Source organism: Hypanus sabinus, chromosome 26 (genome assembly GCF_030144855.1).
Source record: "Hypanus sabinus isolate sHypSab1 chromosome 26, sHypSab1.hap1, whole genome shotgun sequence".
In the NCBI taxonomy this organism is placed as follows: Eukaryota; Metazoa; Chordata; class Chondrichthyes; order Myliobatiformes; family Dasyatidae; genus Hypanus; species Hypanus sabinus.
This window is the reverse complement of record NC_082731.1, coordinates 26,394,361-26,465,204: the sequence shown is the minus strand read 5'-3', so window position 1 is coordinate 26,465,204 and position 70,844 is coordinate 26,394,361. Positions and strand designations below refer to the sequence as shown.

The 70,844-nt window shown below is 48.8% G+C and overlaps 3 protein-coding genes across 6 annotated transcripts in view; 2 read left to right on the top strand and 1 right to left on the bottom strand.

Annotated features, from left to right (window-relative positions):
* The window catches only part of LOC132381332 (Y+L amino acid transporter 2-like), a 27,195-nt gene extending 17,683 nt beyond the window's left edge, over nt 1-9,512 (top strand). For all 4 annotated transcript variants that reach the window (XM_059950705.1, XM_059950708.1, XM_059950707.1 and 1 more), the window contains exons 7-10: nt 4,606-4,702; nt 5,717-5,866; nt 6,449-6,632; nt 8,318-9,512. In XM_059950705.1, coding sequence (XP_059806688.1) covers nt 4,606-4,702; nt 5,717-5,866; nt 6,449-6,632; nt 8,318-8,427 — 541 coding nt within the window. In that variant the 3' untranslated portion in view covers nt 8,428-9,512. The remainder of the gene's footprint in view (nt 1-4,605; nt 4,703-5,716; nt 5,867-6,448; nt 6,633-8,317) is intronic.
* A 3,444-nt stretch (nt 9,513-12,956) lies between these two features.
* Nucleotides 12,957-27,278, top strand: oxa1l (OXA1L mitochondrial inner membrane protein). The gene is made up of 10 exons (XM_059950703.1): nt 12,957-13,100; nt 17,117-17,251; nt 17,801-18,140; nt 18,492-18,635; nt 19,057-19,142; nt 20,323-20,487; nt 20,861-20,965; nt 25,991-26,153; nt 26,395-26,475; nt 27,078-27,278. The coding sequence occupies exons 1-10, from the start codon at nt 13,050-13,052 to the stop codon at nt 27,191-27,193; spliced, it is 1,386 nt and encodes a 461-aa protein (XP_059806686.1). The 5' UTR covers nt 12,957-13,049; the 3' UTR covers nt 27,194-27,278.
* Nucleotides 27,279-28,842: 1,564 nt separating this feature from the next.
* On the bottom strand, nt 28,843-54,462 carry LOC132381331 ((Lyso)-N-acylphosphatidylethanolamine lipase-like). The gene is made up of 7 exons (XM_059950704.1): nt 54,010-54,462; nt 49,537-49,625; nt 46,192-46,573; nt 43,860-44,014; nt 40,510-40,621; nt 39,470-39,656; nt 28,843-34,169 (listed from the first exon to the last, which is right to left on the bottom strand). The coding sequence occupies exons 1-7, from the start codon at nt 54,117-54,119 to the stop codon at nt 33,990-33,992; spliced, it is 1,215 nt and encodes a 404-aa protein (XP_059806687.1). The 5' UTR covers nt 54,120-54,462; the 3' UTR covers nt 28,843-33,989.
* Between the last annotated feature and the right edge of the window lie 16,382 nt (nt 54,463-70,844).

The following is a 70,844-nucleotide window of genomic DNA, read 5'->3' as shown; positions in this document are numbered from 1 at the left end:
TCAGTAACTTTAAACAGGATCTATTTCCACAGTTTGTACGATCTGCCTGATCACATGGGATTCCTCCGGGTGCTCCGGTTTCCTCCCACAGTACAAAGACGTACCAGTTCCTAGGTTAATACCATGGTAACTTGTCCCATGATTAGGCTAAGGTTAAGTTGGGGGTTGCTTGACGTCATGGCTCAAAGGGCTGCAAGGGCCAACTCCACGCTGACTGCCAGTAAAGAAATGGACAACAAACTGTGCATATGCAGATATGAACAAAAGCAATAAATAATGAGCATGAAATAAAATAAAAGGGTCCTTAAATGAGTGTAGGTACCCCCTTTTGTTCAAGAGCCTGATGGTTGAGGGGTAGTAACTGTTCTTGATGCCCGTGGTGTGAGTCTGGAGGCTCCTACACTGTCCACCAGATGCAGCAGCATGAAAAGAGCCTGGCCTCGGTGGTGAGGACCTTTGCTTGTAGATGCTGCTTTTCTACGGCAACATTTCATGCAGATGTGTTCAACGGTTAGGAGGACCTTACCCGTGATTCACTGAGCCAAATCCCGTATCTTCTGTAGGATTTTCCACTCAAAGGCATTGGTGTTCCCATACAAGATGCTGGTGGGGCTGAACATTGAGTATTGCCTGCAATCCTGGTTAATGAGCTTGACAGAGCGCTGCAACAATTTCCAAGGATGTTGCCTTTTCTTGAGGACCTGAGTTATAAGGGAAAGGTTTAATAAGGCACTCCATGGAGTGAAGGAGAATGAGCTATACAAAATAATGAGGGGTACAGGTAGGATGAATGCATGCAGGCTTTTCCCTCTCAGAATAGATGGCATGAGAATTGGAAGTCCTAGTTTTGGATGAAAGGTGGAATGTTTAAGAGGATTCTGTTGGGACCAGACACTTCTTCACTGAGAGGGTGGGCAAATGTGGAACAAGTAGCCAGTGGAATTGGTAGATACAGGTTCAGTTGTAACATTTAAGGGAAGCTCGGATGAGAGGGATGAGGATTCTATGGTCCAGGCGCAGGTAGATAGATGGATGCAAATTGCCAGGATGCTGGCCTGGACTGGATGGCTGTAGTGCTCTATGACACTCTGCCCTCACCCTGGAAGTGGCTGGAGGGAAGATAAGAATGGGCACTGTCAAAATCCAAGGAGCTCCCGGAATTGCCTGGAATGCTCCCAGCCTCCCGATTTCTCACGCTGCTGTCTTTTGCATAGATTTCTAGCCTCTCCTTTTGCTGGTGACCCATTGCGTTTTGCACAATTACGTGCCCAAGTTAGCTGCACCAGGTTCCCCCACTCCGGTAAGGTAGCTCTGGTCACCCATCCACGAGGGTGGGATGTGACTGGACTAGCAAGAGACTAGATAGATGAGAGTTTCACCGGGATGTTACTGGCACTGGAGGGCTTGTGTTATATGGAGAGACTGAACTGGCTAGGACTTTTTCCCTGGAGCAGGTGGCTAAGGGATGAACTTGCACAGGCTGATGAAACTATGAGGGGCATAAACAAGGTGGATGGTCACAGTCATCCCAGGGTAGGAGTCTAAAATTAGGGGCTTATGGAGAAAGCAAGACAGAGTGGACATGGACAGGACATTTTCATCAGTGGCAGAGTGTAGGATCCAAAAGCATTGCCTCAGAATGAAGGAACCTCCCTTTGGGTAGATAGATGGATAGATACTCCATTGATCCCAAAGGAACTTGCAGTGTCACAGTAGCATTACAAGTGCACTGATATACAAACGTTAGAAGTAAGAAAGAATAAAGAATGTTACTTTAAAAATAAGATGTACAAGATTTACAGGCTCACACTGATAAGATGGTAGTGCAAGAATTACTGTAATATTATATATTAATGGGTGCACATTCACACTGTACAGATAAGAAGTGATGGCAGTATTGCACAAGATGTCCATGATAGCAGGGTGTGGTAAACAGAGGTAAGTAACAGTCTAACATGAGGGTGTCCTTCACTTCCCTAGCTGTAGGTTGACTCATTATAGAGGCTAATTGCCGAGGGTAAGAATGACCTCAGATAGCACTCTTTGGATCTTAGTCTATTACTAAAGGTGCTCCTCTGTTCAGCCAAGGTGACATGCAGAGGGTGAGAAACATTGTCCAGAATCGCCAAGATTTTCAGGAGGGTCCTTTATTCTATGACAGACTCCAGTATATCCAGTTTGACTTCTATAATACAGCCTGCCTTTTCTAATCAGTTTATTAAACCTGTTGACGTCATCCCTGTTGATGCCATTGCCTCAGCAAAAACAGCACACAGAAGATTGTACTGCCAACAACAGACTTGTAGAACATGTGAAGGAGACTCCAAAGGGCCTCAGTCTACTGAGGAAGTAGAGGCAACTTGTACACAGCCTCTGTGTTGGTGCTTCATTCAGGTCTGTCATCCAGTGTATCACTAGGTACTTACTATATCCACGTCCTCACCATTGACAGTAACAGGAAGCAGTCCAGTCTTGGTCTTCCTAAAGTCCACCAACATCTCCTTTGTCTAACTGATGTTGAGCTGCAGATGATTCAGCTTCCTCATTTGACAAGGTCCTCCACCCCCTTCATCCTCCCTTTATACACCCAATTACTGCTGAGTCGTCAGACAATTTCTGCAGATGACGTGACTCAGTGTTGTATCTGAAGTCCGATTTATGCTGGGTAAAGAGGAAGGGAGCCAATACAGTTCTTTATAGAGCCCCAGTGCGGTTTCAAGTCATGTTGGCTCTTTAGAACTGAAATGAAGAATAGTTTTTTTGTTCGGAAGGTTGTGAACCTGCAGGATTCATAGCTGCAGAGGGCTGTGGAGGCTGTCATTAGGTGTATTCAAGGCATTTTGATACATTCTTGATTACTAATACTTTAATAATACATTCTTGTTCAGCGTTTGGGAAAAATGAGCTGTGATTGAATGGGAGAGCAGACTCAATGGGGTGAATGGCCTCATTCTGATTTTATTTCTTATTGTCTGAAAGTGGTTCTGAGGGATAGTGTTTTCACACAGAGGGTGCTGCATATTATGGAACAAGTTGCAAGAGGAAGTGTTAGAGGCAGGTACAATGATAATGTTTAAAAGTATGGAGAGATGTGGGCTAAATCCAGGCAAATATGATTAGATCAGATGGTCGTTCTGGAGCGCATGGACCAGTTGGACTAAAGGGTCTGTTTCCCTAAGGTTTGACCATGAGAAGGTGGTCCCTTCACGTAGGCTGGACAATTGTGTGAAGATAGGGGGATCTTCTTACTCAATCATTCCAGATGCCAAGGGAATTGGAGATGAGAGACATTGAGGGTCATGAGGAAGGGATCATGGTTTCAAACAACCAGCACCTTCTATTTTTGCTGAGGTGCTGAGAAATGTCTTCTCTGAGGGTGTGAACCTCTGGAATCCTGGTGGACAACATTTGACAGACAGGGCTCTGTGGAACTGCCACAGAGCAGGAGTGGATGGATCAGCCATAATCAGGCTGAATGGCTGGGCAGGGTTGAGTTCGTGCACAATTTATTTATTTTGTAAATTCTAGTAAGTTTATGTCTTTGCACCGTACTGTTGCTGAAAAATGACTAATTCCATGTCATACAAGGTGGTGCCAATAAAACTGGTTCCTGATCCCTGCTTTTTAATTAGCTCTATCCTAATTGTAGCCATCCAGTCCTGGCAATATTCTCGTGAATCTCTTCTCCACCCTCTTCAGCTTAGTGACCGACTCCCTATAGCCAGGGCCACCAAAACCATGCACAATACTCCAGGTGTAGTCTGACCAAAAATGACTACCTTTGCAACAGGACGTCCCTACTCCTGCGCTCAGTCGGACTTGCGAAGGAAGGTTGCCAAACGCCTCCCTCGACACTCCGTGTTCCGGTGTCACCACTTTCGAGGACCCGTGCCACTAAGCCTCCCTGTTCTGCAACACACCCAGGGCCCTCCCGTTGACTGTGTAATTGTGCCCCAGTTTACTTTACCGAAATGCAACACCAGTTCCATTCCATTTGTCATTCTGTGGACCATTTTCCAAGTTGGCGTGGATCCCCTGTGGAAACTTAGGTAACCTTTACTATCCACTGTACCACTGATTTTGGTGTCGTCCACCTTGCAATCCAAGTTAACATCATCATCACAGGAACTAGGACGATGAATCTCCTAGAGGGTCCCGCCAATGGTTCCGTCTATTTCTGTCAGGCGTCAAAGCTGTCCGCAGTATTCTTGATGTCGTCTTACCTGTGTACTTGTGACTGAAAGAACACCGTCAAGGTGTCAGAATGCCGGCGACCCGGCCAGTCCCGTCAATCTGGCGTTTGCACCTTCGCCCCGTGATCACGTGGCTTCTTCCTCCCCATCCTCGAGTGTCCTGGTTCCCTCCCACAACTCAGAGACTTCGGGACAGTGGGGTAATTGCCCTCTAAGTTTCTGCCCCCCCATATAATGGAGAGGGGTGGATTTTTGGGTGTGGTTGTGCGGACTGGGGTCAGCCGAGGAATAGTGTAAGTGGGTGACGGCAGTTAGTGTGGCCTCGATGGGCTAGGCTCTGCTGCCTTCCCCAGACTGGCTGGGTGGTAGGAGGGACCTCTTGCTGGGCATTCACTTCTCCTCCACCCCACAGGCTGTTCTTCGTGGGATCGCGGGAAGGTCATCTCCCGGACGCGCTCAGCATGATCCACCTGGAGAGATTCACGCCTGTCCCAGCGCTGATCTTCAACGTGAGTGAGGGTGGGGTGTTAAACTTTCCCCTCTGTCCTTGGCACTCACGTCACACTTCTTCCACCCCCTCCCCATCCACATTCCACCTCACGGCCTCAGTAACCTCCCACACCTTCCAAATGATTATCCCCACCCTCCAAATTCGTCCCTCTCAGCCCTCCCTCCCCGTCCCACCTCAATGTTCCCACAGTCCACGCCTTCCCACAGTTCCATGCTGCTCTCCCAGCTTCCATCCCTCCCACAAAGCAGAGACGTGCAGGACACTGGGGTAATTGGCCTCTGAAAGTTTCTGCCATATATTCCTTCCTCCTTCTTATCCCCAACTCCAGCACACCTCCTCCCACCTTCACACATCTCCATTCCAGCCCTCCCCGACCTCCCAACTGTCACTCCCCACTCACACACTCCTCCCCAGCCTCCTTCCCATCCCCATCCTTCCACACATCCTTAAATTCAACCTACAACTCTCTCTCCCACATCTCTCTCCCTTTCCCACCCACCTCACACCTCCCTTCCTTCCCCTCCACTCGTCACTCACACCTTTCATTCCTCTGAAAGTTCCTCACCCTCCATCGCCACCTCTAAAACCACCCTTCCCACACCTCCCCTCCCCACACCCACCTCCCTCTCCTTCTCTCCCCACATCTCCCACCTCCCTCACTCCCATCTATAGACCCTCTCAACCTCCCATAACCACTCTGCTCTGCATCTTCCTACACCCACTCCCCCACCCCTCCCCGCCTTGCCTTCTGTCTCTGCCTCCCACAACTTCCCTCTAGATACTCAGCTTCTCTTCAGCTACCCCCCGCCCCCACCCCGGGAGTGTGTGACAGCAGCTTTATTCTGTGGCAGACCCCGGGAGTGTGTGATGTGACAGGGTGCATGGAGCCTCATTCTGTGTCTGACACAGAGAGTGAGTGACGGGATGGTGTAGAGGGACCCTCAACCCGTGTCTGCCCCGGTTCTCAGAGGGTTTGCTGAGGAAGGCTGTATTAACTTCCCTGTCGTTATAGGGAGCCATGGCGTGTGTCTACCTCTGTGTGGAGGACATCTTCCAGCTCATCAACTACTACAGCTTCAGCTACTGGCTCTTTGTGGGGCTTTCCATCGCCGGGCAGCTGTACCTGAGGTGGAAGGAGCCCAACCGCCCCCGCCCTCTGAAGGTAGGTGTACGTGTGTCTTCACGGGGGTGGGGGAGGTCTCGTGGTCAGTGTTCTCTGGAATAGGGGAACATGGCTACTCTCATGGTCCCCATAGCCTGGGGAATACTTATATTGTGCTGTCCCAAAGCCCATCACACATAGTCCAGAAGTCTGGGGATGAGAGGGGAGGGTATCTGCACAAGGGGAACCCACAGAGCACTGGAAGGCATGGATGCTGATGGGCTGAGATTGGGCCGGGGGGATGGGATGTGCTGCCTCTCCCTTCCTCCTCACAGCCTCTTTCCTACTCCTCCCGCAGCACTCCATCTCTCCTCTCTGCCGCTCCTACAGCCCTATCCGGTGACCCGTGCTGGGTGTCACAATTGTCCCGATGTCACTCATTACAATACAGGCTCTCTGACCGTTCCCACCACCCAGGACCCTTCTTGGCCTTGCTGTGCCGTTGCCGTGGCTCACGTAAGCACTTCCTCGTGTCTGCCCCAGTTCTCCTTGCACCTTCCCTTCTGGGGTAGTGGCTGCTCGACACCGAGAGGCTTCAATCGAGATCCTCCTCTAGCATCAGCTCTGTGTGTCTGCCCGCAGCTCAGCCTCTTCTTCCCCGTCGTCTTCTGCCTCTGCACCATCTTCCTGGTGGCCGTCCCTCTCTACAGCGACACCATCAACTCACTGATCGGGATTGGGATCGCGCTGTCTGGAGTTCCCTTCTATTTCCTGGGCGTTTACCTGCCGGAACACAAGAGACCTACATTTCTCCGTGACCTCCTCGGTAAGATTTGCTGTGCGCCTTGCCGGTTGTTGGTTTGTGCGGGTTCTGAGCCTCCCCGTTTCATCAGAAGCAGGGCTCTGAGTTTCCGATGCGCTGGCAGTGCGGCTTTGGTGTCCTCGTCCCACCACAAGCACAGTGACAGCTCTTGTCTCCTAATCGTACAGATTTCATCAGCATTTTCTGTGTGGGTGAACAGTGGGAAGGGGCTGTCCATTGAAATTGGAGAGGGAAGCGACTGGATCTATTGGGATTGGAGTGGGAAGTAGGGGGGTTCGGACCATTGGGATTAGAATGGGAAGGGGGATTTGGACCATTGAGTGTGGGGTGGGAAGGCATTTTGGACTATTGGGATTGGAGTGGGAAAGGGTAGGTTGGGACTATTGGGATTGGAGTGGGAAGTGGGGGGTTTCGGACCATTGGGATTAGAATGGGAAGGGGGATTTGGACCATTGAGTGTGGGGTGGGAAGGCATTTTGGACTATTGGGATTGGAGTGGGAAAGGGGAGGTTGGGACTATTGGGATTGGAGAGGGAAAGGGGAGGTTGGGATCATTGGGATTGGAGAGTGAAAGGGGAGGTTGGGATCATTGGGATTGGATTGGGAAGGGGAGGTTGGGATCATGGGATTGGAGTGGGAAGGGGGAGGTTGGGACCATTGGGATTGGAGTGGGAAGGGGGAGGTTGGGACCATTGGGATTGGAGAGTGAAAGGGGAGGTTGGGATCATTGGGATTGGATTGGGAAAGGGGAGGTTGGGATTATGGGATTGGAGTGGGAAGGGGGAGGTTGGGACCATTGGGATTGGAGTGGGAAGGGGGAGGTTGGGACCATTGGGATTGCAGAGGGAAAGGGGAGGTTGGGATCATTGGGATTGGAGTGGGAAGGGGGAGGTTGGGACCATTGGGATTGGAGAGGGAAGGGGGAGGTTGGGACCATTGGCATTAGAGAGTGAAAGGGGAGGTTGGGACCATTGGGATTGCAGAGGGAAAGGGGAGGTTGGGATCATTGGGATTGGAGTGGGAAGGGGAGGTTGGGACCATTGGGATTGGAGTGGGAGGGGGGTTCGGACCATTGGGATTAGAATGGGAAGGGGGATTTGGACCATTGAGTGTGGGGTGGGAAGGCATTTTGGACTATTGGGATTGGAGTGGGAAAGGGGAGGTTGGGACTATTGGGATTGGAGTGGGAAGGGGGAGGTTGGGACCATTGGCATTAGAGAGGGAAAGGGGAGGTTGGGATCATTGGGATTGGAGAGTGAAAGGGGAGGTTGGGACCATTGGGATTGGAGTGGGAAGGGGGAGGTTGGGATCATAGGGATTGGAGTGAGAAGGGGAGTTTGGGACCATTGGGATTGGAGTGGGAAGGGGTGGGGACCATTGGGATTGGAGTGGGAGGGGGGGTTGTGACCTTTGTGATGGGAGTGGGGTGACACTGTGACCATTGGGGTTGTAATGGGAAGGGGCTGGGTCCTTTGGAAATGGAGGGAAGAGCTGTTGGAATCATTGAGATTGGAGTGGAAAGGGGTTGAGACCATTGGAAAACATAGGGACAGACTGTATTTTGGGAAGGGACCTGACCCATTAGGAATCAATGGGACAGGCTGTCTTTAGGAAACTCCTCCCTATCTGGGTTCCTCCAGCAATAACACCACCTCTGCTACCTCTCTTCCACCCAACACCCCTCCCAGCCTCCTTCACCAGGTACTCCCAGCTCATATGCTACTGTGTGCTGACCGAGATGGATTCGGGGGACACAGAGACAGCAGTGGATATGGCCAGTGAGAGGAAGTCGCTCTGAGCCCATGGCCGGGCTGGGGCTGGGGAGAGGTGCAGCAGTTTGGCTGACGGACTGAGGGATGTGTCGCACGTGGCACCGGGATCATTGGGAATGGAGTCTTTGCCAGCGGAAGTTCCCCTGAGGGCTTCCGTTCCTCGAGTAAAACAGTGACGCCTCACTGCTGCTCCTCTCCCACAACCGCCCGAAGAGTCTGGATCCTGATCTCCAGCGAATGGACCTATATAGGGTGTCGGGGCAGAGTATTCCAGACCCCAGGGCTCTGCTGGGTTTTACCCTTTCTGCTCCCACCCTTTTCTCCTTCAAAGTTTACCCCTCTGCCACCATCTCCCGGTTCTCTCCACTCTCTCCCCAACCCAGCACCAGGCACGCTCTCAGCCCACCCCCTGACCCAGTGAGGGAGGAGCTAAGGGTGAGGTGTGGAAGCAAATCTGTTACCCCTAACCCATGCGGGACCACTCATCGTGCCCCGTGACACCTGAATCCTCTCGACGATCATGTTCTCTCTGTCACAGCCCCTCCCTCTTCCTTTCCTCCAGTACGCCCTTCCTTCCCATTCTCCCCCCTTTCGCCTGTGCCGTCTCCCATTTTCCCTTCCTTCCCACTCTTTTCCCTCTCTCAAACCCCACCTCCACCCTCCCTCCTTCCCATTCCCTCACCCACTCTCCTTCCCTCTCCACCCGTTCCCACTTTCCTAGCCCCTCCACCTCTTCCTCCCCTTGTAAACCCCCTCCCTCTCCCTCTTCCTCCTCCCAGTTCTTTTCCTGGTTTGCCTCTAGTCTGCCCCCACTGGTGGCTGGGCAAAGACTTGCAGAAGGGCTGAGTGATCCCATACGGCCAGACCTCAGGGTGGAGCCTAATTCTCCGGCCGTGACCCCAGAGGGGACGAGGGGATGGTTCAGCCCCTGCAGGAAACCGGAACACATGTCGGATCCCGAGTTCCGGTCACCGGACCCCAGGCAAGGCTGACCAACGGACTGAGCAGAACTCGGGGCCCCGAAGCAACTACTGACAATCACATTAATAATATAAATTATGGCTTCTATAACCACTCAGAAAAATATATTAGAGTCTTATGTTTCTGACAACCTGTAGCCGAGTTTTTGTTCTCTCCGCGGGCAATGTCAGATCAGCCCTCTGCGGGAGGCAATGTGTCCTCTCTTTCCCACAACGGGGGGCCTGGTTCGGGGGTGGGAGAGGGTGGTAGGATGGTGCTTCATAGTAAACTCCCCCCTGTGTAAGGGAGGAGGGGCAGGATTGAAGGGGGAGATGAGTATGAGAGGGTTGGTCAGTCAGGGAACGCAGAGGATTGTGTAGAAATGGGGGTGAATGGACCTATGAACAATTACTTCTCCTGCAGCCAGTATGTATTCTCATGAAAACAGGCCATTCATCCCATTGATTCCATGCTGCCCCTTACTTGCTCTCATACCACACACACACACACTCCCCCTTCCTTTATTTTCATTCCCTCTACCCACTTTTCAATGCCCCAATTCCAGACGGGCGCTGAGGCTGGTGGGACCACCGCCACATACTGAGAGATGAAGGTGAGGCCTAGGGTGGATTAAGCACTGGGAACGGGGGTCAGCAGAGCTGTGGGAGTCTGAAGCAGCAAGCGAGCTGCCAGAGGAATTCCACGGGTCGTGGAGCCAGAGTAACAGCAGGGTGTTTGAAGTTACAGGCCGAGACCCTACGTCAGTGCTGAGAGGTGTAGAGGGGAGACGGACCAGTGTGTGGAGTCGAGAAGCGAAGTGAGTCAAGAGCTGGAAAGCAAAAGATGGATCCCCCTGAGGTGGAGGAGGAGGCTGAAAGGATGGAGCCATCTAAGGAAGTGAGAATTGGGAGGCAGTGGCCTACGGGTGACAGATGAGAGATAAAAGGTGGAGCCAGCTAGAGGTGGAGAGGGTGGAGTTAGAGCCATTTAGGGGGATTTGAGGGAGAGCTCCTTCACCCTGAGAGTGGAGAAAACTGGGAACAGACTGCCTGAGAGTGATAGCAGCAGAGTTGCTGGCAGTATTGAAGACTTGTGTCTCCAGGGAAGACACTGGAAGATGGGATTAATACAGATGGTTTACCAGAGGTATGATGGGCTGAATAGCCTCATTCCCTACTCTCTGTGTCCATGCATATGACATGCAGGAACACTATCAAACATAGACTTCTTAGACCTCCCACCTCTGGAACCTCTCTAAACAGAGCAAGGCCAGGGATACTCATGCACAAAAAGAAGGATCATCAGTTGAAAGGTCTCGGCCTGAAATGTCGACAGTAAATTTTATTTTTTGACTGAGATCCAGCACCGAGTAGGGGCCTCCAGTAGTTCGAGCCACACAGACCCATAATCCCCCAATTTAATCCTGGCCTAATCACGGGACAGTTTATAATGACCAATTAGCCTGTGAGAGGAATCCAGAACCCCGAGAGGAAACCCACATGACATCTGGGAGAATGCACAAACTCTTTACTGGCAGCGGATGGAATAGAACCCGGGTCGCTGGTACTGTCAAACGTTGTGCTAACCACGACGCCATGCCGATTGCCCTCCATCGATGCTGCATTTTGTTGGTGTTGCTCAAGATTTGAAGCGTCGGCAGAATCTCTCGCGCCTCGGGGGATAATCAGCAGGGCAGGCGGTAACCATGGGGAGAGGACCAAGGTCAACGCATTAGGAGTGTCACATGGGACTGCCCCCTACCGCTAGTTGAAACTTCATTAACAGGACTGGCAGGAGATGAAGGGGGTGAACAATTATTTGCTCAGTGGTGCACCATCAATAACTTTTGGAGAGGTGAGATATAAGCTTTTATTGGCTGGAAGAAAGAACAAGCAGCAATTGACCACCATGCTACATCCTGGAAACTGAGGCCGGGGCGGAGTCCCCAATCGCCTTTATACCGGGGTCCGTGGGAGGAGCCACAGGAGCAGTTAGCAGGGGCGGCGTGTCCAGACAGGTTTATGTAGTTTACCACACTCAGAGAGAGAAAACACATCCCTGTAACCCGGATGGGAAACGTCGTTCCATTCTGGTGCCCGAGACTCCTTTCGCCCTTGTCAGAGCTAAAGGAACAGTCTCGGTCCTGGAGGAAGTGTGCGTTGAAGGACAGATTCTCAACTCTCAATGCACAGGAGGGAGAATTGCAAATGAGTGGGAATTCTGTTGGGAATCAGTAGAAGAGGTGGGTCTATTGGGAATGAATGGAATGTTCACAGTCTGCCGGGGATGACTGGAAAGAGGGAGACTCGGTAATGAAAGGGAAAGGAATAAATGGGAAGCTTTGAGGTTTGCTGTCGATGAATGGGAAGGGGTGATTCCGTTGGGCTGAATGGGAAGGGCCGTTCGCTGGCGATGAATAAGAAGGGACATTGGCACGGAATGAGAATGGGCGAGAGGATGAATTGAAAGGTGTTGAGTTCCCAGGGAATGAATGGGAAGGGGGGGGGGGGGTGGTCAGTAGGTGAGGGAAAGCCGCTCTGTGGGAGGGGCGTGCTGAAGGGAATGCATTCTTACGTCACGACTGGGAAATTTGTTACGTTACTGGCCGGACACATTGTTACGTCACGGCTGCTGAGCATCGTCACATCTCGGCGGCGGAGATTATCGTTGCTATGGTTTCAGATGAAAGGTCGAGGCACAAATGCACAGGGTCGGAAAAAGCTGCGGAGAGTTGTAGATTCAGCTAGCTCCATCATGCGCACAAACCTCCCGACTTTCGAGGAGGTTATTCCTCCTCCAAAGGCGATTCCTCAAGAAGGGGGCAAGCACCATGAAAGATTCTCACCGTCTGGGATATACCCTCTTCTCCTTACTAACACAGGATGCACGCTCAAAAAGTTTTATGATCAGTTCCATCCTCTTCGCAATCAGATAAGGTGCCTGAACAACACCTCACTCTTTTACACTATTTTAGAGTTACAGAGAAGCACAACACAGAAACGGACCTTTCGGTCCATCTCGTTTGTGCCGAACCACTTAAACTGCCTGGTCACATCGACCTGCACCGTGACCATTGCCCTCCATGCCCCTGCCATCCACCTATCATCCAAACTTCTCTTAAACGTTGACATCAAGCTCGCATGCACCCCATGTGCTGGCAGCTCGTCCCACACTGTCACGACCTTCGGAATGAATAAGTTTCACCCCATGTTCTCCTTAAACTTTTCACCTTCCACCCTTAACCCGTGACATCTATTTGCAGTCCCACACAAACTCAGTGGAAAAAGCCTGCTTGCATTTACCCTATCCAAACCCCTCGTAATTTTGAATACCTCTATCAAATCTCCCCTCAATCTGCTACATGCCCTGGAATAAAGTCCTAACCTATTCAATCTTTCCTTATAAGGTCCTCCAGTCCCAGAATACATATTGTATATATAATGTTATATAATTTATAGTTCTTTCTATGTATTGCACTCTACTGCTGCCGCACAACAACGATTCATGACATATGTTAATGATAGTAAACCTGATTTTGATTTAGCCTCATCCGTGCAATGTACTGTTACAATCAGCCGTGCGAATTATTGTTGGTTCAGTCGAACGGATCTGCGCCGAATCGAGACGTAGTGACGTCACTGGCACACCGCGCCGCCCCGCCCCCTCCGCTCCTGCGCGTGCGCCCTGCATGTCAAAGATGGCGGCGGCGACGGCGGGGCGGACATGGAGCCAGAGACTGGTAACTGAATGGAACAACGTGGGATTAAGGTCTCGGTGTGGCAGGGATTGTAGCGACGGAGTGGCTTCCTGCATCTGTGGACTCGGGCTGGGGAGGGGAGCGGAGTCCTGTGTTGGTTGCCACCAAGGGAGAGGTCAGGCGGGGTTAATGGCAGGGCTCAGAGGTCAGGGTGGGTGGGAGTCACAGCCCAGGGAGGATTCAGAGATCACAGTTTGAGGAGCGGTGACAAGCTGGAGGTCAGTGTCAGAACCTAGTCAGGGAGGGGTCCCAGTTCCGCGATCACTGCCAAGTCAGAAATCACTGGCAGTGCTCAGAGTCAACATCAGGGGTCTCAGCGAGGGAATAGGGTCAGACCTCACAGACAGTTCTCAAAGTACAGGATAGATCGTGGGATGTCTGTTTGGGCTATGGCCTCTGGTGTTATGGGAGTTTGCTATGCCCTGACGCAGTTTGTGACTGGTATAACCACAGAACATTACAGCACAAAAACAGGCCTTTTTGCCCTTCTTGGCTGTGGCGAACCATTTTTCTGTCTAGTCCCACTGATCTGCACCTGCACCTTATCCCTCCACACCCCAGTCATCCATGTACCTGTCCAAGTTTTTCTTAAATGTTAAAAGTGAGCCTGCATTCACCACTTCTACTGGCAGCTCATTCCACATTCCCACCACTCTCTGTGTGAAGAAGTCCCCCCACCCCACCCCTAATGTTCACTTTAAACTTTTCCCTTTTTACCCTTAACCCATGTCCTCTGTTTTTTTTCTCCTCTGGCCTAAGTGGAAAAAGCCTGCTTGCATTCACTCTATCTATACCCATCATAATTTTATACACCTCTATCAAATCTCCCCTCATTCTTCTGCGCTCCAGGGTATAAAGTCCTAACATATTCAACCTTCCTCTATAACTCAGTTTCTCAAGTCCCGGTAACATCCTTGTAAACCTTCTCTGCACTCTTTCAACCTTAATAATATCCTTCCTGTAATTAGGTGACCAAAACTGCACACAATACTCCAAATTTGGCCTCACCAATGTCTTATACAACCTCACCATAACATTCCAATTCTTATACTCAGTACCTTGATTTATGAAGGCCAGTGTGCCGAAAGCTCTCTTTACTACCCTATCTACCTGTGATGCCACTTTGAGGGAATTATGTATCTGTATTCCCAGATCCCTCTTTTCTACTGCGTTCCTCAGTGTCCTACCATTTACGTTGTGTGCTCTTCCTTGGTTTGTCCTTCCAAAGTGCAATACCTCTCACTTGTCTGCATTAAACTCCATCTGCCATTTTTCAGCCCATTTTTCCAGCTGGGCCAAATCCCTCTGCAAGCTTTGAAAACCTTCCTCGCTGTCCACTACACCTCCAGTCTCTGTATCATCAGCAAATTTTCTGATCCAATTTACCACATTATTATCCGGATCATTGATATAGATGACAAATAACAATGGACCCAGCACTGATCCCTGTGGCACACCACTAGTCACAGGCCTCCACTCAGAGAAGCAATCCTGCACTACCATTCTCTGGCTTCTCCCACTAAGCCAATGCCTAATCCAATTTACTACCTCACCATGTATACCTACTGACTGAATCTTCCTAACTAACCTCCCATGCGGGACCTTGTCAAGGGCCTTGCTGAAGTCCATGTAGACAACATCCACTATCTTCCCTTCATCAGGTTTCCTGGTAACCTCAAAAAACTCTAATAGATTAGTTAAACATGACCTACCACACACAAAGCCATGCTGCCTCTCCCTAACAAGACCCTGTCTATCCAAATACTTGTCGATCCTATCTCTTAGTACTCCTTCCAATAATTTACCTACTACTGACGTCAAACTTACAGGCCTATACTTCCTGGTTTACTTTGAGATCCTTTTTTAATCAACGGAACAACATGGGCTATCCTGCAATCCTCCGGCACCTCACCCGTGGATACTGACATTTTAAATATATCTGCCAAGGCCCCTGCAATTTCAACACTAGTCTCCTTCAAGGTCCAAGGAAATACTCTTGTCAGGTCCTGGGGATTTATCGACTCTGATATGCCTCAAGACAGCAAGCTCCTCCTCCTCTTTAATCTGTATAGGTTCCATGAACTCACTACTTGTTTGCCTTATTTCCATAGACTCCTTGCCAGTTTCCTTGGTAAATACAGATGCAAAAAAACCATTTAAGATCTCGCCCATTTCTTTTGGTTCCAGACATAGCCGACCACTCTGATCTTCAAGAGGACCAATTTTATCCCTTTTGCTCTTAATATATAGTGGCATGCAAAAGTTTGGGCACCCCGGTCAAAATTTCTGTTACTGAGAATATTTAAGTGAGTAGAAGAAGAACTGATTTCCAAAAGTCATAAAGTTAAAGATGAAACATTCTTTTCAAAGTTTTAAGCAAAATTAGTGTATTATTTTTCTTTTGTACAATTTTAGAGTGGAAAAAAAGGAAAGGAACACTATGCAAAAGTTCGGGCACCCCAAGAGATTTGAGCTCTCAGATAACTTTTACCAAGGTCTCAGACCTTAATTAGCTTTTTAGGGCTGTGGCTTGTTCATATTCATCAGTAGGAAAGGCCAGGTGATGCAAATTTCAAAGCTTTGTAAATACCCTGACTCCACAAACCTTTTCCCAACAATCAGCAGCTGCCTAGCACTCGGAATATGAAAATAAATGATGCCCACAAAGCAGGAGAAGGCTTTAAGGAGTTAGCAAAGCATTTTCAGGTAGCTGTTTCCTCATTTTGTAATGTAATTAAGAAATGGCAGTTTACAGGAATGGTGGATGTCAAGTTGAGGTCTGGAAGAGCAAGAAAACTTTCTGAGGAACTGCTCATAGGATTGCTAGAAAGGCAAATCAAAATCCCTGTTTGACTGCAAATGACCAGGAAGATTTAGCAGACTCTGGAGTGGTGGTGCACTGTTCTACTGTGTAGCAACACCTGCACAAATATGACCTTCATGGAAGAGTCATCAGAAGAAAACCTTTCCTGCATCCACACCACAAAATTCAGCATTAGAAATTTGTAAAGGAACATCTAAACGAGCCTGATACATTTTGGAAACAAGTCCTAAGGGCTGATGAAGTTAAAATAAAACTTTTTGGATGCAATGAGCAAAGATATGTTTGGAGAAAATAAAGTGCAGAATTTCATGAAAAGAACACCTCTCCAACTGTTAAGCACAGGGCTCATGCTTTTGGCTTGTGTTGCAGCCAGTAGCTTGGGGAACATTTCACCAGTAGAAATAAGAATGAATTCAATTAAATACCAGCAAATTCTAGAAGCAAACATCACACTGTCTGTAAAAAAAAGCTGAAGATGAAAAGAGGATGGCTTCTACAACAGGATAATGATCCTAAACACACCTCAAAATCCACAATGGACTACCTCAAGAGGTGCAAACTGAAGGTTTTGCCATGGCCCTCACAGTCCCCTGACCTAAACATCATCGAAAATCTGTGGATAGACCTCAAAAGAGCAGTGCATACAAGACAGCCCAAGAATCTCACAGAAGTAGAAGCCTTTTGCAAGGAAGAATGGGTGAAAATCCTCCAAACAAGAATTAAAAGACTCTTAGCTGGCTACAGAAAGCATTTACAAGCTGTGATACTGGCCAAAGTGGGTTTTAATATGCAGTGACCATGCAGGGTGCCCAAAATTTTGCTTCGGGCCCTTTTCCTTTTCTTGTTATTTTGAACCTGTAAAAGATGGAAATAAAAAAAGTAATTGTGCTTAAAGTATTAAAGAAATGTGTCATCTTTAACTTTATGCCTTTTGAAAATCTGGTCATTGTTTACTCACTTAGCTACTCACAGTAACAGAAATTTTGACCAGGGGTACCCAAACTTCTGCATGCCACTGTACCTGTAGAAGCTCTCAGGGTTATCCTTCACCTTGACTGCCAAAGCAACCTCATGTCTTCTTTTAGCCCTCCTGATTTCTTTCTTAAGTATTTTCTTGCACTTTTTATATTCCATCTTGCACTTTTTATACTCTTGCACTTCTCTCCTGTTGCAGATGCAGAGGTCCTGGGCCCAGATGAGGGGCGTGCGGAAGACAGCCTTCACCCTGACTCCACGGTGTGTCCCTTCCCAGTACCAGGGCACCTGCTTCTTGCTGACAGCTACTCCAGTGCGGTACAGAAGCACAGAGGTACAGAGAGACCAAAGGTTTCACAAGGGATGGTGTGGTGGAAGGAGGAGTGTTAGCTAGGATGTAGAGAGCTGTGAGCACTGGAGGGGTGTGCAGTCTGCTGGGGCTCTGGAGGTAGTTGCGTGTAGGGGGTTATGAAGACAGGGAATGGTGTATGGTCCAGTGGTGGTTGCAGGTGTATGTTGCAGGCCAAAGAATGTTCCCAGCACAAATGGGGAGGGGTGCTGAAGTCAGAGGGAGTTACAGAGACAAGGAGGGGTGATAGAGTCTGGAAAGGGATAGAAGGTTGTAATAATATGGAGGAGTGTGGGGTTAGAGTGAGCTACACAGATGGGTGAATATTGGGGTTGACTGGGGTGACAGGTGGGGGTAGGGGCAGGAGCTCACAGATGTTGTGTGATATGGAGGGGGTGGTCACAAGGGTGGAGGGTGGGATCTGAAGGATTGACAATGGGGGGCAGTTAGGTATGCAGGTGGAGAAGACAGACGTGGATGGTAAGGAATGTCGGGAGAGAGATTAACCTCATGGTCTGTGATCTGTGTCTACAGCCGCCGTCGTCCCATGGCTTAGCCTCAGCAAATGAGATCATCCAGTCAACAGGGACCAGTACTGCCTCTGGAGGAGTTGTCCAATCAGCCGAGGCCCTGGCACACTCTGGGGGAGTCGTCCAATCCGCTGAGGCCCTGGCACACTCTGGGGGAGTCGTCCAATCGACCGAGGCCCTGGCCCCCTCGGTGGAAATGGTCCAATCGGCCAGCGAGGTGCTACAGGAGGCCGGACTCAGCGAGCTGGGTCTGGGAGGATATACGCCCGTCGGCTTGATCCAAAACATCCTCGAGTTCCTGCATATGGATGTGGGGCTGCCCTGGTGGGGGGCAATTGTGGCTGGTGAGGGCAGGAGTGGGGCAGAGGGTAGCGCTCCGCACATTCCTTCCTACATCACCTGTGCCTCCCACATTATACTACCGCACACTTGCCCAATATCTATAATGCCCATCACTGTTCTACCTCCCTCCTCAGCACCCTCCCTCTACCTCCTACAACTCTCTCCCTCTTCTGTTTCCTGTTCCCCATCATCTCCACAATTCTCACGTCCCCCTCCCCTCTCCGCACCCCTACCCTGCAGCTGCCAGCTCCCATCCCCTCCCCACCACTCCCCCATTCCTGGCTGCTCCTCTTCCGATATTCCTTGGGTTTCGGATACGCTTTGGCTGACTCTACCTCTTCCTTTCGCTGCAGGGACTGTGATGGCCCGAACCATGGTCTTCCCGGTCATTGTGAAGGGTCAGCGGGAAGCTGCCAAGCTCAACAACCACCTCCCAGCCATGACCAAGCTCACCGACAAGATGAATGAAGCCAAAGCCAGCGGCAACAAGTTCGAATGTGAGTGTCTGACGGCTTGCCCTCGCCCGCTGCCCCCACGCGCTGGGTCATGAGCCGGGACCGCCCGTCCGTTCGGCGACCTGTGCTTGCTCTCTGTCTGTATCCTATTGAATAGGCTATTGTGGAGGGAGTATTTTTGTCCCTGGTACAGTAGGATTGCTGCTGCTTCTCAAACCTCAGGACGGGCCTGAGCCTGTTTAAGGAGGACAGGGCTAGGAATGAGAGTATAGATTTATTCCGTTTGACCCCTCTTCCCAACTCCACCACTACCTTCGGACCTTCATCTTACCTCCCCATTGTTTTTTTTTAACCCTTTCATCTTCTCTTCCCCTCCCTTTCATGGTCTCTTGCTTCCTCTCCCCTTCCATCTCCTCCCTGTCTACTTCTTTCTCACTCCTCCTTCCCCTCCCGCTTCCTCCAGTTGCTAAGGCGTACTCGGACCTGATGATGTTCCAGAAGAAACACGATGTTAACCCTCTCCGGGGCTTCTTGGTGCCTCTGGTCCAGGTCAGTGGCTGTTCCGCTGCCTCGTGTCAATGAGTCGGGTGAGAGGGCGAGGCAGGGCTGGTTGAGGGGCCAGATGGGACTGTGGTCAGGATATCCTGACTCTTGTTCCCTGATGTTGGGAGGAGAGTGTTTTGATGATGGGCCCAGGATCAAAGGAGATGGATTGTGTTTGAGATGGACGAGTGGGTGAGGTGTTGGAGACAGATTGGGTGGGGCAAGGAAGTTTGTGGGAATGGGCCGGAGTGAGAAGGGATGGGGTGGGGGTTGGGCACACACCAGAGAGAAGAGGGATGGTGTTGGAGTCAAAACAGTGAGAAGGGATGGGGCAGTTGTTGGGAACGACTGGAGTGAGGGGATGGGGGTGGGGAGGGGAAGGTGTTAGGGGATGGTGTTGAAGTTGGGTGTTGGGGATGAACTGGAGTCGGGGGGGGGGGGTGGGGGATGCGTGTTGGAACAGATTGGATGAGGGGGGTTTGGAGGGTGTGTGTGGGAGATGACCTGTATCAGGGAGTTGGGCAGGGGTGCGTGTTGGGGATGGATCAGATCGAATGCTCTTGGGGTGAACTGGAATGGGTAGGGTGAGTGTGGGGGGCAGATTGGAGTGAGAAAGGGAGAAGGCAAGATGCTGGGTATGGGCTAGAATGAGATGTTGGGGATGGATTGGAAAGAGAGGTTAGCTGGGTGGGGTAATGGGGGGAGATTTAGTGTGAGGTATGTACAAAGTGAGCAGGGTTGGGAATGGACAAGAGTTAGGGTGTGGGGGGAGGTTAATGCGGATGGACCGGAATGAGAGGTTAGCTGGGTGGGGTTTTGGGTGCAGATCTAGTGTGGGGTATGTACAGATTGGGGGGAGAATGTGTGGACATGCCTGTGTGAAGGGGGTGGGAGAGGGTGGACTGGAGTTGGGGTGGTGGTATATGAGATGGATGTTGGAATTGGACTAGAATGAGGGAAGTGGTTTGGGCCGACTGGAGGAGGGTTGGGCCAGAGTGAAGGGATTTGTGGGAAAGTATTGAGGACTGACTGGAGTGACGGGGCACAGCAGTAGGGTATTCAGGCAGACGAGGAGAAGGGGTTTTGGGGCGGGTGTTGGGGATTGGCGGTGGGAGGGTTGGGGCAGGAAGTCTGGGACAGGATGCCCTGTCACCATCGAACATTCTTTCCTCTGTTCTATCCACAGGCCCCGATCTTCATCTCTTTCTTCATAGCTCTGAGGCAGATGGCCTACCTGCCCGTTCCTAGCATGCAGAATGGGGGCCTCTGGTGGTTCCCTGACCTCACCTTGAGCGATCCCTTTTACCTGCTGCCTGTGCTCGTCACTGGCTCCATGTGGGCCATCCTGGAGGTAACTGAGGTCCCATCCTCCCAGCCACAATCCCCGTGCCATTCGATTGGGTTGGCCTGTTCCCTGCCTACCACCCAGACCCAATTTGATCTCTTTCCTCTGCTCCCTCTCCGCCCTGGCTTCAAACCCTGGCCTTGTTCCTGGCCAGTGTCACAACCAGGTATAAACGGCCTTGTGCAACTCTATTGCCCCTCGCCTTCTCCATACCCATACCCCTCCAATTACTTGATTCCCCCTCGCGTGGTGGCCTTCGCCACACCCCTGCGTACACTGCCCAGTTGGAGAGTTGACAATGATTGAGTAACCTGTTTTTTTTAAACATCCTGGACACCCTCCCTTCCCTTTTGTCCCCTCCCCTCCCCTCACCCACCAGCTGGGTGCCGAGTCAGGAGTGGACAATCCCAATCTTCGGACCATGAAGGCCGTCTTCAGGATCATGCCGCTGGTTATCCTGCCCTTCACCATCTCCTTCCCCACGGTGAGTGCTGCTGTGCCAGACCATCCCCTTGCTCTAGGGTGTGGCGTTTGCCTTTATTTATATGTATCCTTTGGTTCTCGACTTCCCCGCCAAAGGAAAAGTTGACTCTGCCCTATCTCTCCCCCTCATAGTCCAAAAATGTTTGCTCACCCTATCCTTATTGAATGAATTGACTTTATTACTTACATCCTTTATATACATGAGTAAAAATCTTTATGTTGTCTCCATCTGAATGTACAAAGTGCAAATTAGAGTAATTTGTAATAAATAGTATGTACAATATGACGGCCAATATAACATTGAAATACAATTGTATCAGCTTGAATTAATCTGTCTGCTGGCCTAGTGGAAGAAGCTGCCCTGAAGCCTGTTGGTCCTGGCTTTAATGCTGCTGAACCATTTCCTGGATGGTAGCAGCCAGAATAGTTTGTGGTTTGAGGTGACTCAGGTCCCCAGTGATCCCTTGGGCCCTTTTTACACACCTGTCTTTGTAAATGTCCTGAATACTGAGAAGTTCTCTTCCACAGATGCACTGAGCTGTCCGTACTACTCTTTGCAGAGTCCTGCAATTGAGGGAAGTACAGTTCCCATACCAGGCAGTGACACAGCCAGTCAGGATGCTCTGGGTTGTGCTCCTTTATAACTTAAGGCCTGAATCTCCATTTCCAGGCATTGAATCTCTTCTGCATGCTCTCTGTTCCTGTTGCTACCGCATTCTTCCTGCAATGTGCTAACCAGGAATATCCACAATTGTTACTGGCACACCACTTTGCCTGTGAACGGTAGAGCACCAGGGAGTGTAATGGGACAGAGTGATTGAGGAGTACAAGTCTGTAAGTTGAAAGCTGTGTGTGCTGCACGTAGTCAAGGTGGAGAGAAAGGTATTTAGCACACTGACCTTCATCAGGCAGGGCTTTGAGTCGGGGCATTATGTTGCGGACGTCAATGCAGCTGGTGAGGCCGCACTTGGCGTTCTGGTCACCCTGGGCTTCAAGCGGAAAGTGCAGAAAGGATTTGAGGATGTTCCCAGTAGTGGAAAGCCTGAGTTACATAAGGGAGAGGTTGGCCAGGCAGGATCTTAATTACTTGGAACTGAGCATAACGAGAGGGCGACCTTCTAGAAATGCTTAAAATTATGAGAGACATAGATTAAGTGGACAGTAACACACACAAAATGTTGGTGGAACGCAGCAGGCCAGGCAGCATCTGTAGGAAGAAGTACAATCGATGTTTCGGGGCGAGACCCTTCCTCAGGACTCGGGTGTCCTGACGAACGGTCTCGGCCGGAAACGTCGACTGCACCTCTTCCTATAGATGCTGCCTGGCCTGCTGTGTTCCACCAGCATTTTGTGAGTGTTGCTTGAATTTCCAGCATCTGCAGATTTTCCTGTGTTTAAGTGGACAGTAACAGAATTTTATTCAGGGTAAGGGTTTAGGGTGAGAGGATAAAGATTTATAAAGGATTTAAGTGCAATGTTTCACATGCAGAGGGTCATGGATATGTGGAAGTGAGAGAGTTGTTGAAGCAGGTACAACAGTATTTGGGAAGCACTGGACACATGGTTGTAGTGATATGTGGTAATACTGGAAATTGGGACTACCTAGGAGGGGACAACAGTCGGCTTGGGCTGAAAGGCCTACAATGATACCGTTTTGCTCAACACTGGAGGGTGCTGCCCTCTAGTCTTCGATCAGTGGAATGACAAGTTGGATTGTGTGGATACACTTGTATGTGTCAAGAACCTCATCGGCAATTTGCGGGACACGTCACTGAGGGACGGTCTATATGATTACATTATTGTACATTTGCTTGCTGTTTTGAATGTTCTGTGTGTGCCCTGTGCTGTGTGTGTTTTGTATCTTGGTCCTGGAGGAACGCTGTTTTGTTTGGCTGTATTTATGAATGGTTGAACATTAATTAAACTTGGACTTCATGATTGTGACTTCTAAGTGTGATCCATATACGCAATTTGGCATGATTTTTATATGTTTTTGTGTGTTTTCTGACCTGTTAGACTTTTCCGTGACTCTCACTGTCAGGAACACGTTACACCGGGACATTTTAACTTGGCCTTAATGCTTCTCAGCCTTGAGTACAGTAAATGGTCGAACATCCACAATCCCCTGAACTAAATAATTTTAAAGATGTAGAGAAATTTCACAGGACATTCCGGGCTCATTGACTCACAATGTTTGTGCGACCTATATAAATCTATGCCATGATCAATCTAGACCTTCCCTGCCACATAATCTATAACCATCTATTTTTCTTACATCTTATGTAGATCTAAGAATATCTTAAATGTTCCTCGTGTATCAGTCTCTTCCAACAACTTCGTCAGTACATTCTAGGCATCAACCATTCTCCAAGGATCTATCTCTTACGTCTCCCCCAAATTTTCATCTGCTGACCTTAAACGGATGTCCTCAGGTAATAGAAACACAGAAACATGGAAAACCTACAGCACAATAAAGGACCTTCAGCCCACAATGCTGTGCCGAACATGTATGCACTTTAGAAATTACCTAGGGTTACCCATAGCCCTCTTTTTCTAAGCTCCATGTACCAATCCAGTAGTCTCTTAAAAGACCCTATCGTGTCTGCCTCCACTACCATTGCCGACAGCCTATTCCACTCACTCACCACTCTCTGCATAAAAAAAAACCTACCCCTGACATCTCCTCTGCACCCACTTTCAAGCACCTTAAAACTGTGCCTTCTCATGTTAGCCCCAGCCCCAGGAAAACGCCTCTGACTATCCACACGATCAATGCCTCTCATCATCTTGTACACCTCTATCAGGTCACCTCTCCTCCTACGACACTCCAAGGAGAAAAGGCCAAGTTCACTCAACCTATTCTCATAAGGCATGCTCCCCAATCCAGGCAACATCCTTGTAAATCTGCTCTGCACCCTCTCTATAGTTTCCACATCCTTCCTGTAGTGAGGTGACCAGAACTGAGCACAATACTCCCAAGTGGGGTCTGACCAGGGCCCTGTATAGCTGTAACATTACCTCTGGCTCTTAAACTCTATCACATGATTGATGAAGGCCAATGTACTGTATGCCTTCTTAACCATAGAGTCAACCAGCACAGCAGCTTTGAGTGTCCTATGGACTCAGACCCCAAGATCCCGCTGCCAAGAGTCTTACCATTAATACTGTATACTGCCATCATTTTTGACTTACCAAAATGAACCACCTCACACTAATCTGGGTTGAACTCCATCTGCCACTTTTCAGCCCAATTTTGTATCCTATCGTTTGAAAAGAGCAGTTCAGGAGAGGCTGGATAAACTTGTGTTGCTGTCTCTGTGGGGGGGGGAGCTGCCAGAAGTTTATCAAATTAACGAGATAGGATAGACAGTTGACATCATTGAAGTTAATTTCCCAGGATGGACACGTAAAGTACTAGAGAGCATATGATTAGGAGGAGAGGGGGGATGTCTAAGTGGAGATATTTGTCTATGCTCTATCGTCTCCTTTCATTCTCTGTCTCACCAAGGAGAAAAGTCCTAGTTGGCTCAACTGTTCTTGCTCCAGTGTCTCCTGCACACTGATGTTCTACCGTATGCTTCAGGACACTTTCTGGAGGAAGCAGCAGTCTGGATTCAGTGCTGTTAATCCCTTCTACATTGCACTGGGAATATCTGTCATTCCTGTAGACTCCAGCAGGTCATCTGTAATCTGTTCCTAGATTGAGCTAAACTTCAGGTTGGAGGAGTCTGGTTAGTGCTGAACCTAATGGTATCAACAGTGATTTCTCTAACTTCACCCACCACACTTTTTTCTTTCCCCGTCTCCCTCTCCTGGTCTCACCTATCACCTGTCAGCCTGTCCTCCACTCCCTAACCTACCCTTAGCTACTGTCCCTTTCACCTGGTCTATCAGCTGTCACTTGTCAGCTTGTCCTCTCCCCATCCCCTGCCGCCTTGTTCTGGATTCTGCCTCCTTTGTTTCCAGTCCAAACGGCAGGCCTTGGCCCGAACCGTCGACTGCCGGTTTCCATCCATAAATGCTGTCTACTGAGTTTCTCCAGCATTTTATGTATACAACACCATCAAGTAGTGTCCAATCTAACTCAGTCTCTCCATACAGTACAAATTCTGCCTTTCTGGAATCACTTTTGTGACTCTTTCGGGCACAGGAGACTAAATCTGCAGATGATCCTTCCAAGCCCTTTGTGATCTCCAGTCATCCCACTCTGTCTGCCCCACAGTCCCCGCAGCCTATTAAAGCACAGATAGCCAAGGTGTACAGATTGGTTTGTCGCATCTGGGGGAAAAAAGTCCTATCAATGTGATGCTTTTTGAAAAAGAGAAGCACGTTTGAAAAGAGCATTTCAGGAGAGGCTGGATAAACTTGTGTTGCTGTCTCTGTGGGGGTGGGGGGAGCTGCCAGAAGTTTATCAAATTAACGAGATAGGATAGACAGTTGACATCATTGAAGTTGATTTCCTGGGATGGACACGTAAAGTACTAGAGAGCATATGATTAGGAGAAGAGGGGGGATGTTTAAGTGGAGATATTTGTTTTTTACACGGGGAGCATTGAGTGGCCAGAATGTGCTGTCAGTGGTGATGGTGAAGTAGATATGACACTGGCATTTAAATGATAAGACGTGCGTACAGTAATGTTAGCATTCATTTCTAGAGGATTACAATTATAAATGTAATGCTGAGGTTTTATGTACTGTGTATATGCAAAGGCAGAATAAAACATTCATATAGACTACACGGTCTAAGCAAAGGCTTTGTTCAGACCATATTGTGAGCAGTTCTGAACCCCGTAGCTAAGTAAAGTTCTGCTAGTTTCTCCAGGTTTCCTAGCACAGAAACAGGCTCAAGTGCTCCCTGCCGACCAGATTCCCACCTAATCTACTGTAATCCTAATTACCCTCTGATCTTTCCTTTCAGAGTCAGGTTTATTATCTTAGACCTATTCCATGAAATTTTAAATTGCATGTCAGTGATTCCTGTCAGTATTGTTGAAGTTCAGCCCACTGCTACTCTTTACCTCCTCAGGCCGTGTTCACCTACTGGCTCGCCTCCAATACCTTCTCGCTGCTCCAGGTGGGATTCCTGCGGATCCCGGCCGTGCGCCACAAACTGCAGATCCCAGACAGGATCAGGCATGATCCCTCGCTGCTGCCCAAACAGGAGGGATTCATAAAGAGCATGAAGTCAGGTGGGTGAGGGGAAGAAGGGGACGCCGGGAAAATCGTGCAGACACCCTACCCCCAATGAACACGGACCCCTCCTTCCTCGTTGCTCCTCCTCCTCCTCCCTCACACGCCATTCCCTCCCTCCACCCTACTACACCGCATGCCCCTCCCTGCTGTGACACTCTTCACCCACCCCCCCTGCACAAACCTCTGATCCTCCAGTACCTCCAGGATGGAGTCAGTTGTGTTCCATTTGTTATCCAGGCTGGAAGAACGCCCAGGCAGCTCAGCAGCTGGCAGAGAGGGAACGTCGGATCAAACAGCACTTGGACCTGGCAGCCAAAGGTGCGTGTGAAATTGCATCAGCCCCACACCGCACTCCTTCCCCGGCTCGCTAGTGAGATCCCTCCTCAACGTCCGTCACACCCAGAGTCACAGTGTGAATCTCCCTCCACGCTGTTCTGTCACACACACCCATGGTCACGTAGTCTGGAGCTACGTCCCGTCACATATTTCTGGGCTCAGATAGAGACAGGCTTTCTCCACACAGTCACGGCACATTTTCCCAGGGTCAGGAATGGAGAGACTACCTCCACTCCGTCCCGTCACACATGCCGGTGGTCAGAGTTGGTGTGAAGCTCCCTCCGCACTGCTCCGTTGCACACACCCATGGTCTCACACAGTGAAGTTCCCGTCACATGCTTCTGGGGTTGGACACTGTGAGGCACCCTCCACACTGACATGGCACACACTCCTGAAGTCAGAGTTCCTCCTGCACCATCCCATCACAAACATTTGTGATCAGTCACAGCATGTATCTCCCTCTGCCTGTCCATCACTCCCGGAACAGGATGAGGTTCCAGTATTCGCCCTGGGAGGGTAGGCGATGAGTTTTCCCACTAAAATCCCGCAGCTGGATCTTGACCGGATTTTCCTGTTATCTGCAGGACCATTGCGGCAGACGTTCACTGAGAACCCCCTGCAGTCGAAGGAGGTGGGAGCATCCCGTGTGGGGAGAGAGAGCGAGCGGAAACACAGACCCTGGCAGGACACGATCGGGTAGAAGGGTCCCCTCCCATGGGGACAGGCACGGACTGGTGTCCTGGACACACGCAGATTACTGACATTATTAAAGGATGTTTATGAGACATGCAGCAGTGTGTGTGCGACAGGCGGGCATGTGATCGTCCTGATCAGATCGAAGGCATCTTGTCCGGGGAATGCGGTCTCTCAAGAAACTCTCTGTGTCGGGATCCAGGGAGCCAGCATTCACACATCCTCTTGTCTCTGCCTTCAGAAGCCCTATCTCTGCCGGTGTGGGTCGGGGAGGGGGAGATGGCGAGCTCTCTTCTCTCACAGTGTAGGGCAGGTTGGTGAGCGGGAGATCGATAGGTCCCATTTCTCTTCATGGGGGATGGGGCGATGGATGGATAACCTTTTCCTGTGACCCATTCAATGCATATTTCAACCACTTCCACTCCCAGATTCTACATCACAGCTGCCCACACCCGCCCCAGGTGACTCATCGGTACCGTGACCGAGGATATGAGAGAAGCCTGGGGTGCCTGGGACGATTCTCTCCACAGTCACAGGAAAAACATACAGACTCCACAGAGGCTGTGGTAGGTGTTGGGATCAGAGCAGGACCTCTGGCACTAAGGTGTGGCAACCACCTTGCCTCCTGATGGCAGGAGTGATCTGGGACTTGCTGTATGCAAGCAGGGTGGGACGGGAGCAGTGTTTCTCTGGGCACGGGAGCAGGAATGATTGGAGTGCAGAAGTGGGACTTAGTGCCATTATACAAGACTTTGGTGGGACCCTATCTGATTATTTTGTGTAGTTTTGCTTTCCTTATGAGAGAAAGAATGTGCACATCCCAGACAGAGTTCACCTGTCTGACTTTTGGGGTGGTAAACTCACTGGGAGAGTGGAGACAAAGGAAGGTCTGCAGATGCTGGAAATCTTGAGCAATCATGCAAAAAAAAGGTGCTAGAGGAACTCGGTAGGCAGCATTTGTGGGAGAGGGAATAAACAGTCAATGTTTTGGTCCAAGAGCGGCAATATGTGGAAGAGGTAAAGAGCTGAAGATTGGAGAGGGCGGTAGACCGTGGAATAAAGGGAATGAGGTGTTGGGCAGGTTTTGAGGATTAAGAAGAGGCATGAGGGGAAACTAAAGGCAGGTGTTGGGGAGTGGGAGCCTGGAGTTAGAGTAGTCAATGTTCAAGCAGTCAGGCTGGACAATACTAATACAGAATATCAACAAAATTGGACAACTTGGTTTCTATTTCAGTAGAAAACAGAAAATGTTCTGATGAAGGGTCCCGGACAGAAAAGTTGACTGTTCATTCCGCTCCAGAGATGCTGTCAGAACTGCTGAGTTCCTTCAGCATTTTGTGTGTTTTATGCATTTCTCTACAGTTCTTAACAAGATCCCACTGAGTTATTCAGAATCCTGATGGGGCTGCTCAGACAAGATGTCGGAATGATGTTTTCTCTGACTGGGTTGGTGTGAGGGGTGGGTGGGATGGTGTAGAATGAGTAAGTACAGCAAGGCCCACACAATGGTGGTCGGTTATGGACAGCCCCTGTTCCCAATGATGGTGCCCACCACACAGACTCCACACATGGGACTGCATATCCAGTGCAAAGTGGGTAGCTGCCTAAAGATATCTGATGATTTACAACTGTTGATTCCTTGGTGTCTTGGGGGGGGGGGGGGTGGGTGTCTTCAATTAACAGTGTATCTTCCTCTACGATGAGTGCAGTGTGAGGACATGTCAGCAGCATGTTCTCCCAGCTGTTTCATTGCTTTGTCAACTTGTGAGACCATTTTCAGGGCAGGCTCATATTCCTTATAGTGCTGTGCTTTTGTACAGGATCTTGAGGAAAGAAATTGCAGTCCATGTGGGTTTATTTACAGAGTCTGGGACCTGTGTTTCAGCGATGGAGATGGGGTGTGTCTCAGGTGCAGACTGTTACAGAATGTAGGATGTCTCAGAGTTCGAGAGCAACACATGCCCTCTGGCTCGATCAGCCTGTGCTGACCACAGTGCCTATCCATCGTGTCCCAATGTACTGTATTCGGCCCATGTCCTTCTAAGACGGGTCGGGGCAGTGATCCAGTCCACATTCACATGCCATGGCTGAATGTGGGGCCTGTAAGCACTGTGGAGGAAGATCACCGAGGACAAGGGCTGATGGCTCTCCAGGTCAGGGAGCCTGTTCTCTTCCCCACCCCCAACCGCAGCCAGTTGGTAATGGGATGCGGGCATAAGGTACAAGGACTGGTAACCTCGTAGCTCTGTGAGTCGTCGTGTGGAGTTTGGTTCTCATGTTCAACGTGTCCAATTCAAGCTTTAGCATTTGGGATTGATACTGAAAATTGCAGACGGAAGTTGGCAAGTCCGGCTGCAAGTCCATTAGCGACGTTGGAGGCCGCTATCCGCGAGTCTGCTGGAGGCTCCAGAGCTGGTCTGCCCTGGAGTTGCAGGGCTGTCTGTGGGCGGGTGGAAAGGGTAGGAAGGTTCTCAGGCAGTTCATTCCATATACTCACCAAACAAAAAAAGGCACCCTAGGATCCATTTTAAACCTTTCTCCTCTCACTATGTGCCTATGTTTTGGTTTCCCATGCCCTGGGTACAAGACTTATTGTGGACTCTGTGTCTGAATGATTCACTGCAGAAGATGGAGTTGTTCAGTACAGAGATACTGGGCAAGATTGGGCAGCTGCTGGAGCTTAGAAGAATGGCACTGATGTCGATGGGAAGTCCTGAACTAGATGGGTGAGAGCTTGGTAACCTAGGGCCAAGGAAACACTGGAGCAAGAAGAAAGGTTGAGCAAAATGGGCCTTTTTCTCTTTGGAACAAAGGAAGATGCCAGAGGACTTGATAGAGATATTTAAGATTGAGAGGCATAGGCAGAACAGACGGCCAACAGCTTTATCCGAGATGCAAGATAACAATGCAAGATAACATCATCTGTGGGTGGAGGAAAATTTGCTTAAGGTGTCATGTCAGGTATTTTTTTTAACACAAAGGATGGTGGGAGCCTGGAACATGGGTGTGGAGGCAGAGGCTGATGCAATAGACACTTAGAGATGTTAAGAAAAATGGAGGATTATGGGCTGTGGAGGTGGGAAGTGTGACATTGATCACGGAGTAGGTTTATACAGGTTGGCGCATTGTGGGCTGAAAGGCCCATTCTATTTTAAGTCTGAAACTTATCAAAGGCTTTGTTAAAGTCCAAATAGACAAATCTATTACCCCGACTCCTTTTTAGCCTCTTAAAAAGAACCTAAAATTCATCAAACACAAAGCCAACTCCTGATCAGGGTCCTAGCCAAATGCTGCTTGATACTGTCCCTTAGAATTCCCGCTGCTGATATCAGGCTGACTACCCTGTATTTTTCTGGCTTGGCTTTGTTACCCTTCTTGAACAATGGAGCAGCATTAGACCCCTTCTAATGTTGCCGATCGTCTCTTACCCTTCAAGTAGGATTATCCAATTGCCCTCTGCTATTTGCTGACTACTTCCCCCAAAATTCGCCCTGCTCTTGTTTTAAGATCCTAGCCGATGGGCCTGTCCTTTATCCCACAATATTAAAAACTAATATAACTATAGTCACTCGAGCCAAAGTTCTTCCTGAATGCCACTTCAGCTACTTGCCCTACCTTATACCCCAAGAGAAGGCCCAGTATTCCACCCTCCACAGCTGCCTTTCTATATATTAACTCAGGAAACTTTCCTGGTCATATTTTTTTTAAATTCCATCCCTTCCAAGCTTTTAATGCACTGGGTGGCCCAGTCAATAATGATTAAACTCTCCCAGTGATTTTTCAATTATGAGTAATTTCTCTATACACCTGTTCCTCAAAATGTTCAGTTATGGTGATTGGGGAGTGTGGACAGTTATGGAGAGTGAAGATGGTTTGAGGGATATGTTCTCTGAAGTTGGAGTGTCCAGGGAACACTGTTACAAAGGGAAAGTCAGAGCAGGTAATTGTTTTTTGAATTTTTCTTCATAATCCTTTTATGTCTCCCACCTTAGCCTTTGCTCACATTCTCTCTTCCCCCCACCATTACAAAGACTCACCTGCTTCAACATTCTCTGCTGTCATCTGTTCATCATTCCTCCCTTAGTGGGCTAACCTTATTGTCATCTAGCCAGGCTCTGCCCCTCTCCCTGCATGTTCCACCAGCTCATCATCCATCCCTTACCTGGTTCCACCCATTACCTCTGGGCTCCCATTTCAGCTTTCACTCAAGGCTCGCCTGGTTCTATTTCCCTATCACCCCCCCCCCCCCCCCCACCTGGATCCAATGTGCAGGACCAGAAGAGGCTGCAGAGGGTTGTAAGCTCAGCCAGGGATAATGCTTCCCACCATCAAGGATGGTGTCTCCAGAAGGTGGCATCCATCACTAAGCACCCTCACCACCCAGGACATGCCTACTTCTGGGTAGTACCTTCGGAGTATTCTGGAGGTATAGGAGCCTGAAGACCCACACTCGGCATTGGAACAATATCTTCCCCTTCATCATGTTTCTGTTTGGTCCTTGAAGGCGACCTCACTAATTCTTTTTATTTTGCACTGCAGCACAAAGTCACAGATTTCGTGACCTGCACTCAGTGGCCATCTTGTTAGCTAAGTATGTTTGTGGTCTTCGGCTGTGGTCCATCTACTTTGAATGTTTGACATGTTGTGCGTTCAGAGATGCTCTTCTGCACGCTGCTGATGTAACGTGTGGTTACTTGAATGACTGTTGCCTGCATGTCAGCTTGAACTAGGCTGGTCATTCTCTGACCTCTCATTAACAAGGCATTTTCACCCACAGAAATGCTGCTCAATGGTTTTTTTCTTTTCTTTTCTCACCACTCTCGAGACTATTGTATGTGCAAACCCTAAGCGATCTGTAGTTTCTGAGATACCTAATCACCCTGTCTGGCACCAGCAATAATGCCAGGGCCACATTTCTTCCCCATTCTGCTGTTTGGTCTGAATAACAACTCTTGACTATGTCGATGTGCTTTTGTGCATTGAGTTGCAGTGATTGGCTAAGTAGATAATTGTATTGACGAGCAGATGAGCCTAATAAAGTGGCCACTGAACATGCATCAGTGATCATGAACTTGATTCTGATCCGCTCATCTCCTTCCCGTGCCTCCCTCCCTCGGCGTCATCCATTTGCACTGGCCACTGAAATCAAGCGGTAGTTTTATTATGCGTGTGAGAAAGGTAAAAGGGGGGAGATGATTTCACCACAAAAACAAGACGACTCCTCAAAACGCAACTACTTTATTATAAATAGATGAATGAAAGGCTGGTTGAGGTTACTGTGGTCTGGGGAAGACACGCTGTACACCCACTCGGGCACGAGAGAGCAACCCGTTAGTCTTTGGGGGGAGGGGGAGATGGATAGGCCACGTACATCCCGAAACCGCCCCTGGCAAAACGTACACCGTTTTCACGAGATTCATGGCACAGGGGTCTCCAATAAGGAGTGGGACGGGCGGAGGGTAAGTGATCCATTGGTGAACTCAGCCAGCGTGGGGATCTTGTTCCGGCGGCCTGTGTTGTCTTCACCAGGCTTCATTGCGTAAGCTTTCAAATTTAAATCACTGCTCGTCTTCCCCACAGAGACAGGTGAAAATCTCTGCTGTGCCCCTTCCATCACGATTGTCATCTGTCCCGGGACAACAGGGAATGGGGCGGTGTGTGTAGACCGGGGAGATTTAGTCTACACACTGGGCATTGCCACGGACCCTATCACCATCTGACCAGGGAGATCCAACGCTGCTTTTCACTGCAGCTCACCCCAATTCCTTGCGGGGCACACGAAGAGGGCCGAGGAATCCCAGTTCCATTTTGAATTCTGGCACTACAGCGTGGAGTTTGCGTGCTCTCTCCACGGGACCCGGCTCACGTCCCAGTCTGCTGCGGCAGAGGGGAGTTGGAGTTGGAGTTGTCGCTGTAAATCCTATATAGACTATGGGAAGGGGGTAGAATCTGGGCAGAGGCAAATCGGTGGGGTGGTTGGGAGTCTGGATTTGGCCAGGAGGGTAGATTTGTGCAAATATCAGCCCAGACTCATTGGGCGGTAATGTCAGCTTCAGAGTCGTGCCATTCACTGACAGATTCTATCTCCGTTCAAAATACCACTTGCCCAGAAGGAACATCTGGTGCAGAGGGCTGGGAGTGGGGTTCAGGGGAGCATTAGAGGGGCTTGGGCCAGACAGGGGTGGGGGTGGGGTCAAGCGACAGACATCCCCCTTTAACCATCCTCAGCTTTGTCTCAACCCCCACAACCCAGTCCATACAGCAATCCCTTGGTTGTGGCCATAGAATTGGTGCACCTCCAGCCCACGGGCCACCCAAACCATCCATCTGGGACAGTGGGTGGCCATCTCCGGAGTGCTGGTGAGAGAAACATGAGAGGACTTGGGTGCTACTAGGGAGGCAACTTCCAACCAGAGGGGCCAATTTCCACCATAGGGGAGGCAGGGAAGTGGCTGGAATAAGCCCCAACACCTTGAAAGAGGGGAGGAGAGGGAGAGGCAGGAAAGAGTTAAGGGGATGGGGGACCAGAGGGAGAAAGGAAAGGTGAGTAGGATGTGGGAGAGGGCTAAGGTGTGCAGAAGAGAAAGGAGGCAGGAGGAACAGGGAAATGAGATATGGGAGAGGGCAAGGTTCTGATGCTCCAACCCCCCCCCCCCCCACCCTGTTCTATTCAGAGGGGCTGGGAGGGGCAGATTGGGCTAGCAACAGCCCAGCTGGGCCAGAGGGCTCTGTCAATATCCCCAAGGTGAAGGTTCATCGTAACTCATGGAAGGAGGGGTGGAAGAGGGAGGGGACACAAGGACTCAGTTTGTTACGAGCTCAACAGTGACTGATGGAGGGGGGGATGGGGAGGAGGTAGGGGAAGGTGAGGCTTGGGATGAGGTGGAAGGTGTCTCAGATACAGAGTCACAGATCTCGGCGACCACTGCATTGAACTCCTGTGGTTGATCAGAATAGACGTGGTGTGACGCTCCTTCGATGGACTAGAGGGGGTTAGGGGGAAAGAAGTCAAAGGTTAAGAAAAGGTGAAAACAAAGGGCATTAGCTCAGTCAATCAATCCCAGGACTGTCCTAAATATGACCCCCGCCCCAGGAGTGTGAGATAGGACAGGTTGGAGTGAGCCTCACTCTGTGTCTGACCTCAGGAGTGTGTGGAGATAATGCCAAATTAAAAAAAAATGAGTGGGGCCTGTCAGAACTTTCTGTGGTGCTTGAGATAGTTTGGGTTATTAGGCACTTGGCAAGGACCAATAAAACAAATTAGCTTGAAAGCAACACACAAAATGCTGGAGGAACCCACAGGTCAGGCTGCATCTATGGAAATGAACAGATAGTCAAGGTTTTGGGCTGAGACCCTTCTGCAAAACCTCAGGGTCTCAGCCTTCAGATCAGAAGAGGTTTTGGATTTCCAGCATCTGCAGACTTTCTCGTGTTTAAGTTAGTTTTAAGCAGAACAAGCATTGTGGTGGGAGTGGCCATTGTTGCAGAGGGACGGAGTTAGAGTGGTGAACTGAGGCTTTGGCTGAAGAACGTTTCGTGAGCGAGTCGGAGGCCAGAGTTGAGGTTTCTGCCAAGCTTCTCTTTCTTCATCGCTGCTCAGCCAGAGTAGTGAGTATTGTTCCCAGGTAAGTGCTGTGCTCCCTTTGCAAGATATGGGAGATTTGGGAGACCTTCATATTGCTACAATTGCGAGATGTATCGGGGTGCAGCTCCTGACAGACCGCCTTAGGGAGCTGGAGCTGGGAAATTTGCCGCTCATTCTGCAGTATGAGGAGCTGACAGATATGAACTACATGGAGGTAGATACACATAATTTGCAGGAGGCAAGTAGCTGGGTGACTTTAAACAGAGGGAAAGTGGATAGACAGATAAAGCAGAGTAAGCTTCTGACTGTCCCTACAATAAAAAGAATACCACTTTGGATACTGCTGGAGGCACAACGTACCAGGGAAAAGGCACAGCAACCAGGTCAATAGACACTTAGTCTGGCTCCATGGCTCAGAAGGAAAGTGAGGGGGGTGGAGAGAATAAATTTTGGTGGAGGATTCAGTAATTAAGGGAACAGGCAGGAGGTTCCATGGACATGAAAGAAACTGAGTATGGTATGTTGCCTCCCAGGTACCAGGGTCAGGGAAGTCTCAGGTGGGGCCCGCAGCATTCTTGAGGAGGCGTAGCAGTCAGAGGTCATGGGACCAATTGATACCAACAACATTGTTAGGAAGAGGGTTTGAGATCCTGAAGCGACTAGTCTAAGCTGGGTGGGGAGCTGAAAAGCAGGTTCTCAATGAAAGTTCTCTCTGGATTGCTGCCTGTGCCATGCCAGTGATTTGCCAGCTGAATTAGAGGTTTGAAGAATTGGTACAGAGGGCAAGACTTCAAATTTCTGGATCATTGGGATCTCTACTGAGGAAGGTACGAACTGTATGGTACGGGTTACACCTGAACTCGAGGGTGACTAATACAGTTGTTGGGGAAGGTTTAAACTAGTTTGGCAGGGGTTTGGGAACCAGAATGATGGGGCAATTGGTGTAAATGTGCAGGGTGCAGAGTGACAGGGAGGAAAGATAGACAGTGAATAGGGCGTAATTGCTGTCCGTTGGATGGTTGAAATGTGTTTATTTTAATGCGAGAAGTATCACAAAAAAGGGTGATGAACTTGAGCAGAGGATTAATGCTTGGAACTATAATTTTGTGGCTATTACAATGGTAGAAATGGCTGGTTGATGTCCTGGGTTTAGATGTTTCAAAAAGGATAGGGAGGGAGGTAAGCGAGGTGAATGAATCACTCTATTGGGAGTATTCTATAGACCCCCCCCCCCCCCCACCCCCACCAACACCAACAGAGACACTAAGGAGAAGATCAGAAAGCTGGATTTGAAAAAGAATTTTGGGCTGTATATTGTATACATTTCTCTGACATTAAATGTACCTACTGAAAAGTACCTGTTGAATAGGATTCTGATCATGGGTGACTTCAACTTCCCTAATATTGATTGGCACCTTAGTGGCAAAATGTGCAGGTGTGACAGAATTTGTCAGACGTGTCCAAGAAGGGTTTCTGACACAATATGTAGATTGACTAGTGGAGAGGCCTTACCAGATCTGCTACTCTCTGGTGATAGATCTCTCAGTGGATGTGCATTTCGGAAAACCTGCTGACCTTTATTATAGAATTGGGCAGGTTTAGGAGCGGATGGGATGGAAATGTGTTTAATTGGGAGAGAGCAAATTACGATGCTATTAGGCAGAAACAATGGGACAAATTGGGAGATGTACTTCGGGAAATGCACAACAGAAATGTAGAGGTTGCTTAGGAAGCAGCTGTTCTGGATACATTTGTCCTGTTCAGGCCAGGAAAACATGGTAGAGTTAGGGAACTATGGTTGTTATGAGATGTGGAACATCTAGTTAAGAGGAAGAAAGAAGTTTACTTAAGGTTTAGGAAGCAAGGATCATACAGGGCTCTAGACAGTTACAAGGCAGCCAGGAAGGAGCTTAATAATAGACTTGGGATTGCGAGAAAGAGACATGAGAAGCCCTTGGCAAGTAGGATTGAGGAAAACCCTCAAACAAAATGAGGAGGAGAAGAGTGAGGGTAGGACGAAGCAGGGATAAAAGAGGAGCCTTGAATCAGAGGTACTGAATGAATATTTTGCTGTAGTATTCACCAGTGAGAGGGACCTTGATGAATGTGAGGGCAGCATAACACAGGCTGATATACTGGAACATGCCAATGCTGAGAAAGAGGATGAGCTAAAAGTTTTGACAAATCATTAGCATTGATAAGTTTCTGGGGCTGGACAGGGTATACTCCAGGTTACTGTGGGAAATGAGAGGAGTGATTGCTGTGCCTTTGGCGATGGTTTTTGTAATCTCACTAGCCACATGAGTAGCACCGGAAGATTATTAAGTGACAAATCTATTCCTTTGTCCAAGAAAGGCTAGAAGGGATAATCCTGGGAATTACAGTCCAGTGAGTTTTATGTCAGTGGTGTGCAAACTATTGGAGAAGATTCTTAGAGACAGGATTTGCAAGCATTTGGAGAAGCATGGTCAAATTCTTTGAGGAAGTGACAAAACAAATTGATGAAGGTACAGCAGTGGATGTGGTGTATATGGATTTTAGTAAGGTGTTCAACAAGGTTCCCCATGGCAGGCTCGTTTAGAAAGTCAGGATCACTGAATCCAGGAAAGCGTGGCTGTGTGGATTCTGAATGTGCTTGCCCACAGAAGGCAGAGGGCGGTAGCAGATGTAGGGTATTCTGCTGGGGGGTCAGTGACTGGTGGTGTTCTTTCGGGATCTGCTTTGAGTGACTTTTATAAATGATTTGGACGAGGAGGCGGCAGGGTGGGTTAGTAAGTTTGCAGACAAAGGCTGGTGCTGTTGTGGAAACTGCAGAAGGTTGTTTCAACAAGACATTGATAGAATGCAGAGCCGGGCTGAGAAGTGCCATATGGAGTTCAACCCAAAATAGTATGAAATGGAAGGTTGAACTTGGCAGCACAGGGTTAATGGCAGGATTCTTAGCGAGGTGGAGGAACAGAAGGATCTTGGGTCCTCATCCATAGTTGCCATCAAAGTTGCCACTGAAGTTTATGGAGTGTTTAAGAATGCCTGTGGTGTGTTGGCCTTCATTATCTAGAGAATCAAGATAATGTTTCAGTTTTATTACACGCTGCGTGTTGCGTTCCGGTCCCTTCACTGTAGGAAGGATATGCAAGCTTCAGAGAAGATAAAGAGGAGATTTACCAGCATGCTTCATGGATTAGAGAACAAGTCTTTTAAGTGAGCTAATGCTTTCTGTTTGGTGTGAAGGAAGAATAAGATGATAGGAGACGCAGGCAGAGTGGATAGCCAGAGACCTTTTACCAGGGTGGATATGACTAATAAGAGGGGGCATAATTTTAAACAACACACACAAAATGCTGGTGGAACACAGCAGGCCAGGCAGCATCTATCAGGAGAAGCACTGTCGACGTTTCAGGCCGAGACCCTTCGTCCGGACATCATTTTAAGGTGATTTGAGGAAAGTAACGGGGAAAGATGTCAGATGTAGTTTGTTTGATTTTTTTTTAAACAGAGTATGGTGTGCTCGTAGAATGTGCCTCCAGAAGTGGTGGTAGAGGCAAATACATTAGAGGCATTTAAGAGACTTAGACAGGCAGATGGATGAAAGCAAACTGGATGACCATGAGTGGAAAGGGCAAGATTGATCTCAGAGTAGGTTGAAGACAATGGGCTGAAGGACCTGTACTGTGTTGTACTGTTCTGTGTGTAATAGGACTGTGTGGAGGGAGCCTCTCTGGGTATCTGACCTGAATAAGTGTGTCTGACCTCTGTTACGGAGTGATGGGACAGGGCAAAGAGAGCCTCAGCCTGTGTCTGGCAAATCCCCCAGAAGTGACGGGACTGTGTGGAGGGAGCCTCAACCTGTTAGAGTGATGGGACAGTGCGGAGGGAGCCTCAGCCAGTGTCTGATCCCTGTCATAGAGTGATAGAATAGTGTGAAGGGAGCATCACTCTGTGTCTGACCCCTGTCACAGAGTGACGGGACAGTGTGGAGGGAGCCTCAACCTGTGTCTGATCCCTGTCACAGGGTGACGTGACAATGGGGAAGGTGCAGTTCTCATTTATTCATTGAGATCAGCCTGGAATAGACACTTCCAGCCTTTCGAGCCTTGCTGCCCAGCAACCCTACAATTTTACAATGACCTTCAATTGGTCATCGTAAATTGTCATGGGACAAATGACTAATTTACCTGGTAACTGGTATGACTTTGGGAGGAAACTGGAGTACCTGGAGAAAACCCATGCATTCCACGGGGAGGATAACAGACCCTTAACAGAGGACGTCAGAATTAAACTCCAGAATCCAAAGCCCTAAGCTGCAATAGCATCGCGTTATCTACCATGGTATGTACTGCACATTACCCTGTGCCTGTCTGGGCAGTGTGTGATGGGACAATGATGAGGGAGTCTCCCTGTGGTACGTTCTGCTCATTATCCTGTGATCACCTGGACAGTGTGTGATGGGACAACAATGAGGGAGTTTCACTCTGAGGTATGTAGTGCCCGTTACCCCAACCTATCCGGGCAGGGTATGATGGGGCAATGATGAGGGAGCTTCACTCTATGTCTGACCTTGGAAGTGTGTGGTTGGATGGCTTGGAGGGAGGGTCACACTGTCTAACCGTGGGAGCATGTAATGGGAGCTTCATTCTGTGTCTAAGCCCTGCCCCAGGAGTGATTATAAATTGAGAAGATAGGAGATCGGTTACCCACCATGGTCCTGACGTAGGAGTCCGGCCTTAGCGCCTTGACCTGCTCCCCACTGCTGGAATCGATCCAGGACTTGGAGCCGTAGATCATCGTGATGGGAATGTCCTTCGGGATCAGGTGGATCCTCCCGATCATCGGTCGCTTGGCCCAGCCAAACGCTTCTGAAAGAACCTTGAAGGCTGTTTCCCCGCTGCGGGAGGAGGGAGGGGAGGCTCTGTCAGTGCCCGCGTCTGCTCAGCTGGGCGACGCACTGCCTTAAGCATTTCCGACATAAAACGTAGAAGAGCATGGCACAGCACAGGCCCTTCGGCCCACAATGCTGTGCTGAACTTTTCACAATCAATCTAACCGTCCCCTCCCACAGAGCCGTCCATTTTTCTTTCATTGATGTCCTTATCTGCCTCCACCACCACCCCTGGCACTGCTATCATCGCACTCATCACTCTCTCTGTAAAGAAACCTACCTCTGACACACCCCCCCCCCCATATGTTCCTCCAAATACCTTAAAACTAAGTCCCCTTGTATTAGCTATTTCCACCCCAGCTGTCCACTCTACCTCAGCCTCTCAGTGTTTTATACCCCTCTATCAAGTCTCCTCTCACCCTCCTTCAGTCCTAAGAGAAAAGCCCTAGTCTGCTCAACCTAACCGGATAAGACATGCTCTCTAATCCTGGTAGTTCTTCCTACACCCTCTCCAAAGCCTCCACATCCTACCTGTGATGAGGTGACCACAATCTTCTCACTTTAGTCCATCTAGAATTTTATATTGCTTGATGGCTCTTGAACACCTCCCCCCCACCCCAGACTAATGAAATAAATGAAAGACCTCCTTAACCACCCTATCAATATGTATGGCAATTTTGTGAGATCTTTGGACGTGGACCCTGAGACCCCACTGTTCCTCCACCCTGCACTTTGGTCTGAGGATCTCTCCCCATCCCCAACCCTTGCCACCTTGGGGTGCCCTCTTGCACAGTGACCCACCACAACCGACAGCCTGCGTGAGTGTGTGCATCCCCCACCCCCCACCCCTCCCTCTCACCTGGGGGTCTGCGCGTTGCAGTGATACACGTACTCCAGGATGGAGTCATCCTGGAACATGTCTGCATATTTCCTCTTCAGATCCGGACGGAACCTCTGGACTAGGGACGGTCCTAGGCCACAAGGAGACGAGACAGTCAGGAGCCATTTCACCCTCACACCCCCCCCACCCCACTCTATTATTTATTTATTATAAATAAATACAGATTCACACACAAAAGGATAGAGTGTGTGTGTGTGTGTTTGTGTGTGTGTTTGTTTGTGTGTGTGCGTGCGTGCATGCGTGCCCTTAACTCCTGGTGGAGTCGTCGGGGCGCCGTCATGGCAACCATTTTTTTGTATGCTCATCGTACGGCGTGTCTTGGGCAACTGAAACCTCGTGGAGCCCATCCCTCTCCAGACAACGTGTAGTCATTTATAACACATCAAATTGGAAAAGCTTTTCTGCAAATGACTGTTCTTCATTCTGGAAAGGCATTCAGTTCATTACCAAAGACAAAAAAAAAGGCCCCCCCTCCCCCCACCCTGTTCTGAAGACATCCTCCTCCCAAACCAGTTAAGTGAGTTCTACTGCTGATTTCGGTTTAGACTTCAGTGCAGTCTTCCCCGAGTTTCTGCAACAGGAACTCTTCAAACCTAGCCTACCAGATGCCACCTGCAGCTGGATCACAACCTGCCCCCGTGATAGAGACTCGGCAAGTTCGGCTCGACATCCTGCTCAATCAGCGGTGGTGCACCCAGGGCGTGTCCTACGTCCTCTGTACAGTAATCACCGTGCCTCCAGTGACCCGTCAGCTAAACTGATAAAGTTTGCGGACGACAGCGCTGTCAGTGGACTGGGATCAGACCCGAGGACCACCGGGAAGTTAACAAGCTCGTTTCCCGGTGCGGTCGCTCAAAGCTGGAGCCAGAGGCACTCAGAACAACAGAGGGGCATCTCACCTTCAGGAGAAACGTCGCAAGTGAAGCCCTGTGAGGGTGCCATCAGAAGATGCATCAGCAGATAACGAGGGGGTAGTCTTAGGAGGGGTAGAGGCATCGGGCAGGTTTATTTTAAATTGGTGTTGTGGTCAGTATAGACATTATGGCCTTAAGGACCTGTTCCTGTGCTGTACTGTTCTATGTTCCATTTGCCTGCATTTCACCCGTATCCCTCAACACCTTCTCGACCCGAGAACCTGTCCGAGTATCTTTTGAATGTTATAATTGTTCCTGCATCAACCATTTCATCTGAGTGAAGATCCTGCCCCTAAGGTTCCTATTCCCCTCTCACCTTAAACCCGTGACCTGTGGTTAGGACTCCCCTACTACGGGGGCAAGAAGACGGTGTCTGTTTTCCTTATCTACGCTCTTAATCAGGGATGCAGCTGAGAGATGCAGCCTCATCACGGACAGGGGCTCCCTTACTCCACAGAGGAGAATATTTGCTATCCCTTGCTCCCACAGCACACTAACGGGACAGCTGACTGACGGATGCTCCTCATTTTGGAGAAGAGGCAATTAATGGACGCTCCCTCACCCTGGTGGGATGGCTGGCTCACTGATAGTCTCCCTCACTCTAGGGGAGGGCTGTGATTGACTCTTTCTTACCTTGGGGTGAGGCCTGAACGACTGACACTCCCTCACCTCAGAGGGAGGGTTGACTTACACACACACCCTCTGCTCGAGGGGAGGATCGACTGACGGACAGTCCCTAAACCCCGGGGGAGGGCTGACTGACACACACACCCTCTGCTCGAGGGGAGGATCGACTGACGGACACTCCCTCAACCCCGGGGGAGGGCTGACTGACACACACACCCTCTGCTTGAGGGGAGGATCGACTGACGGACACTCCCTCAACCCCGGGGGAGGGCTGACTGACACACACACCCTCTGCTCGAGGGGAGGATTGACTGACGGACACAACCTCACCCAGGGGTAGGGCTGACTGATGGATACTCCCTCACTCGGGGGGAAGGGATGACTGGCGGACACTCCCTCACCCCAGGGGGAAGGGATGACTGGCGGACACTGCCCCATCTCGGGGGGGAAGGGATGACTGATGGACATTCCCTCACCCCAAGGGGCGAAGGGATGACTGATGGACACTCCCTCACCCCAGGGGGGGGGGTGGAAGGGATGACTGATGGACACTCCCTCACCCCGGGGGGGGGGAAGGGATGACTGATGGACACTCCCTCACCCGGGGGGGAAGGGATGACTGATGGACACTCCCTCACCCCTGGGGGGGAAGGGATGACTGGCGGACACTCCCCCATCTTGGGGGGGGGGGGAAGGATGACTGGCGGACACTCCCTCACCCCGGGGATGGTAGGGCTGACTGATGCACACTGCCTCACCCCGGGAGGGGGGGGGAAGGGATGACTGGCGGACACTCCCCCATCTCGGGGGGGAGGGGAAGGGATGACTGATGGACACTCCCTCACCCCGGGCGGGGAAGGGATGACTGGCGGACACTCCCCCATCTCGAGGGGGGGGGAAGGGATGACTGGCGAACACTCCCTCACCCCGGGGACGGTAGGGCTGACTGATGCACACTCCCTCACCTGGGAGAAGGGATGACTGACACACACACCCTCTGCTCGAGGGGAGGATTGACTGACGGACACACCCTCACCCAGGGGAAGGGATGACTGGTGGTCACTCCCTCACCTGGGGGGAAGGGATAACTGGCGGACACTCCCTCACCTGGGGGGAAGGGATGACTGACGGACACTCCCTCACCCGGGGGAAGGGATGACTTACACACACACCCTCTGCTCGAGGGGAGGATTGACTGACGGACACACCCTCACCCAGGGGAAGGGATGACTGGCGGACACTCCCTCACCTGGGGGGAAGGGATGACTGACGGACACTCCCTCACCCCGGGGGGGAAGGGATGACTGGCGGACACTCCCTCATCTCGGGGACGGTAGGGCTGACTGATGGATACTCCCTCACCCGGGGGGGGGTGGGGAGGGATGAGTGATGGACACTCCCTCACCCCTGGGGGAAGGGATGACTGGCGGACACTCCCCCATCTCGGGGGGGGGGGGGGGAAGGGATGACTGGCGGACACTCCCTCATCTCGGGGACGGTAGGGCTGACTGATGGATACTCCCTCACCCGGGGGGGGGGGAGGTGGGGAGGGATGAGTGATGGACACTCCCTCACCCCTGGGGGAAGGGATGACTGGCGGACACTCCCTCATCTCGGGGGTGGTAGGGCTGACTGATGGATATTCCCTAACCAGGGGGGAAGGGATGACTGGCGGACACTCCCTCATCTCGGGGGGGGGGGGGGAGGGATGAGTGATGGACACTCCCTCACCCCGTGGGAATGGATGACCGTCCGACACTCACTTACCCCAGGGTCCTGCAGCCCGCAGGATGGCCAGGAAGTTGAAACGTCCCAGGACTGCAGCCAGCACCTTCACCCAGACAGGTGGCTTCCAAACCTCCGACTGGTCGGTCGGCCGCTCGGGGAATCCCCACGGATCCACCAGGATCAGGTGCTTCACTCTGCTCCGCACAAGCCAGAGGATTACTCAGTTACGGTTAACCGGGCTAGGCCTAGCAAGATCCCACTGACGAGATGAAACAATGAGAGGGTGAAGTGTTGTCCTCAGGACCCGGGGCAGGGAAAGAGTGGGGTGTGAGAGAGGGACAGAGAGAGTCACAAAGCAATACAGAACAGAAACAGGCTCTTTGGCCCAGATTTCTCTGATCTTTCCTTTCCACCTACTTGTCTAAACGCCCTTTAAATGTCATACTTGTACCTGCCTCATCCTTTCCAATGGCAGCTTGTTCCATACTCAGCAACTTCTCTGTGGGGAAAAGTTGCCCCTCAGGCCCTATGTAAATCTATACCACTCTTCCCTTCAGCCTTGACTGCCTAATTTTTGACTCCACACCCTGAAGAAAAGACTGTTCACTTTTTGATTCTATAAATCTCTATAAAATCACCCTTTAGCTACCAGCTCCGGGGAAACTGTCCCAGCCTGTCCAGCATTACAGTCCCTATAATGCTCTCGTAAATTCTTTTCTTACCCCCTCTAGATTAATGACTTCCTCCCCTTAATAGAGTGCCCAGAACTGAAATCCAAATGTACCCTTACCTACTTCTGATACAAGTTAAACAGGATGTCCAAATTCCTGTACTCACATTCTGACAAAGGCAAGCATGAGAAATGCGTTCTTCACCACCTTGTCTGCCAGCATCGCCACTTTTAAGGAAATATATAATCTCCACCCTTAAAGCTTCGTGATCTACATCGCTCCCCAGGACTCCAGTTTAAGGTCTGCCCCGGTTTAACTGGAGAAAATGCAACACCCTGCACTTCCCCAGGTTCCGTTCAATCTGCCATTCCTTGGCCCACTTCCACAGTTCATCCAGAAACAGATAGAATCTTAAGTAAACTTCACCGGTCACTACTTACTGCCTGACACACCGCTGGTGGTGCTCCAACTGTCCGCCCTTGCCAGATACCATCACGCACAGATGAGGAAGGATTCTTCATTGCTGTTTCCGTAACCAGTCAGGGTTGCTAGCCCTGAGCTAAACCTCTGAACGTGGAAGACGTAAGGACCACTCCTTTACCCTTTGACCTGTTTGGCATGGGTGACCCGACCAAGAGCCAAAGCATAAAGCCCTGACTCCAGCCAACATAGCTCTCTGGGTTATTGAGGCACGCAAGCCTCCACACCCAATGACAAGGCTGTGGTCCTCTCGGAGGTTCACTGTCCACAGAACCAAATTTAGTGTCTGAGCTAAACAACACAGGCCCCTTTGGGCCACAATGTTGTGCTAAAAAATACACACACACAAAAACTAATCTCTCCTACCTACACAATGTCCGTATCTCTCCATTTTCCGATCTAAAAGTCTCTTAAAAGCCTCTAATGGATTTGCCTCTACCACCATTCCAGGCAGGGAACAGCAATACTAATTTAGCACTCTTCTCCAAAGGGCAATTAAGAGATAGACAAAGTAATGAGAGCAGTCGATAGAACATGAGAACACACAAAAATAATTAAAAGCTGGTAAAAGTGATTTAGGTCAGATCAATCACCACAGTGTGCTGCAGCAGAGAGGATATCAGAAATTGGAACAAAGAGGGCTGACAAGGGGCACTTAACTGCGGGTTGACAAGGCTTCGAAGACGACACAGGCAAATTCAGTCCTTGACAGCCAAGGCAGGAATGGCCACAATTCATCAATCGCTGCCTTCGAGTTGCTCCAGTGTACAAAGCAGGAAGAGAGAGCGCAAGGAGGAGTGAGTGGAGAGGGTGGGGAGGCAGGGAAAGGCAAATGGGTGTTGGGGAAGGCAGACAGTGAGGGGAGGGGGAAAGTGGTTGAGGGGGAGAGCAGGGGGAGGTGGAGGAGAGGAAAGGGGTCAGTTTGCGGGTAGGGGACAGGGATAACGGTGGGAGAGGAGGAAGGGAGAGGGAATAAGGAACTGAGAACCACTGTTTCCCTCTTTTCCACTTATCATACCTCCCCCCCAATCACCCCAAAGAACATGGACCTCAGCCCTCCCTGCTTTCCCCTTGCCCCCTATTCTCCCCTTCGCAAACTCTTTCCCTATCCCCTCCTCCCGTCCTCTACCTCTCCTCCCTCTCTCCTCCCCACTCTCCCTCATTGTTCTCCTTCTCCTTACCCTAGTTGTCCGCCTCTACGCCCCGTGTCCCAGCCTCACCTGTCGGGGTGCTGGATGCAGTAGTTGGCTGCCAGGTAGCCACCCAGACTGTGCCCGAGTAGGATCATGGCGGGCAGGCCCAGCTGCTCCCTCCACTCCTCGATGGAGCGCACAAACTCAGCCTCCACTGCCTCGGGCTCGGCTGGGAAGCCGGGGCGGGAGCTGCGGCCGAAGCCCAGCAGGTCGAAGGCGAACAGCCGGCGCTGGCAGCTCAGCCGCTCCAGGTTCTGGATCCAGAGGCCGAGGCCACCCCCAAAGCCGTGGACCAGCACCAACGGCGTCTGCCCCCCCGCTGCGCCTGCAGCTCGATCCAGTGACAGCGTCCAGATCCGATGGGAGCTCGGGAGCTGCACGTAGCGGCACACCGGGGGGCTCTTCAGGCCTGTGGTTTAGAGGGAAGAGGGGATATGTGGGGATGGGGTAGGGGAAGAGGGGAGGGATTCGGGGGGGGGTAGTGGTTGGTTGTGAGCATAGGGAGAGGGTGTTTTGTGGAGGGCAGGGAAAAGGAATGGCATTATGGTGTGAACAGTTTGAGGGCAGGGTAAAGAGGGGAGGGAGGTGTTTCGATGAGGCAGAATGAGGGGGGAGTTTGAGGGTGAGGGGTGGAATTGGACGGGGAGAGGATTGGAGGGTGAGAGGTGGAATTGGACGGGGAGAGGATTGGAGGGTGAGAGGTGGAATTGGACGGGGAGAGGATTGGAGGGCGAGAGGTGGAATTGGATGGGGAGAGGATTGGAGGGTGAGAGGTGGAATTGGACAGGGAGAGGATTGGAGGGTGAGAGGTGGAATTGGATGGGGAGAGGATTGGAGGGTGAGAGGTGGAATTGGATAGGGAGAGGATTGGAGGGTGAGTGTTTTGAGGAGGGAGAGGGGATGGGAAGAATGGAAAGATGGGAATGTTTAGAGGGGAGAAGGAGGAGAGAGAAAGGGTAGGGGATGAGCAGACGAGGGAGGGAAAGAGGTTGGTGGTGGGAAAGATATCTAGGCATCAGGCAGGATCTCACAAGCAACATTAAACCAACCGCGGGATCTCTAGGCTCACCCCTCACACCTCCTACCTCCTCTACCTTCCATCTCCCTCCCCACTCTAGAGGACAAAAGGACATTTGAGTTGTGATACCGACTAGATGTGGGGAGGACTGGGTTGTTGGGAGGGTGGTGATCACCAATGCAGCACAGTGGCCAAGACATTCTGGGGAGAGATGGGAAGGTCACACTTCTTTGTCCAGTGGGGAAGATCTGAGTGCAATTTTCTGTGACAGCGGCAGTGAGGATAATTCACTGGATATATACGTGAAAGAGTCTGGTGGATTTCTGGATACACGGTGCACGGGGAGACCCAGGGAGGTGGAACTGAGACAAGGAATCAGTCATAATTGGATTGAATGGGAGAGGAGACCCAAGGTTTTTGTTTGATCTAATCCTTGATACGAGAGCTGCTGGGAGTTACAGGGAAGTGGTAAATAGGTCTACTATTGTCAACACAAAGTACACTGCAGATGCTGTGTCAAATCAAGACGTACAAACAAGCTGGATGAACTCAGCAGGTCGGGCAGCATACGGATGCCGCCTCGCGTAACTGCGGCAGTGGGAAGTCTGGGCAGAGTCCACGGGAGGGGAGGCTCATTAGCCAGGGATTGTGCTCAGGAGCTGCGAGGCACCTCAGTGGAACTCTCGGAGTATTGTGTTCAGTCCTGGTCATCTCATTCCTGGAAGGATGTGGAAGCTTTAGAGAAGATGTGATGGCGTTCCCTGGACAGCAGGGCATGTTAAACGAGGAAAGGCGGCACTTTTCCCTTTGGAGTGGAGGAGGATGAGAGGTGACCTAATAGATAAGATGGGAAGGGGCACTGATAGAGTGGACAGCTGGCATCTTCAATCCAGGACAGAATTGGCTCAGACGAGAGGGCATCATTTTAAGGTGATTCGAAGAAAGAGAATGGTGGATGTTTCAGAGGTAGGTTTTCTATTACACAGAGAGCAACAGTGTGTGGAACTGGAAGGTAGTGATACTTGAGGGACATTGATGAAAGAAAATTGCCGGGCAGAGTGGGAGGGAAGGGTTACATTGATCGTGGAGTTGGTTGAAATGTCGCCACATCTGGTGAAGGGCCGGTGTACTGAACTGTAGCGTGCATCTAGAAAACTTGGCGAGGGTCAAAGGGATCTCGGAAGCAGGAGAGGGGAAATCAGGGAAAATTTGGAAAATAGTCATTGGAGGGGAGGAAATTGTTGTACTGATCGAAGTGACGGGACAAACATGACAGGGAGGATCGGTGTGGTGCGGTGAGATACTTCTCCCATGTCAGAGACCTCTAAAAGCAGAGAGCAGAGGATTGGGGAAGGAGTGAGAGGTTTCGAGGGGATCGAAGGAAGAATTGCTTCCCTCACGAAGTGGCCTGAGGGGTTGATGAAGGCAGAGATTCTGGGAACAGTCGACCAGTACCTGGAACGGCCGAGGCAGACACGGCGACAGGGCAAGAGCGGGAGATGGGATTAGTGTGGGCCAGCATACTGATGTCGGGCCAAAGGGCTGGGGACACGGACACACAAAGACAGACACAGAGACACCCTTGCCCGTCCATCCTGGAAGGAGCTGCTGCTGAGTTCTGCCCAGGGAAGGACTATGAAGTAGAAGAATTCTCCCTGGCTCAGATGACTATGTCCCTGATTCCTGAGGGCATATGGCAGGGACCACGGATGTGCTGGAGGTCATTGGCCGCTGGGAGACTGAAAGCTGTCACCTCCCACATTTTTGTCCCTCAGGTCCCTATTATATCTTTTCCCTCTCACTTTGAACTTGTGCCCTCTGGTTTCAGACTCCCCGACCCTCGGGAAAAGATTCTACCTTATTTACGGCCCCTGCGATTGTATAAACCTCTACACAGCCACCCCTCAGCCATCTCCACTCCAGGAAAAACAGTCCCAGCCTTATGCAGGCTCTCCAGACTCCGCAAGATGTTTGCGAATCTTTTCAGCACCCTCTTCAAACTAATCACATCCTCCCCTTAGCTGGCTGAGCGGATCAGTGCACAATGTTCCAAGTGTGGTCACACCGGCGACGTGTACATCTGCAACACGATGTCCCAGCTTCTGTACTCTCTGCCCTGATGGTTGACGAAAAAATGCGCTAAGCACCTTCTTCACCACCCTGTCTGCCGGTGTGTGTACATTCTGGGAAAGCCCTGGATCTCGCTCTTTTACAACCCCAGCCAGAGAGCTGCTGCTTTCCACCACTCAGTGCACTGACGTCCATCCCTCCTGCAGCGACACCCCCACCCAACCCCCTTGGCAAATGGAAACCCACCTCGGCCTGGGCTGGAGGGGGGATTCAAACTTGCTCACCTTGCAGGATCCGAGCCTCGGCCTCTCGTAGGCGAGCCATGGATGTCGGGCACCAGGCAGGCAACCAGCTGGTCAACCAGTTCCCAGTCCTGCACGGGTGTGAGAGAGAGAGGGAGACAGGCAGTTATTCCTCGGTAGCATTGAGTGGGGGGCTGTTGGTGGGTAGTACTGAGATGAGAGGGGAAGGTTATTCCTACGCAGGCTCGTGTTCTAGATGGGATTGCGGAGCTGGCGGTGGGACATGCCTGCATTGAGCAGAGGGACACATGCAGCCATACAAGGGCCAGGTGGCAATCAAAGAGAAAGCAAGTGATCTAAAACAATGGGCGTTGGTGGTGGGAGTGAAGGGGTCAGAAATGAGGGGGACACAAAGAAAATACTGGAACAATGGACAAAATAGACCTGATGAAGGCCTGTAATGTCACCGTTTGGTTCCCTCCATAGATGCTGCCTGACCTGCTGAATAGCGTTGTGAGTGAGAGTGAGTTAGTTAGTTATTCGGATACCCAGCATTTGCAGGGTCTCTTGAGTTCAGAAGTGCAGGTGGGGAAAGAAAGCGAGGCTCTCCTCGTGCCTCTGAGAAGGGAAACAGGCCCTTTGGCCGATCAAAACCATACTGACCATCGATGCACCTAATAACACTCCTTCATTGGAAACGCGAGTCCGTTTTAATATCACTGTCCAATAAAATGTATTGTTTAGCGGCATAATTACTAGAACTTGCAAAGTAAATAAGTAGTGCAGAAACAGAAAGTTCTGTCTGTTTCTCCCCACATTTCCATCATCACTCCCCGCTTCCCCAGCCTGGATTCTACCCCTATTTACACGCTGGGGGTAGTAAGACCGTCACGTTAGCATAGCAGTTAGTTTAAAGCGATTACAGCCCTGTGACCCAGGTTCAATTCCACCGCTCTCTTTAAGTAATTTCTCTATTCTCCCCTGTGACCATATGCATTTCCTCCGGGTTCTCTGGTTTCCTCGCGCATTCCGAGGTTGTATAGGTTAGCAGGATACTTGATCTTCTTCTTAAGCCCATCACCCTACTGGGGAATAGGCTGCCGGCAACAGCTCGGAGTCCTCTGCCTTGGGCCAGCCTTTCAAGGTGCAGCCCATCATGGATGCTTCCTTTCTCAGGGATGAGGCGTTCAGAGCTTATGTTGCTGTTTCTGTGGCACCGAGGTTTTAAAACGGGTTGGCGTTGCCAGCCCCATGCCCAACCGGGTTGGGACTGTCCTCCGGCAGAGTCGATCACGCGCCTGTAATCCTGTAATTGGGTGGTGCGGGATCTTTGGGTCAGTAGGGCGCAACTCTCAATAAAAAATTAAAAGCACTTGCAGTGACCTGTTAAACTATTCGCTGGGGATGAATGAGGAGACTGGATCACCTGGGGCGGGGGGGAGAAGGAGTGAGGAGTTGGTCATTGGGTGGGAGGGGGGGTGGGAATGCACGTTTCTACCACGTGGTAGGCTCGTCAGGGAGTCTGGGCCAGACTGGACTCGGGGTGAGCCGGCAAACTGGACACGAGACTGGCTTGGTGGAGGGAGACTCTGGGCGGTAGGGGAGGGGATGGTTGCTGTTCAGGCTGGTAGTTTGTGATCAGTGGATGGGTACTGGGTCCACTGTTGTTTGTCATCCGTGTTTGACGAGGGGACACGAGCCGGTCCTCGTAGAGTGATCAGAAGTGGAGAGAGTGAACAATTGCAAGTTCCTGGGTGCCAAGATCTCTGAGGATCGAACCTGGTCCCAGCATATCAACACAGGTATAAAGAAGGCAAGCCAGCGGCTATATTTCTTTAGGAATTTGAGGAGATTTGCTTTGCCACCTAAAATACTCGAAAATGTCCAGAGATGTACTGTGGAGAGCATTCTGACAGGCTGCATCACCATCTAGTACGAAGAGGGGAGTGGGTTGCTACTGCACAGGATCGAAAGAAGCCACAGAAAGTTGTAAAAAAAAGTCAGCTCCATCTTGGGTACTAGCCTCTGTGGTATCCAAGACATCTTCGTGGAGCTCTGCCTCAGAAAGGTGGCGTCTATTCAGGACCCCATCACCCAGGACACACCCTCTTCTCATTGTTGCCGTCAGGAAGGAGGTACAGAAGCCTGAAGGCACACACTCTGATTCAGGAACAGCTTCTTCCCCTCTGTCATCCGATTCCTAAAATGAACCCATGAACGCTACCTCACCTTTTTATTATTTCTGTTTTTACACTTTTTAATTGAACTATTTAATATTCATACCTGTTTACAGTACTTCATTTTCCCTACATTTATCAAGTATTGTATTGTACTGCCACCGCCAGGTTCACAAATTTCATCACATATGTGGGCAATGTTAAACTGAATTCTGAATCTGTTAATGATTTAGAGGATGATGTGGTTTGCATGGCCAGTAAGCATGGTGGTGTAGTGGACAGTAAAAAGGGTTTCCTAAGATTACAACTGCATCAAGATTACCTGAGGAAGAGGGCCACGGAATGGTAGATGGAACTCACCTCAGGCAAGTACAAGGTGTTGCACTTTAGTGAGGTAAACCAGGGAGAGTGGCAGGGCCCTGGGGAGTGTTGTAGAATCGATAGACTAGGAATGCAGGCACATGGTGCCCCGAAAGGGGAGACACAGATAGACAGGGTGGCATCGGAGGCGTGGGTCAGGGCACTGAGTACAGGACCTGGACCATCATGTTGCAAATGCACTAGTTGTTGGTGAGACCACTCTTGGAGTGCAGTGTGCAGTTCTGGTCACCCTGAGCAGTCCAAATGTCTTTTAAAAGCTGTAAGTGTACGTTTGGGTGGTGGGGTGGAGATACATCTCTACCAGAGGAGGTGTGAGGCACTCATTTCCTCCACTACCCTGCAGGTCACCCTTGGGCGAGGGGTAGCACATGCTCAGCACCACCCCTCCGCCCCTGCCCCTCCTGACTAGGGTCATGTGAAGCCATAGGAACAGGTGGGGGATGGTCGCATGAGCAGCGGGTGCAGGTCACAAGTCCTGGTTATGCCTCCACTGAATGTTGCCAGGCAGACAGTATCTGAGGGGTAATGCTAATGGCTGGGGGTCACCCATCTTGTAAAGATGCTGCCCAGAAGGCAGCAATGGGAGAGCCACTTCTGTGGAAAAATTTGCCAAGTACAATCAGGCTCATGATTGCCAATGTCATACGACACAGCGCACAATGAATGAACGAAGTGTACCTGCCTCTACCATTTCCCCTGGCAGCTCATTCCACACACCCACCACCCTCTGTGACAAGGAGAGCTGTCATTAGGCTGGAACGTGTGCAGAAAAAGGTTCACGGGGGATTTTGCAGGGAATTTGAGTTAGGATTGGGTAGGTTGAGACTTTGTCTCTGTAGCAAAGGATGTGGAGGGGGATGACGCAATAGAGTTTTATTAGATTATGAGGAGCAGAGATAGGGAGGTTAGTCTTTCTTGTTAGGGTAGGGAGTCTAAAACAGGAGAACATTGGTGAGAAGGGGAAGTATTACAGAAGTTAAGTTTTTCCACACAGAGGGAGGTGGGCGTATGGAAAGTGGAAGTGGTACACTTACAGCTTTTTAAAGACGTCTGGACACAGAAATAAGAATATGCAGACAATTTGGCCAACACGGACGAGTTCGGCTGAAGGGAACGTTTCCATACTGAATAATCCGATGGACGAAAAGATTTAAGATGCCCACAGCTGATTGAATGAGGATCAGATGGGGGGGGGGGGGTGAAGAGGAAGAGGTTTTGGCGATTGTGCATTTGTGAGGAAGAATTTCCCCCCCTCCATGTCTATAAGGAGTTAGTAGGTTTTCCCAGTGACCGCAGTCCAAAGACGTACCGTTTTAAAGGTCAATTGGTCATTATTAATTGTTCTATGCTCAGGCTAGGGTTAAATCAGGGGTTGCTGGCTCGAAGGTCCTATTCCGAACTGTATCTCAATAAACAAATTCAAAATTAAAACCGACGGGACGTAGTTACTTCACTTGTGTCGGAGAAACGTAATTTACCCGGGAGTTTCCAGAACAGGGCATAAAACCACCCAACCCCTTCAATTCCTTTTCACGAATCAAAATAAATGCAGTTACAGGAAGAGAAACAAAAGCAGGGGCTCAAACACATTCTCATGTTCCGCAAAGAAACTCCAGAATCTCACCCACAGAGAAGACAGTTAAACAAACTTTAATATTACATTTATAATGTACCCGAAAGGAAAGTGACAAGGAATCGCAAGAACTCTGTCCAGCAAATAAATAATAAACCGAAAACGTACAGGAAGCGGGTGTGACCTCTGAACTCTCTGGCGTTTGCCTTGTGCCCGACGCGTTCTGGTCGCAGTGGAAGGGAACGGGGAGGATTAATTTCGGGGGAGGTTTCAGAGAGGGCCTGTGGGGAGTGGGTTTATTGGTTCAGACATTACAGGCTGACATTACATGCAGGTGCCGGAAGGAGAGGATTTCGGAATGGAGGGTGGGAAGGAAGAACTCACGCTGCCTCTGCATCATCTTCCATTCGGAGACCTTTTGATCGGAAATCCGGGCGTCGGACAGGCCGTGGAACAACAACACACAACGTTATCCAGCGACTGGAAATCGGCATCCAGTGTCAACGAAAGGAAAGGTCGGGACACTGGGTATCAATAAATCGAACGCTCTACCGGCGAATGCAACTTTCAGACAGTCAGCTGATGTTCGCCTCATGATTATTAAAGAGCGGGGCGGAGCTAGAACGCCTGTCACTTTCTGAAACAAACCGGAAATGCTTGAAATCTGAAATGAAAGCCGAAGAATTACAGGAATGCCTTCTGATCGCGGGTCTTCAACCCGTTCTGTGTCTCTCGGCTCGGCCTGGCCGAGCAAAAGACAGGAGAGAATTAGGCCATTGAGCCCATCGAATCTGCTCCGCCATTCAAGCATGGCTGATTCTTTTTTCTCACCTCCTTTACCCTGTTTCCTGGCCTTCTCCCTGTAACCTTTGATGCCATGTCCAATCAAGAACCTATCGGCCTCTGCCTTAAATACACCCAATGATCTGGCTTCCAGAGCTGCACGTGGCACCAAATTCACCACCCTCTGGCAAAATAAATTTCCCGACATCTCTGTTTTGAATAGACACCCCACTGTTCTGATGCTGTGTCCTAGACTTTCCCACCATAGAAAAACTAGACTTTCTATGTCCATAGACTTTCCCATCCTTTCCACATCTACTCTGTCCAGGCCTTTCAACATTCAAAAGGTTTCAATGAGATCCCCCCTCATCCTTCTGAATTCCAGCGAGTACAGACCCAGAGCCATCAAACGTTCCTTGTATGATAACCCTTTCATCCCTGGAATCATCCTTGTGAACCTCCTTTGGACCCTGTCTAATGCCAACATGTCTTTTCTAAGATGAGGAGACCTAAAATGTTCACAATACTCAAGGCGAGGTCTCACCAGTGCCTTAAAGAGCTTCAGCATCACACCCCTGCTCTTGTATCCTAGACCTCTTGAAATGAACGCTAACATTGTATTTGCCTTCTTCACCACTGAATCAACCTGCCAGTTAACCTTCGGGGTGTTCTACACAAGGACCCCCAAGTCCCATTTTCATCTCAGGTTTTTGGATTTTCTCCCCGTTTAGAAAATAAACATTTATTTCTAGTACCAAAGTGCCTGGCCATACATTTTCCAATATTATATTTCATTTGCCACTTTCTTGCCCATTCTCCTAATCTGTCAAAGTCCTTTTGCATCCCACCTGTTTCCTCAACACTACCTGCCCCTCCACCAATCTTTGTACCACCTGCAAACTTGACAACAAAGCCATCTATTCCATCATCCAAATAATTTATATACAGCATAAAAAGAAGTCGCAAAACTGACCCCTGCGGAATGCCACTAGTCACTGGCAGCCAACCAGGCAAGGATCCTTTTATTCCCACTTGCTGCCTTCTTCCAATCAGCCAATGCTCTAACCATGTTAGTAACCTTCCTGTAATATCACAGGCTTTTAACTTGGTAAGCAGCCTCTTCTGTGGCACCTTGTTAAAGGCCTTCTGAAAGGCAAAATATACAGTATCCACTGCACCCCCTTTATCTATCCAACTTATAATTCCCCCGAAAAGAATTCCAACAGGTTTATCAGGCAGGATTTTCCCTGATGGAAACAAAGTTGACTTTGTCCTATCTTGTCCTGTGTCACGAAGTACTCCATCACCTTGACCTTAACAATTGATTCTAACATCTTCCCAACCACTGAGGTCAGGCTAACTGGTCTATAATTTTCTTTCTGCTGCCTTCCTCCTTTTTTTGAAGAATGGAGTGACATTTGCAGTTTTCCAGTCCTCTGGCACCATGCCAGAGTCCAATGATTTTTGAGAGATCATTTCTAATGCCACCACAATCTCAAACGCTATCTCTTTCAGAAGCCATGGGTGCAGTTCATCTGGTGCGGGTGACTTATGTATCTCTAAGTCTTTCAGCTTTTTGAGCACCTTCCCCTTTGTAATAATAACTATACCCACTTCTCTTCCTTCACATACCACAACATCAGGCATACTTCTGGTGTCTTGCACATTGAGGACTGATGCAAAATTCCCATTTAGTTCATCTGCCGTCTCCTTGTCCTCCATTATTATTTCTCCTGCATCAGTTTCCAGCAGTTCTATATCCATTCCCATCTCTCTTTTAATTTTTAGATACTTGAAAAAGCTTTTACTATCCACTTTGATATTATTTACTAGTTTGCTTTCATATCTCGTCTTTTCCCTTCTAATGAGTCTTTTAGTTGCTGTCTGTAGGTTTTTAGAAATTTCCCAATCCTTTATCTTCCCACTAATTTATGCTTTATTGTATGCCCTCTCTTGTTTTTACATTAGCCCTGACTTCTCTCGTCAGCCACGGTTGTACTATTTTGCTATTTGAGTATTTCTTCATTTTTGGAATACACATGTCCCGCACCTTCCTCATTTTTTCTCAGAAATGTATGCCATTGCTACTCTGCTGATATTCTTGCCAACGGCTCCTTCCAATTTATTTTGGCCAACTCCCCTCTCATACCATTGTAGTTTCCCTTTCTCCACAGAAATACTGCTAGGTCTGTCTTTACTTTCTCCCTATCAAATTTCAAGTTGTGCTCAATCATTTTGTGATCACTAGTTCCGAAGGGTTCTTTTACCTTGAGCTCGTGAGTTCGCTCCAGTTCATTACATAACACCCAATCCAGTATAGCTGATCCCCTAGTAGGTTCAATGACAAACTGCTCTAAAAAGCCACCCCTTAGGCATTCAACAAACCCACTCTCTCGAGATCCATTACCAACCTGTATTTCCCAATCGACCTGCATGTTGAAATCTCCCATGACTATCATAACGTTGTCCTTTTGTCGTGCCTTTTCTATGTCCTGTTGTAACCTGTGTTCCACCTCCCAGCCACTGTTGGGAGGCCTGTATAAAACTGCCTTCAGGGTCCTTTCACTCTTGCAGTTTCTTAACTCAACCCACAAGGATTCAACATCTTCTGATCCTAATGTCACATCTTTCTTCTGATTTGATGCCATTCTTTGCTAGTAGAGCCACGCCTCCCCCTCTGTCTACCTTCCGATCCCTACGATACAAGGTGTAACCTTGGACATTCAACTGCCAACTGCAACCATTCTTCAGCCATGATTCAGTGATGGCCATAACATCATACCTGGTAATCTATAACAGTGCAACAAGATCATCCACCTTATTTCTTATACCCTGTACATTGAGATACAACACCTTCGGTACTGTATTTGCTACCCTCTTTGATTTTGCATCCCTAAAGTGCTGATATTCACCCTGTTGGCTGCAACTATGTCCCATCACCTGCCTGCCCTTCCTGACAGTCTGACTGCACACTATCTTTACTTTTTTACCATCCATCCTTTCCTGAGTCCCATCACTCTGGTTCCCACCCCACTGCCAAATTAATTTAAACTCTCTCCAACAGCTTTAACATACCTGCCCACAATACTATTGGTCCCCCTCCAGTTCAAGTGCAACCCGTTACTTTTGAACAGGTCACACCTCCGCCAGAAGAGTTCCCAATGATCCAACGATCTGAAGCCCTGCCCGCACCACCAGCTTCTCAGCCACACATTTATCTGCCAAATAATCCAGTTTCACCCCTCATGGGTGTCTGGTAGGAATCCAGAATTTACTATCCTGGAGGTCCTGCTTTCCACCTAATTTTCTAAAATCACTTTTTAGGACCTCTTTCCTTTTCCTTCCTATGTCGCTGGTACCAATATATACCAAGACATCTGGCTGCTCTACCTCCCTCTCCAAAATGTTGTGGACGTGATCTGAGATGTCCCTGCCCCTCACACCTGGGAGGCAACATACCATCCGGGTGTCCCGTTCTCGCCCACAAATCTCCTGTCCATTCCCCTCACTATTGAGTTCAAGGATTCATGCTCCTCTGGCTAAAGAAATTTCTCCTTGTCTGTTCCAAAGGGACATGCTTCTATTTTGAGGCTATGCTGTTTGGACTTAGACCCTCCCACTGTTGGAAACATCCTCTCTATGCTCACTCTATCTCGGTCTTCCAATATTTATTAGGTTTCAACGAGATCCCCCTCATGCTTCTAAACTCCAATGAATACAGGGTCAGACCTACCAAATACTTCTCATACATTACCCCTTTCATTCCTAGGATTATTCTCCAAAAATTTATCTGGAACTTCTCCTGAGCCAGAACATTCATAGATGTGGAGCCCAAAACTACTCACAGTATTCCAAAGGCAGGAATTGAAAGGTTGAGCACGTTTGGACTAATGTTCTGAATTGCATCTACTTCAAGGTAAGGAGTACCGTAGGCAAGGCAAATGAGCTTGGAGCATGGAATTATGACATTGTAGCCATTGCAGGAGGGGGCAGGTCCGGGAGAACATTCCAGGATTCCATTGTTTTGGCTGCAATAGAGTGACAGGGATTAAAGGGGGAGAGGTAGCAGTACTAGTCAGGGAAAATAGCATAGCAGTGCTCAGACAAGACAGACTCATCTATCGAGGCTGTACAGGAGGAACCAATGAATTAGTTGGGGTTGTCTATGTTAATGGGAATATTGTATAGATCTCCCTATATTCAGTGGGATTTTACAAAGCTCATTTGTAGGGGGATAACAGATAGCTGCAAAAAAGGTTGTGATTGTAGGTGATTTTAACTTTCCAGATATTCACTGGGACTCCCATAATGAAAAAGGACTGGATGGGGTAGAATGTGCCAAATGTCTTCAGGAGTTTTCTTAATCCATATAAAGGTCCCAACTAGAGACTGCATGATCTTGGATCGGTATTAGTGAATGAGAAGGGCAGGTGACAGAATCACGTGTAGGGGAAGACTTTGCATTTAATGATCATAATTCCAATAGCTTCAATATAGTTATGGAGAAGGATAGGACTGGTCCTCAGGTTGAGATTCTAAGTTGGAGAAAGGATCTGGCAGGTGTGGATTAGGATAGTCTGTTTACTGGCAATTGGATGCTTGGTAAGTGCAAGACCTTCAAAATGATTGAGAATACAGATTTTGTACGTTCCCGTCGGGATAAAAGGCAAGGGTAACAGGTTTAGGAAACCTTAGCTTTCTGGGGATATTGAGGCCCTGGTTAAGAAAAAGGAGGTACACAGCAGGTATAAGCAGTAAGGAACTTGAAGAGTATAAGAAATCAAGAGATGGAAATCAAGAGGGCTAAAAGAAAGCGTGGGGCTTTTCTGGCAGACAAGGTGAAGGAGAATTCCAAAAGTTTCTACAGAAATACAGACAGACAGACAGACATACTTTATTGATCCTGAGGGAAATTGGGTTAAGAGCAAAAGAATTAAGTGATAAAAGTTTGTACATTTATTATCAAAGTATGCATTGAAATTTCTTGCCTTATAGACTGCCACAAAATGAGAAACCCTTTAGAACCCATTAGCAAAACAGAGACTGTCAGAGAGAAAAAACAAAGACAAAAAAAAACATGTAAGCAATCAAAGTAAGCAAATAACATCCAGATCCGAAGTTCATGAAAAGGAGTCTGCAGACGTGAAGCCAGGCATCAGGGCAGATGATTCAGGAACCTGTTAGTTGCAGGCGACTGCCTCATTTTAGCATAGACACAAGTAGACCTCCCAGGACAGTGAGCTGAACTGTCCGTCCCTTGCCTCCAGCCCCGACACCCTGACCTTTTCAACCTGTCCAAATGCTGGTTCATTGCTACCTCTTGGATCCAGGCCCTGCTGCTTCAATACACTCTCAGGCCTGAGCCCCACCACTTCGATTCGGCCCGTACCCGACCTTTCCAATTCTGCCCTGTGCTTAAATTGATCAAACCTCGGATCTTTCCTCGCTCTATGGTTCAGGCTCCCCCTCAACTCCGCTCGCTTCATTTAAGTTCTGCTGCAGCGAATCGCTTCCAAGTCCACTCCAGTGATGGCCAAACTTTGGTTCATGCCAGGTTCTCTGGCCTGGACCCCTCCGTCTCAATTTGGCCCATACGCAGCATGCCACAACCATCCTGCACCTCTGAGATTTCAGTTCACACCAACCACAAAAACGCCAGGTGTACAGATGGTTCAAAAGCTTTGTTCCGAACGGCTATTGATTGCAGTGATCAATCGTCTACCAGAAGTGTGATTAATAAAGTTATTTTCTTTGCTCCTGGCAAGTACTTGCAGAGCTTCTATTTGAAAATGAGAAACTGGTCCACTTGAAGATCAACATGCTTATCAACAAATGGAGCCAGATAGAAATGAGGAGATCTTAAATGGAATTTTGGAATCAGTATTCACTCATTTACTCAGGAGATGGGCACAGAAGTCTATAGAACTAAGGCTAAACAGTATGGACTGCATCCAGATTACAGAACAGGAGGTTCTTGCTGACTTTTGGCAAAATAGGTGGATAAGTTGCTGGGGCCTGACAAGGTGTGCCCATGGACCATTTGGGAGTCTAGTGCAGACATATCAGGGGCCTTGACAGAGGTAATTGAAATATCCTTAGCCACAGCTGAGGTGCTAGAGGACAGGGGATTAGCTAATGCTATTCTGTTGTTCAAGAAAGGCTCCAAGTATAGCCAGGAAATTATACTCTGGAGAGCCTGACATCAGTAGTGGATAAATTATTGGAAGGTATTCCAAGAGACTGGATATATAAATATTTGGGTAGACGGAGCCTGATTAAGCCTGTTGGAGACAGTCAACATGGCTTTGTGTGTGGTAGATCATGTCTAATTAATGTTATAGTATTTTTTGAGGAGGTGAACAGGAAAATTGATGAAAAAACGTAAGTGGATGTTGTCTACATGGACTTAGCAAGGCCTTTGACAAAGTCCTACACAGTAGATCGGTCCAGAGGTTCAGTTGCTCAGCATTCACGATAAGGTAGTAAACTGGAATCGACATTGGTTTGTGGGAGAAGCCAGAGAGAGGAGCTAGATGGTTACCTCTCTAATGGAGGCCTCTGACTATTGGTTTGCCATGGGGATCCATGCTATGTCTGTTGATGTTTGTCATTTGTATTAATGATTTTGATTACAATGTGATAAACTGTATCAGCAAATTTGCTGATGACACCAAGTTGGGCTGTAATAGACAGTGAGGAAGGCTATCAAAGCTTGCAGTTAGACCTGAACTAGCTGGAGAAATGGGATGAAGGATGCGGGTGGAATTTAATGCAGACAAGAGTGAGGACAAATTGGGGTAGGGCTGAATAGTAGGACACTGAAGAGTGTGGTAGAACAAAAGGATCTGGGAATACAAATCCATAACTGCCAGAAGATGGTGGCACTGCTAGATAGGATCATAAAGAGAGCTTTTGGCACATTGGCCTTCACAAATCAAAGTATTGAGTACAGGAGTTGGGATGTTATGTTAAAGTTCTATAAGATGTCGTTGAGGCTAAATTTGGAGTATTGTTTGCAATTCTGGTCAGCCACCTACAAGAAAGATAACAATAATATTGAAATAGTATAAAGAACATTTGGAAGGAAGTTTCTGGGACTCGAGGGCCCAACATAGGGAAATTTTGAATAGATTAGGACTTTTATCCTCTGGGGAATGAGGGGGAATTTGATAGAGATATACAGAATTATGAGTGGTATTATAATGATAAATGTAAGCAGTCTTTTTTCATTGTGGTTGTGTGAAACTAGAAGGTAGGGGTGAAAGGTGAAATATTTTAAGGGAACCTGAGTAGAAACTTCTTCAGTCAGAGGGTGTTGTTATTGTGGAACAAACTGCCAGTGGAAGTGGTGGGGGTGGGTTCGGTCACAACGTTTAAGAGAAATTTGGGTAGGCATGTGGACTATGGTCCAGGAGCAGGTCAATGGCACTAGACAGAGTAACAGATTGGCACGGAATAGATGGGCTCAGGGCCTGCTTCTGTGCTGTAGTGCTCTACGACTCTGAATGTGGTATGCAAAATTACTTCTAAGATCTCAGCATTACATCGCTGCTTTAATATTCTAGTCTTCTCAAAGTGATTGCTAACTTTACTTTTGCCTTCCTTACCACCGACTCAACCTCCACAGTGACTTTTAGGGAAAGCTGCACTGGGACTTAAGTCCTTTTGCTCTACTGATTCCTGTTCCTATTTTCTTGTGCTTTTGAGATTTGGACAGTCTGTGGTCCACGCACAGCAAGTTCAACATTTTTAGTGTTTTCTGTTTGGATTACCCTTTAAGCATTTCCTGTTTTCACTCCGATTTGTTTGGGATGAGTTTGGAAAGGCACATGATTTAGATACTTGCGACATTGTGAGAGAAGAGAGCATTGTCCGTAAGTGTGCAGCGAGGCTGATGGAGTAAACTGCAGGCAGCCAAGATGGCACGCAATTTAATCCAAAAATATTTAAAATATGTAAACAAAACTGCAAGTCCGGCTGTGAAAAAGCCACAGATTGGGGCTTTCCTGCATTCAAATCAAGTTTGTGTTTGTTGTCACAGCTATATGTGCACAGGGCTTAAACGCCATGGAAGTTAGTTTGTAGAGCGGCAGAACCAGTCAAGTTTATTGCCATGTGTCACAAGTACATGAGTGTACAGGTGCAATGAAAGATTTATTTGCAGCAGCATTACAGACTCATAGCATCATATAAGCAGCAATTGCACAGAAAACATAAATTGTACACAGTTTTTTTCTACAAGAAGAATGCGATAAGGACAAAAGAGACAGGTTTACTGCAAAGTGATCAAAATGGTCGTGTTGTTATACCGAGGCACCGATTGATTTCGTTTATTAATGTAACAAGTACCAAGATGTAGTAAAAAAGATCATCATTATCACAATAAAATCATTACAAATACATTGAGCTGGAGTGAGGTAAAACAACAAAAGTGCCGAATAAAGTGCAAAGCGCTGTCGAAAAATGCAACACAGATAAGTCATGAAGTGCAAGATCATTAGATTGTGAGACTAAGACTCCATCTTATCATACAAGAGGTCCATTTATGAGTCTGATGAGAGTGGAATCGAAGCTGTTCTTGAGCCCGGTGCTATGTGCTTTCAGGCTTTTGTACCTTTTGTCCATTGGGAGAGGGGAAAATGCCCAGAACAGGTGAGGTCTTTGAATATGCTGGCTGCTTTACTGAGCCAGCGAGAAGCATAGACATTATGAGGATTCTGTTGATTGGTAAAAGAACTGCATGGTGGAAGGGAAGTAGATGTTCTTGAAGCTGGTAATGTGAGACTTCAGCCTTCTGTACCTCCTGCCTGATCGTAGCTGTGAAAACATGGTGTGGCCCGAATGGTGGGATAGTTGATGTTGCCTTCTTGAGATAGCACCTCATTGTAGATATTGCCAATGGTGGGGAGGGACGTGCCGATGGGGTATTGGGCTGATTTCAGTCCAAGGTTGAGTTTGGGTTTATCAGGTTAGTTCAGCAACCTGATGACACTAGGGAGGACGTTATTGTTGAACCTTAAAGTTTGGGGCTTCATGTCTCCTGCCTGATAGCAGTGTTGAGAAGATGGCATGGTCTTGGTAGTCGGGGTTCCAGATGACGGAGGTCACCTTCCTGAGTCGTCATCTCTCGTAGATGCCCTTGATCGTGGGGAGAGCTGATTGTAGTGGAACTGGCCGAGTCCACTACTCCCCGTAGACTCTGGCATTCTACTGCATTGGAATTTCCATGTCAGGCCGCGATGCCTCCCATTGCACACCTATAAAAGTTTGTCAGAGCCTTTAGTGATGTTCTATATCTCCATAAACTTGTAAGGAAGTTCTTGCCACGATATGGCTACATCTGGATGCCGGGCACAGGATAGGCCCTCTGAGACGTTGACTCCTTGGAACTTGAAGCTGCTCACCCTTTGCACTGCCAACTCTTCAGTGAGGACTCCTGTGTGTTCACCATCGAAGGGGCTGAATGACCTTTTTCCGTGCTGTGTGTGGAGTTATCCCATTACTTAATATCAGATTCTCAGTTTCCATAAAGTAGGCAGCTCATGAGATTGATAGAACATTGAATAGTACAGCTCAGTACAAGCCCTTTGGCCCACAATGTCATCCCAATCTAAAAAAGCACGATAAATCCAAAACTTCCTTCCTACATCATCCATAGCTCTCCATTTCCTTACTTTCACGCGCCCATCTAAGAGTCTCTTGAATGCCCCTATTGTTTTAGCCCCGACAACCATGCCTGGTGGTGCATTCCAGTCACCCTCGACTCTCTGTGTGAAAAGCCTACTTCTGACATCTCCCGTAAACTTTCCTCCGCTCACCTTAAATGTATGTTTCAATAGGTAAATTGAATGTCAGAGAAATGTTTGCAATATACATCCTGAAATTCTTTTTCTTCGCAAACATCCACAAAAACAGCCAAGTGCCCCAAAGAATGAATGACAGTTAGATGTTAGAAGCCCAAAGCCCACCCCCGCCACAGCTCTCCCCTTCCATGCATAAGCAGCAGCAAAGCAATGACACCCCCTCTCCCACCAGGAAAAAAGCATCAACACCCCAAACTAGCACTCAAGTGTGCAGCAAAGCATCAATAAAGACACAGACTTGCAGTACCCCAAAGACTAATCTTTCATCTAGTAATCTGACATACCACAGGCTCTCTCTCTCCCTGATAAGGGAAAATGTGCTGTCCCTGTTTCACAGCGAGAAGGGAGACATAACTAAACAACTCACTGATTTATGGTGGTAAAAGTCTGTTGTATCGCTTTTTCCGAGCAGTGTGCCCAAAGAACTCGAGTGCCTGGGCACACAGCCAGCAGCCAACTGGCTGCTTTCAATCTTCCGTGTAGTCCCATGACATGTCGGGTGGCAGCATCGGCCTTGAATCTGCCCACCTGCAGAGTCATGAAAATCTGGCACCCTGAAGACATGCTAGTCTTCCAGGCTGCGTCCTTGGCATATCGACAAGTGGCCGGTCTCGAGGCCCTGAGAGCGGGTCCCATTTCCAAAATGAACTGAAGTCAGCGTGTAACTCCAGGTCAGGGTCTTCAAAAGAGGCATCAAAGATAGTAATAAAGCTGTTTACGAAGATGCAAGCAAAGGAGTCGCTGTTAGGCATCATCGTCCTCCTAAGCTCCACCCAATACCAGATGTCTTCTGGTATTGGCCATTGCTGCCCTTGGGAAAAGGCATGAGCTGTCAACTTCTATGCCTTTTACAATAAATCTTACAACACCTCTGCCAAGTTGTCTCCCATCTTCCGTTGCTGCAAAGAGGAATGCTCTAGCTCGCTCACCCTTTCCTCATAAGGCACGCTCTGTAATCCAGGCAGCATCTCCTCTGCTAATTCTCTAAAGCTTCCTGGTGCTTCAGTACGACCAGTACTGAACCACAATATTTCATGTGAGGTCCAACCGGAGTTCTATAGAGCAGCAACATCACCTCATGCCTCTCAGTCTCAATCCCTTGTGCAGAAGCTTCGTGTGATCAATGGACCCCCTACCAAGAATCCTGCCACTAACCTTATATTCAGCTTTTAAGATTGATTTTTGAACACCTTCCAGTCATCTTTGAAGGGTCTGTGGTGGAAACGGTGACCAGTTTCAAGTAATGGGTTAACATCACTTGTAGTCTAACAGAGCATGAAAACAAGCCATTCAGCCCATCAAAACCACCCTGACCATCAATGACCTATTTACACTATTTCTACATATCACTATTCAATAAAATTCTCTCCACGTTATCATCATTATCACAGATTCCACCCCTCTGGGACAATTTGCAGTGGGCAATTAACTCACAACCTGCAAATCTGTGCGACGTGGAGGGAACAGCAGTACCCAGGGGAAATCCAGGCAGTCACAGGGAGAACGTGCAAACTGCACGTGCAGGCAGCAGCCAAGGCCAGGATCAAACCTCAGTCTGTCGTGCTGTGAGATAGCATCGCTAACAGCTGTATTATAGAAATATTGACTGATTGTGATGAATTTACTTTAGATTTTTTTTCTGAATGAAGTACATTTTGAATATATATTTTAAACCCTCTGTTTAAAACATGCAGATATTATGGTAAAAAGGTCACATTTTACAAAATTAATTAGAAGTTACAATTCTGCAAAATTATGGGATGGGTATATCTACTGAGCTGCCAGAAGAAGTGGTTCAGGCAAGTACACTTTTAACATTTCAAAGATATTTGGATAGGCTCATGGAGAGTAAAGGCAGTTGTTGCATTTTGGGAAGCTAAACCATGGTCGGTCTTTCTAGAGCAGCGGTCACCAACCATTTTTGCACTGTGCACAGGTTTAATATTGACAATATTCTTGCTGACCAGCCGATGGGGCCGATGGAGGTGTTAATCACGACTGGAATATAGGTGATAAGTCAACAATAAGTCACTTATAAGTGGCTAATACACTCAATTTCACTTCTGAAAGGGTTTATCTAACGAATTTAATAATAAACACACAGCGCGTATTTTCCTCGCATGAATATAGTGATAAGTCAATTATAAGTCACTTATAAGTCAAGAGCATCATAACATTTTAAGTAACATTTGGATATTAAACTCACAGCGCATATTTTCCTCATATGAACATATAAAATCATTGCAACACACCAATATCGCTGAATTAGTGGGAGCCCTGGGCTTGTTTCCCTGCAACAAGATGGTCCCATCGAGGGGCGATGGGAGATAGTGATACTTGAAGAGAGTTCCGTATGTCCAGTCTATTCCGCAATTTAGTTTTCGTGGCTCTCAGCACTTGCTTCTGCCCTGCTTGCTCATGGTTTTTCTGCTCAAAAAACTCAACGGGTTTGTCTTTAAGTGCAGGGTGCTTGGACTCAATGTATCGAAGCAGGTTTGAGGGTTTCATTGCCTCATTAGTCAGCCTCCGGGCTCGAACTCCAGCCTCCCACCCGCCCGCTGCCAGACGCCTTGGCCGGGTGCGACTGGTCATGGGTGGGGTGAGACAACAAGATGAGGGCCGGAGGTCCCGTGCCGGAGCCGCGGCGGTTGCAGTCTGCAGAGGGCGACCGACCGAGCGAGGAGGAGTGCAACAGAGCACGTGCCTGCCCCCCTTGTAGGTAGGTAGGATCTATCGGCCGACAAAAGTTCTTTGCATTGACAGAATGTGCAGGGGCGGGCGACCCACAAGTGTCTCCATCCACTATGACATGCAAACATCGCATGTCACAATGCTCTGCAGAACAAGACAGGAAAGAACGAAACAGAATACAGCAAGGAAGAAAATTATACCATCAAAAACCCCCTTTCCTCTAGCCCACGTACACAGACAGTCCTTCAACCCCAGGACTGGCCTCTGGCTCTCCAGTCTCTAATGTCCCAGCTTCATCCTTTGGGCTTCGTTCTTCAGTATTGACCCCTCCATCTCATTGTCCACACTTCTTGCTGCAGCCAGCATAATCAAAGACTCCTCTCACAGTGGCCGCGCTCTCTTCTCCCCTGTCCCATAAGACAGAAACTACATGTCCCACCAGGCGTACCAGCAGCTTCTACAGTGCTGTTACAAGACTGTTGAACAGCAAGCTTGGGTGATAAGATCGACTCTTGGCTTCAAAATCTACTTCTTATTGTCTGTCTGCTTCTGCACCTTCTTTGTCACATGGTATTCTGCATTCTGTTAGTGTTTTCCCTTGAGGCGCACTGTGATAATGAAATGATCTGTATTGATGGCATGCAAAATAAGGTTCTCTGTACGGTGGTACATGGGACAATTATAAACCAATTTACCAACTTAATCTACATTTATCTTACTAGACCTATAACCTGACTCGCTGATTCAAATGCTGGTCTAGATATTTCTTCACTGCCATTAGTGACTCTCCTTCCATTGATCTCCCAGGCAGTGTCTCCAGGTCATCACCACTCTAGCTGAAGACATTTTCCCTCACATCCCCTCTAAATTTCGTACCCTTAACCCTAAATATATGTTCCCAAGGTTCACCTATTTCTGATAAGGTGAAAAAGTTTCCTGCACTCTGTCCTGTCTACGCTCCTCATAATTTTATATTCTTTAATTATACCCGCTCTTCAGCCTCTGCTCCAGGAGAAACAGACCCAGCCCTTCCAATCTCTCTTCATCCTAGACAACATTTTGGTGAATTTCACCCGCATCCTATCAGAATAAGAATCACATTTATCATCACTGTCTTGTATGATGTGAAAGACACTAGCAGACAACGTGGTTAAGAAGGAACATGGCCTTCACAATTCAGTGCACTGAACATGAGAGCAGGAAGGTTTGCTGCAGTGTTATGAAATATTTCTGGCATACCCTGTGCCTACTAGTCCCCCAGTCTTTCAGTGCTGACAACGTACTCATGAATCTTTTTCTCACCCTTATCCTTCCTAAAACTGAGCAATCTGAACTGTATCCAATACTCAGATGTGGTCTCACCAACAACCTGTACAGCTGTAACATAAAGTCCCAACTCCTGTACTCGGTGCACTGACTGATGAAGGGCAGTGTGCCAAACACTCTCTTCCCCACCTGTCTTCCTGTGACTCCACTTTCAGGGAGCTATGTACCTGTGTCCCCAGAGGTTACAGTGGACCCTGCCTCCACCACATCTGCACTCAGCACCCTACAAACCCTCCTCTGCTTCAGCAGATTTTCCAGGTATCCCTAGTGATTCTCTCGTATCACTGTTTCTAAAGCAATGACAGCAGGGATCTTGAAATGTATGTGAGTGATGACCTATTACAACTTTACAAAAATCAAGAGAACTGCAGAAGAGACGAATGGCCAGCCTATTCTCCACAGGGCTTGGGGAATCTAAAATGAGGAATGATATAATGACCTATTCTAACCAAACCGATTTCCGCTGCAGGTGACCCCCATGGATTTGTTATACTTTCACAGTGCACCCAATAGTCAGCTCCAATAGTGATTGTTCTAATAGTCAAAGATGTGTATTTGGTCCTTTGTTAGCAATTAGCAAGCACACAATCTTGAAGCAATGAAATGAAAGCGTACCCAAGTGCAAGTTAAGCATAATTGAGCAGTCAACATTCGTCGGCCCCCAGCTACATACTGCACAAAGGAGAGCACAAATAGGTACTCATTCCCTTTGCTTTTACCATGCACCAATCATAGTGAACATAGTGAACTCACAGCACAGAACACAATGCCGACTGAAAACCGATAACACACACGCACAATGCTGGAGGAATGCAGTAGGCTGAGCAGCATCTATGTAAAAGAGTACAGTCGACGTTTTGGGCCAAAATCCTCCAGCATTTTGTGTGTGTTGCTTGAGAGCAGATACATGGCTCTTACAAGTCGGAAGGGAAAGATTTAAAGAAGCAATATTTTCATAAAATCAAAGGAATGAGCTGTCAGAGGAAGTGGCAGAGGCAGGAGTCAATACAATGCTTAAGAGGTATTTAGACAGATACATGGAATCAAAAGGTTTCGTAGAGAGAGATGGCATAACCACGGGGAAATGGGACTAGCTCAGGTAGTTACTTTGGTCAGCATAGACTAGCTGGGCTGAAGGGCCTCTTGCCACACTGTACAGTTCTTTGATTGAGTGACTGACCCCAGCAAACATATATGACATGAGGATGAGAGAACCTCTAGCCCTGTTAAAGTAGCTGCCACTCCCAAATATTCTCAATGAAATCTGGGTTACTGAGATGAGACAAAAACAAACACACACACACACTATCACCAATTAACTGGACTCTGAAAACGCACTCATTCCTCAATCATACTTTATTCTACTTGTGCACAAGGTGAACAGCATGGCCTTTGTCGCCACACTGTTCTCAATTCTGAACGGAGAAGATGCCATATTTATACAGACTAGACTATATTGACCATTTAGTAATTTTACCATTGACCATTTGAATTTGTTACTTTCAAGATGAATTACCATTCACAATGCAGGTTTTAAAAGACAGTGGAAGCTACAAGATAACATTGATGATACTTTGAAGTTAGTAAAGCAATTGTCCTTTATTGGGTGTGTGATCTTTTAACCCGAGATATAATAATATCTCATCGCCAGTCGGAAAAAAAGGCTCTAGCGCCCCCTGATGTGCAAAGGGAAGCTATGCACTTCAAAAACTTCTGACTCTGTTGCCTGCACTCTACTGTATCTGCAACCTATCATTGCTTGGACTTTATGTCCACCCTTGCCATGCACACACACACACTGCCCTTGAATATAAAATATCATTATTCTCACATGAAGGTAAATGTAAGAACTTCCTCACCGAACCCCTAAGGACCTCTGGTTCCAGAAAGTGGAGAACAAGCAATCTCCACTCAGACAGTTCCAGAGGTTGGGATTGAACCCAGATCTCTGGAGCTGCAAGGCAGCATTTCCATCCACTGCAGCAAAGTGCTACCCCTTCTTCTCATGCATTTCCTTCTGCTCTAGGCTTGTCCCAGGAGGATGAGCATAAATGAGGAACTGTGTAGAATACCCAGTCTAAATCTATCATATTACATCCTGGGGACTTAGCTGGAGTGACGGAATGCCTCAAGTTCCCCAGAAGGCCCAATGCTGAAGCCTACTAGGTGGATGCTCCGGAGGATCAGAAAGAACAGTCATGCTTATCTGATGGAGTGCTGGTGAGAACTGAACTGCCAAAGTTTTCTGTAAAAGCAGTGTGCCCTGCTGGTAAGAGTGTTTTGGCTTCAGCTAAAGACAAAGAGCCATGTTGTCTAACGTAGGGTTGCTGTGTCAGCTTATCAAGATTGTGGGAGGAAGAGAGCATTCTAGGGAGCTGGGTAGGAAGAGATTTCTGAAGGATAGTAGTCTGGATTGGGGCCCTTTGGGCAGGAGTTGCAGACTGGGGTAGATGGGAAGATACTGCAGGATGCTGATGGAAGGAGAGCCCCACTGCAAGCAGTGCTTTGTGCAGATGAATGGCACCAAGGACAAAGGACCAATAATCCTGACAGAGC

Coding starts and splice junctions, on each gene's coding strand:
- LOC132381331 (XM_059950704.1), bottom strand. CDS start 54,119: ATGCCGATTTCCAGTCGCTGGATAACGTTGTGTGTTGTTGTTCCACGG. Junction 49,626..54,009: donor GAAGATGATGCAGAGGCAGC/GTGAGTTCTTCC, acceptor ACACCCGTGCAG/GACTGGGAACTGGTTGACCA. Junction 34,170..39,469: donor ACTCCTACGTCAGGACCATG/GTGGGTAACCGA, acceptor AACCCCCTCTAG/TCCATCGAAGGAGCGTCACA.
- oxa1l (XM_059950703.1), top strand. CDS start 13,050: ATGTCAAAGATGGCGGCGGCGACGGCGGGGCGGACATGGAGCCAGAGA. Junction 18,141..18,491: donor GTGGGGGGCAATTGTGGCTG/GTGAGGGCAGGA, acceptor CTTTCGCTGCAG/GGACTGTGATGGCCCGAACC. Junction 18,636..19,056: donor CAGCGGCAACAAGTTCGAAT/GTGAGTGTCTGA, acceptor CGCTTCCTCCAG/TTGCTAAGGCGTACTCGGAC.